Below are 72,089 nucleotides of genomic sequence, written 5' to 3'. Positions count from 1 at the left end.
AGTGGCTGAGTTGGGGTTGAGCCCATCGAAGAGCAACAGCTACAGGGCTATGATGTGAAAGAATCTTGGGGGAGGTTTGTGTCATACAAGAAGAAATCATTTTTGGCATATGTGCTGTGTGATGCAGTGAAGTAGTGAAAGTAGTTGCTTGTGAGAGGGTGTTCTTTGTAACGTGCATATACTAGGCCTAGGTCGGCCAGCCATGCTCGACCCTCAGGAGATAACATGGGGTCCCACCATGACACTGCTGTAATTTATTTGTATTTCACTAAGGACCATATTAAAGTCTCCCCCAATTATCAAGGGGCCCACTGCAAGGGTGGTAATGTTCCATAATGTATCCCTTAAGAATGTTTTTTGGCTGTAGCTAGGGACATAGACAGAAACTATGTACAACGATTGAATGTCGCAAAAGCCATTGGCCATCACTCACCTGCCTTTTTTATCCATTTTCTGACTGTGTTCATTGAAAAACGTGGGTGTAGAAATAAGAATCACCACTCCCATTTTTTGGAGCACAAATATGTATGGTAAGTGGAGTTGACGTGTATCCACCCTCAGAAGATGTGTCTAATGAAGTATGCAGATGGCAGCACCCAGCAAGTGAAGTTCCCCCAGAGACACCCAGCCAATTGGAGGGGTTACGGAGACTTCAAATGTTATATGTCACAACCTTTATCGTTGGAAAATTAGTGATCATTGAAGAATGATTGTGTGGGCTAAAAGTGCTATTCTCTCCACAGACCAGACATTTAGCTGCTGTGGAGGATGGTGGCAGGTGCATACTCTTTCACTTCCCTCCCAAATTCCAAACGTGTATGACAAGAATATGTAAGAAACATTAACAAGAAGAATTTTAAGTCAACATCATCCTCTACACTTAATAGGTCAGAGAGGGGTTAACAGCTACATAGACTTTGGTCCAATGCCAGGTCCCCGATCTGGTCCTGAAGAGAAAGAGAAAAGGTGATAAAGGACTAGTCCTGCAGCGGGGCAGGGTAACATGGATTGAAAAAAGGAGAGCTTTGCAGAAAAGATCCATCAGTTAGTCACTGTGCTGGGAATTATTGTCAAAGGACTCACTTAAATGTTCCAACAACTGAACCTTGCTGGTATTAAGTTCTGTGGGGCTGGATTAGTTCTGTCTTGATTGCTCTGGAACTGTGCACCACTTTGACTCTGTGTCTCTCAAACCTCGGGAGGCCTGAGCTCCGCATTCACCATGGGCAGACCCAGGATCTGCTTTACTTCCTAGAGTGAAGCCACAACATACATTTGTGCCTCCCATGAAAAGAAGATTGGGTGTGCTGTGTGGTATTCTGTATCATTTGTGACAAGAAAGTCAGTAACTGGTTTGAGGCTGTGGCATTTGGCAAGCGTGGCCGCCAAGAGGTCTCAGAAGAGAAGAATCTGTACCCTTTGAAGGTGCTTGGACAAAATATTGGATTAAAAATATTGGGTTACAGAAATATTGAGTTTTTAATACTGTGACATACATATTGTGATGCAGAATTATTGTTGACATATGTATTAATTTTTAGATAAGTGATATATTTTTCAATAATATCAGTGTTGTTAATATTATTTTCAATTATGTAGCTGTAAAAAAAAACATTTTTTAGTTACCCACAGGTGATTTAGTCATATTTTATTTATATATGTTTATATTGTTTGTATACTTGTTGTTAATATTTTTAACTATAGTTTATTATTTTAAATTATTTATAATTTTTATTTTAACTGTTAATAATAATTTATAGTGTCATAGCGGGTTGTGAGGTTTGCAGGGGTACAGGGTGGAAAGTTAAGTACAATGAACTTATATTTCTTTACTACTATTAATTATTTAAGTGATAATGATGTGAAATGTGCAATTATTATATTTTTGAAATTATATTTTAGGTACTGTTTGTTGAGTTGCTAGTGTATAGGGTGGAAATTAACTAAGTAATAAATGATTATCAATTTATAGTGTCATAGCGGTTTGCGAGGTTTGCAGGGGTACAGGGTGGTAAGTTAAGTATAAATAACTAATATTTATTTACTACAATAATTATTTAAGTGATAATAATTCTGTAAATTGTGCAATTATTGTATTTTTGAAATTATATTTTAGGTGCTGGTTGTTGGGTTTCTAGTGTATAGGGTGGAAATTAACCAAGAAATAAATAATTATCAATCGATTATTCATTTTTTGTTTGAATTTGAATTTTGTAAATTGTTTATTAATTATATGTTTTACGTTATATATTGGTTGCATGTTGTTGGGTTTCTAGAGGCATGGGTGAGAAAGTTCATTGCAAAATAATTGATTAATAAATAATTATTTAATTGATAATTAAACATGTACATTGCGTAATTATTATACTTTTTAACTTCTATTTTAGATGCAGGTTGTGGGGTTTCTAGGAGTATAGGGTGTGAAGTTAAGTAATACTTATTACAATTAATTATTATTTTTTATTAAAATATTTAATTGCATTATCATTATGTAAATTGTTTAATTATATTTTTAATGTTATATATTAGTTGTATGTTGTTGTGTTTGTAGAGTGATAGGAAGTTATTTAAGTAACAATTAATTAGCAATTAATTAATCATTTATAAAAAAAATATTACTTAGGGCCTTATTACATGTTTGTCGGTCGGACCGACCTAACGCCATAGTGGTAGCTGCCAAAAGACCACCACAGTGGCAGCCGCCATAAGACCACCATATTATGAGTCACACAGGAAGGACTGACAATAGTCAGCCACAAATCGAACACCGCCAGTACTTTGGAGGGCGGGAAATAGGGTGTCCGACCAGCAGCACCGACAGCCCCTCAACCAACCACCGAACCGATTACAAGTACAAAGTTGCAGTGGCGGTCAGCCATGGCAGTCCACCAACAGCGGTCCGAACAATGGCGGTCAACAAAGTCAAATACAATACCACATTGGATGGATTTGAAAACAACACAGCTGACAAAATTTGCCACAGCCAACACACCTGCAAAGCACACCATAAAACACACCCTTCAAACTCCACAATCCTTTGCATCCACAACACTAAATACTATGGCCAGAGTGCATGATCAAAAAAGATAAATACATAGAATAGGCACCCCACAAACTTACACTAAGCGCATATCCCACACCCTCAACTCACTCTTATCACATCCATTTGCACCTCACAACTCCATTTACTTCCCATTATGTCTTTAATTCACACCACCTATCAAGTTTTTATTATCACTACCAGGAAACCCAAGAAAAATACCTGTTTCACTGAAGATGAGTTAAGAGTCATGCTGGATGAAATCATTAGAGTAGAGCCACATCTATTTGAAGCCCAGGTCAAGCACACTACTATCTCCAGGGAAAATCAGAAATGTGACAGAGAATAATCAACAGAGTGAATTCTGTAGGCCCCTGCGCACAATGGATAACATCAGGAAGAGGTGGAATGACTTCAGGGGCAAGGTCTTTTCCATGACATCCAGGAACCAGCTGTATGTACAGAATACTGGCAATGGGCCCCCACCACCTCCCTTACAACTCACATCTCGGAGGAGAAGTTCTTGGCCATCCTGCATCAGCATCATGAGGGCATGACAGGAAAACTTGAGGGCGTGGAGTCGGGTAGGTCACAACAGCAAAATATCAGCACATTGTATTGTAATGCATGTTCATTGATAACCTTTTGACAACTTTACTGCCAAACCACTCAATAGCCCAGTGTACCACTTGTCCATAGGCCCCTGTCTGGCATCCAACATGTGAACTAGACTCACCTGGGGCAATACCAACTCTGTATAGTGTGTAATACAAGGATTGACAGCACAACACTATTCCACCATTACAAAAACCTGAGCAGTGTATCCTACTCGAAATTACCTCCACATTGTAATGTACACAACTGAGATGAAGTCATTGGTATACTGTGTGGGTAGGACAGGCACTGATGGGAATGCTATGGCTAGGAGCCACTACTACTCTCACTCTACTTAGCCACCACAGTGTCCACTGCTCTAATTACCCTTCTCTCTCTTCTGAGCCTTTGAACTGCACTCACCTGAGAGGATGCCATCTGTATACTGTGTGGGTAGGACAGGCACTGACAGGAATGCTAAGGTCTGGAGGCACTGCTACTCTCATTCTACTCAGCTACAACAGTGTCCTCTGTTCCAATGACCCTTCTCCATCTTCTTAGCCTTTGAATTGTTCTCACCTTAGAGGATGCCATCCGTATACTGTGTGGGTAGGACAGGCATGGACAGGAAAGCCAAGGCCAAAAGGCACTGCTACTCTCTCACTGCTTAGCCACCACAGTGTCCCATGCTCCAATGTCCCTTCCCCCTCTATTCAGCTTTTGAACTGTACTCACCTGAGGGGATGAAACCTGTGCACTGTGTGTAGTACTTGGAGTAATATGACTGTAGACCCCAGGATGACCAGTCCCTATAACTTCAGAACCAGGTCAGTGTCCCTATGACATTGTGCATCTATTTGCAAACTCACAAATTAAGTTTAACCACCTGGAAGGGACCAAGATATAGATCAGGGTACACTCTGCAATGTGGCTAAACACATAGATTTATCTTGAGCAGCTATGCCCAGATACAAATATTGTGGACAGGAAGGACAGAGCAAAGGCTCCAAGATGTATCATATGAATGCTACTGGCAGCAGACACATTCACAATGGACTGACCACGTGATGACAACAAGCTTCTGGATCTGTCTGTGTAACAGTCAAATAGGTCTTAAAATGACCGAAACCACATCCTGTCCAGCCACTGTTTCACCTGCACTTCTGGCAACAAATGAGACTATGACCATCCTTCCAAAGGCTATTAAACTCAGAAATTCTGAAGCTAGTTGACTAAAATGCAATTGGTATGTTACCCAAATGTCAAGTCAACACAACTGATAGCATGTGTACCTGTCACATAAGGGAAATCTTCAAATACACTGTGTACATGACTTAGCCAAATGTCAATGTTCGCTATTGGGGATAGATGTCACAATACAACCTTTAACACTCTATCTCTGACATCAACAGGTCTAGCTGCCACTGCAAATACCAAGACCAGTGAAGAGGCTGCCAATAGCCCAAGGATGAGGCTCTCAGTGAGGACACCACTTCTGGACATTGAGGACGGTTCCGGCACTTGTGGGCAACCTGGTCAGATGACACCAGTAAGCCTCACCGTGACCACTTCAACTCCTCCCAGCCCAGTTACTTCAACATCTCAGGCAGCCAGTCACCCACAAACCTATATCCCTAGGGCTGTGACTACCATCTTGTGACCTCCAGACCAGGATCCGGAGTCACAATAAAACACCTCTGACAATGATGATCTGTAACCAGTGGTCGGGCAAGCTTTGCCAAGTGTGGAGGCATGTGGGTAGTAGGGTGCATGGGAGGGATGGTGTGGGCCAGCAGCATGAGGCAGCTGAGGATGGTCATGGCCAGGAAACCTTCAGCCAAGCCTTGGGAGCCTACAAACAATCCCAAGGCATGATGGGCCAGGTACTCACCAAACTCATGGGAAATGAAGCAGCTGCAGAGGGAAAAGAGGGATGCAACCAACACCATTCTGGCCTCCCTAACAGGGGTGTTCAGGGAGATCAGTAGCCCCCTAATCAGGAACTGTGAGCAACACCACACCCATTCCTTTGGTCAAGCAACACCATCACCTTCAACATCTGTGTCAGACACGGGAAGGGAGACCCTGTCAGGGAAAGCCTCTGCCTCAGACCCCCTTTGCCTCTGTAGCAGCAGATCCCCCCGCAAACAGGGACGTCCAACCAAGACTCCAGCAGGTGCGGATAGCAAGACATCAACTGCTGCCAGCAAGTGACCTCTTCCTGAAGGAACTCCTTTGTGTGCCACAGATTGACTATGTTAACTGTCCTTGACCAACCATTTTCCATGGTTGTAGGACACTGGATTTTGGACTACAAATGTTGTGTCATCTACTAATTTGATTTCATCCACCATGACTGATCCCTTCACTTATGTACTGTACATATGTAAATAAACACAAGCATCACAAAACACTGCCTACTACTATTTTTCTACAATTTGAAAGGTTGAATTGTAAACCCACGTGATGCATATGATGAAGACATAAGAGGGTAACGGAAGGAGGGATATGTGTCAGGAATTGTCATGCTGATGTGAATTAACAGCTGAATGACACAAGTGTCTGATCACAACAAACTATTAATTGCACAGTACAGCACATAGGCTGTTAAAATGTCTGGAATGGCTGAACCATCTTGAGTCAAGCTAGATATCACAAAGGTACTGTCCCCCAGACCACAGAAGAAAGGTCTTTGTCAGACCTTGCCCCATAGAATAGGCTTACAAAGTAGTGTCTGTTGCCACTAGCTAGAGCCTCATCACCCACCAAAACCATGTCTGCCTCCTTAACATACTCCATGGCACAGACAGAGGGGAGTACAACTGTCCCTGATCATTGTTCCATCCTATTACAATGAGCAAGCATCTGGTATCATTGCACAAACCTATGTCAGAGTTGTGGCACAGGCACTGCCACCTGCAATGATGAAACACATTGACAGCTACACAAAGTTAATACATGATCATTGTCAACACAATGTGAAGGTAGAACTCATGGATTGCACTGGATGACATGCTTGAAGTGCACGTGATCACACACATGAGACAATTTGACCGACTCATGACATCAAGCAAATTTATTGTATGCTTCACAATTCCATCAAGCCACTGTGTAAGCTGCTTTTGCACATGACTCATACACCCCACAAATGTGAACAACCTTACCTGTGTCAATCCATGTCCACTTCTTATGTCAGAACAGCAACCGCCAACTGCAAATGTCACAACTCTGGAATACGCACATGAGGACGGCATGTTGAAGAGACCTGGATAAAACACAATACAAGGACTTTAGGCATGGAAAAGTATACATATGACCCAACACTCATACCAAATGTCAGTAGATCCACTCACATTGCAATGAGACTGAAACAAAGGGGATCATTAAGGTAGCAACATTTCCAAGTCTGACTTAGCAGGAAAACCTTTGCTGTATACAGCATAGCTTGATATCTCCTGTCTATTGGAAACAAATACTCTGCTCAACACATCCTGACCCCTACAGTTCATCATGTAGTCACAGTAATCACATAACATTACATACTTACACTCAAGTGAAGCAGTGATCGATGAGATATTCCCACAAATGTTCACCTTCCTCTTCATCAATGTCATCCTCACTTGCATTTCTGGATTCTCACCTGATGGTACTGCTAGCTCCCCCACATCTGGAATATATGGCATATCTTTCCACAGGGCTATGTTGTGGAGCATGCAGCAGGCCACAATGATCTTACTTACTTTTGCAGGTGAGCAGAGGAGGGCTCCACCTGTCTTGTCCAGACACCTAAATCTGGCGTTCAGATTTAGGTGAAGCCCATTCCATGTTCTTCCATGGGCATCGTTAAAGCAGAGTTCCCCTGGCGTATTTGGGTTCCTCACTGGTGTCAACAACAACGGACGTTTTAGGTACACAGAGTCCTCAGTAATGGAATGGGACATGTGTAACTATGATTCCCACTCATCCAAATTTTTTCTGCAGAAATTGCATTCAAACAAACAGGACATATATGAAGAACAAACCAGCCAGGCCCTCTCTGGCTACAGACATGACATCAGTTGTGGAATTGTGCTCTTCCGCATCATGAAGGCATCATGAACTGAACCTGGATAGCCGGCACAGACTTGTGATATGTAGAGGTCCGCCAGACAAACAACATGGACATTGATGGAATCGAAGTTCTTCCTATAATGATAGACTTGTTTATTGCCATGTGGTGGAACCAAGGCAACATGTGTAGCATCAATGGCTCCCACAACATGTAGGATATGTGTCAAACCATAGATTTCAACCTTCACATGGGTGAAATCCTCTCATTGAGGAGCCCGGATGTAGCTGTCCAGGTGTTTGAACATCGCTGAGACTGCGTCCTTCAATAAAAGACTGCACATAGGCAGGGACATCCCAACAGATAGGGCCACTATATTTTTGAAGGACCCTGTGGCAAGGAAGTGCGACACTGCCATGTCTTGTGTAATGGGTGGTACGCTATTTGGACGATGAATGGCAGGCATCAGATCTGGCTCCAGCTGATGACAGAGATCCACGATGTCTGCCGATTCAGACAGTAGCTCTGGATAATGTGTCTTTCTTCCATGGCTTGAAAGTCTGGCAATGGAAAGTAGACAGGAGGATGTCAGATCCTTCCACTCCCTGGGTACCTATGTAGGACAAATAAGGAGTTTAGCTATCACTCAATTTGTCCCTTGCAACATACATTAGACCTGTCAATGACAAACTGTGGCAAGGGTTGGCATGTGTTAAGGACATGACACACAGTACGCATCACCACTGTCAATGACATAGACTGAACATGTTTCCCCCTTGCTTTGCCACAAATGTCTCCACATCATCTATCTGAAAAGCAATAATTTGGGCATAGTACTTGCCACTCAGACTGTGACATGATGTCCCAAGACTTAAATTACTGGGGAGGGAGGGCTATGCTACAAAGCAAGTTGCCATATGTGTTAAGCAATGCACTAAAATGGTGTTCAAATCGAGGACCCACATTAAAGAGAAAACAAGCACTATTATTACCTTTGAGGCCCGCCAATCAAATTCACTCTCGCAGAAACTAAGGCTGCAATCATTTCACTGAAATGGGGAAAGGCCCCAGGTCTCGATAAAATTCCAGGTGACCTGTATAAGTCAAATCCGCATATATGGGCCTTATACCTGAACTTGGTTTCTAATGCAGTTGCTGCAGGAGCACCTGTTCCGAGCTCCTGGAAGGGAGCAGAGATAGTTCCTATTTTTAAAAAAGGCAGTCCCTCTGACCCCTCCAATTATCGTCCAATGTCCTTACTTGACAATTTCCCAAAAATGTTTGCTAAGCAAATCTTGTTTCATCTTGAAGAATGGATCCTAGAAACTAATGCCATCTCCAATCTACAAGCAGGGTTTAGGCCAGCAGTCAGTACCATAGATCAGGTTCTAAGATTTCTAACAATCAAATGGAAGACTGTGGAAGTAGGCGGGGGCAAACTGTTTGTGGTCTTTATTGACCTCAGAGCTGCTTTCGATCTGGTCCCCAGGAACCAGCTATGGCTGACATTAGCCAATATGGGCATCCCCATTGGTCTTCTGAAACTTATGGTCCAACTACACGAGAACACCTATGCACAAATCAGGAGTGGCAAGGATGGTGATTTAACATACCCAGTCGCCATTGAAAGAGGAGTCAGACAGGGTTGTGTCCTAGCCCAAACCCTCTTCCTCCTATACATAAATAATTGTATTAATTACCTAGCAAACTGTACTAACGATTCTCCCAAGTTGGCCGGGAATAAAATGCCATGCCTGCTTTATGCGGATGACACTATCCTGCTGGCCAAAACATGTATGGGAATGCAAAACTTGGTTAATCAGTTTTGTGTATTTTGTAGAGATTATGGGCTGGATATCAATGCCAAGAAAACAAAACTTATGGTATATGGCACCTCGAAAAAGAAGATAAAAGCAAATATAGTAATGGATTCAGTTCTTTTGGAGAGGGTAATGGAGTACGACTACCTGGGCACTAGATTATCGGACAAGGGTACTTGGGAAGCAGCCATAAGAAAAGGGGCACTTGTTATCAGCCAAAGAGGTGGAGTGCTAGAACAAAAAGCTAGTTCTGTAGCTAGCCCCCCTTTGATCCCTATATCTGAAATTAATAAAGTCCAAATCCGTGCTGCTGCCCTGTACGGAGTGGAACTTTGGGGTTTACATAGACAATCGAATATTCTCCAATCCAAAGAAAACAATTTTTTCAGACACATATCTAGACTAGGGAAGGGCATACCTATGATCCCTCTAAGGTTCGACCTGGGTATAAATAGCATCCAAGATACTGCAAGTTTAAGGCCACTTCTATATTGGGTTCGTTTATGGAAAACTGAAGAACTTGAGCCCTTCAGGATAGCAATCAAAGATCTAATACCACCTTCTCAGGGATGGGAAAAAGTCCATTGGTTGAGGGAGATGAAATCGGCCTGGGTTAAGCTGGGCTTTCCCCACTATTGGGAGAATCCTGAGATGATCCCTGCTAATGCTAGATTGTTGATCAAAGAGCGATATTCGGGAACAATTTATGATGAGTTTTTTCACTGCAATGGGCTAGGTCGGCTGACAGCAGTGCTTCTGCTGGTTAAACACGAACCACGGCCCAAAATTGTTTTGGATCTCCCTATACCAGCACATGCCCGAGCCTTATTTCTTCAGTTCAGATATGGAACATTAGCAACCAACAGCTATACGGCCCGTTGGTTGACCAATAGTACCATGTCTGATAAATGCATAAATTGCCATTTATGTAAGGAAACTATTGAGCATGTTTTATTTTTCTGCCCCTTGTATAAATGCCCTAGAGGAAAGTGGATTATCCCTTTGTGGAAGGCACTGCTACTACATGATCGAACCGCTGTTTATAGACTACGCAAATATGATACTTCCACATTGATAGTAGGGTCTGTCTCCAAATATTTGTCAGCAGCATGGACAATTCATAGTAAGACTATCTCAGATCTTAGTCTAATGACTGAGGAGGGGTCCAGTAGCCAGTGGATGAGGATTTTAAACGATTAGAGAATATAAATCTTATTATTTGTGTCGGTTCACCTATGATACTAGATTTTTATCTGTGTTTATGTTTTTTATTGGTAATCGGTATGATACTTTTCTTATGAATATTTTGCTTTAAAAATTGAGGTTAATTTTGTGGCACCCATTTAAATGTCTTGTTTTTAAATCTTTTTTATAAGTAAGAAATATTTTATGGGGTACAATGAACTGCTGGTTATGTACAATTTGCATTAGATCATACCTGAAAAGATTCAGTATATCATCTGTTTCTCTTTTAAACTTCCCTGGTAGATGGTACCCAATAAGCCAGGAGCAATCAAGTATCATTTAACAATTGGGTTGTTGGATAAGGAGTGTATTAACTGTATTTCTGTCTTTCTTTGGATGTATGACATGTTTTTATGCTTTTTAATGGTCTAAATTTTAGACCGAATAATAATAAATAAAAGCACTTATCAGCTGCTGATGTGGATGCATGAGGAGCTGTTGATGTGCCTTGGGTAGGTAGGGGAAGGGGGGATTTGGATTGAGAAGAGGAAGGTGGATGGCGGACAGAAGCAGGGGGCTGACTAGCTCCTATCAGTGTGGAGACCAGCGCCTGAAAAGATCTCTATAGGCCAGACGTTGCAGTATGAATGCCATCTAGGAATGCATTCGTCTGTTGTAGCTGACTTGCCAAATCCCTGGATGGCATTCACAATGGCAGTCTTACCCACAGAGATTGTTCTCAGGAGGTCAATAGCCTCCTCACTGAGGGTGGCAGGGATAACAGGGGCTGGGGAGGGGTTTCTACAATAAAAGAGACACCCACCCTCTTGAGTGAGCGGTCACGGCCAACTGGGTGTGGAGAAACAGGGAGGACGGTGATTGTACGAGGGTGGTGGACAAGGATGTTTCTGAAGGGGGTCCCGATGGGTCTACCACCACCAGGGAGTGGCCACTGGAGAAGGAATCTGATGATGAGGATGTCAAACCCATCTGCCCTGTGGCACTCCCCTTGCACTACATGCCACTGGGTCCCCCTATGTTGGTGGAATCTTAACCCAAAGTCCCATGGCCAGTTGCCACCCCACTCAACTGTCCCCCATCTCCTTCGCCTGCCTGTGCTGATGCTGCAAAAAGATTTCGCTATAGGACCATAACAAATATATGATAACACCTCAATCACAAACACAAATGGCAAACAATATAATCTTGTCAAGTTGGCTCAATAAAATCATTTTATCCGGGTAGCACTTTTAGGTGCCATACCAAATGCATGCATGCCATCTAGACTTACCAAAGTTACCCACAGGCCAATCAGGATCCCATACAACTACAAGTGCATGGCTGAAGTCGGCAACCACAATGACCATACAACAACTAGGTGAACTCTCCGTCCTCACAGTTGTGCCTCATGCAGCAGACCTCAATTGACTTGTAGCATACAATACAATCCGTTGGTAAAGTAACTTCCCATATTTCACAAACAAGTTCATTCACACATCTATTTGGCATATACATGAGGAACCAACATTTTAAGCTGATCCCAATGAAATCCAGCTAACGCAGATACAAAAGTGAAACATCCTGGAACTACACATGTAACAATAGAGACATTGGTGGTCATTACAACCCTGGCGGTCGGTGTTAAAGCGGCGGTAAAACTGCAAACAGGCCGGCGGAAAAAAAATGGAATCCCGACCGTGGCGGAAACGGCCAACAAAGACAGCCACTTTAACACTCAGACCGCCACGGCGGTACAAACAAACAGCGTGGCGGTCACCGCCAACAGACAGGCAGAGGACAATGTACCGCCCACAGGATCACAACCTACCAATCCACCACCTTTTCCGGGGCGGATTCACCGCGAACAAAAACATGGTGGAAACATGACTTCAAAGGGAAAACGCTCACCTCTAAACACCCCACAAGGAATCAGGACGCCATGGATACTGCTAGCCCTTACCTTCTTGCTCCTCTACCAGGAGCACGAACGCCGGCGGCGAACACCACAGTGAGTACTGTACCTACGACACAGGGGAGGGAAAAAACAGGGACACACACATGCAATACGCAACACCCCCACCCTCACCCACGACAACACACATACTAATACAGCATGATATATTACAGTTACACCCCGCAACCTCCCCGGAAGAATGCAAAGACCAAAGAAAATGAGTGTAACCATTGTAATATATTAAAATCCAGTACGCAAAAATATTTATATACACTATAAACAAAATATACACCAAGAATAGTAGTCCAGGTAGTGCTCCATTGAAGTCCGTGGAACACTGGGCCCACACGGTATGGGCGAGGCCCACACTCAATCCCCGAACATGATGGAGAGAACACTGCAGGGGCATCAGATAGCAATAAAACAGGCACCTCAGGGGGTAGGGAAAGGGGGGCACCTCAGCCGGTTGAGTGCACCACGCCAAATCCACGAAGGGGCCACATGTCCACTGTTCCATCCTGGGGAGTGCAAAGCCACAGTCTCTCAAGTCTCTACAGTGGGTGGTTTGCCCACTGTTCAATCCTGGGGAGTGCAAAGCCACAGTCTCTCAATTCTCTACAGTGGGTGGTTTGCCCACTGTTCAATCCTGGGGAGTGCAAAGCCACAGTCTCTCAAGTCTCCACAATGGGTGGGTTGCCCACTGCACCATCCTGGGGAGTGCAAAGCCACAGTCTCTCAAGTGGATGCCTTTCTCCACTGGTTCTGGAGGGGGCTTTGTGCCCATAGTGCTTCATCCTGCCAAGGACAGAGGTAGTGGATGCCTTTCTCCACTGGCTCTGAAGGGGGCTTTATGCCCAGAGTGCCTCATCCTGCCAAAGACAGAGGTAGTGGATGTGATACTCCACTGGTTCTGGAGGGGGCTTTGTGCCCAGAGTGCCTCATCCTGACACGGACAGAGGTAGTGGAGGCCTTTCTCCACTGGTTCTGGAGGGGGCTTTGTGAACAGAGTGCTTTATCCTGCAAAGGGCAGAGGTAGTGGATGTGATACTCCACTGGTTCTGGAGGGGGCTTTGTGCCCAGAGTGCTTCACTCTGCTCGTGACGGACTCAGTAGCGTCAGTGCCCTTGGCGCTCATGGGCCAGGGGTGCTTGTTGCGGCGGTGCCCTGTTCAGCGGTGCTTGTTGCGGCGGTGCCCTGTTCAGCGGTGCTTTGTGGTGGTGGTGCCCTGTTCAGCGGTGCTTGTGGCGGCGGTACCCTGTTCAGCGGTGCTTGTGGCGGCGGTGCCCTGTTCAGCGGTGCTTGTGGCGGCGGGGTCCTTTGCAGTGTCTCAGCTGCTGGCGGTCCTGTCTGGCCCAGCGGGGCTTGTGCTGGCGGTCCTTCATGGCCCAGCGGGGCTGATGCTTGCGGTCCTATCTGGCTCAGCTAGGATGATGGCGGTGGCCTCCGGGGCAGCTGGGCTGGTGCTGGCGGTGGCCTCTGGGCAGCAGGGCTGGTGGCAGTCACCTCCTGGGCAGTGGGGATGATGGCGGTCGCCTCCTGGGCAGCTGGGCTGGTGGCGGTCGCCTCCTGGGTAGGGGGGATGATGGCGGTCGCCTCCTGGGCAGCTAGGCTGGTGCTGGCGGTGGCCTCCTGGGCAGCAGGGCTGGTGGCGGTCGCCTCCTGGGCAGCGGGGATGATGACGGTCGCCTCCTGGGCAGCTGGGCCGGTGCTGGCGGTGGCCTCCTGGGCAGCAGGGCTGGTGACAGTGGTCTCCTGTGCAGCGGGGATGATGGCGGTGGCCTCCTGGGCAGCGAGGATGATGGCGTTGGCCTCCGGGGCAGCTGGGCTGGTGCTGGCGGTGGCCTCTGGGCAGCAGGGCTGGTGGCGTTCGCCTCCTGGGCAGCGGGGATGATGGCGGTCGCCTCCTGGGCAGCTGGGCTGGTGCTGGTGGTGGTCGCCTCCTGGGTAGGGGGGATGATGGCGGTCGCCTCCTGGGCAGCTAGGCTGGTAATGGCTGTGGCCTCCTGGGCAGCAGGGCTGGTGGCAGTCGCCTCCTGGGCAGCAGGGCTGGTGGCAGTGGCCTCCTGGGCAGCTGGGATGATGGCGTTGGCCTCCTGGGCAGCAGGGCTGGTGGCGGTTGCCTCCTGGGCAGCAGGGATTATGGTGGTCTTCTCCGCTTTGTTGCTCTTCCCAGGCTTGCTGACTTTCTTGTGGCCCCTCCACACTCCCACCTGTACCCCTGGGAGCGGCTTTGGTGGCTGGAGTCTTCCCCCTCTCCCGCCGGGCACTGGCCAACTTTTGATGCTTGACAGGTGGGGGACTGTCCGTGCTGTGGCTCCGTGCCACACTGGCTGCCCTGGTGGCCGGTGCACTCCAGATTCCAGTGACTACAGGCACCACTGGTCCCGGAGATGTTGTGGCTGAGGTGCTAGATTGGGACCTGGAGAGTCGGGCCCTAGAAGACGGACGGGGTGGGGGGAGTGAGGGAAAGAGATCAAGGTTGGACAGGAAAAGTTTTGGGGGAACACTGGGATGGGTAGCTGGAGGAGGTTTGGGAGTGGAGGTCGTGGTTGTAGTAGGTGTTAGTTTGGTGACTTTGGGTGAAGGTGCATGCGCTGGAGGCTTTTGTGAGGTGGATGGCTGTTGGGTGGGTGTGTGCCTGCGTTTGTGTATCTTGGGAGGGGGTGTCACAGACACACTGGGAGAGGACACAGGGGACGTGTGAATGGCAGTGGGGGTGGTGACTGCACGTGAGCGGGTGTGGTGGTGGGTGTGCTGGGGATGGAAGTAGTGGCTGTAGATGTAGTGCCTGCAGGTGTGAGTGTAGACGAAACTGGGAGGGAGACGAGGAGGAGGGGGCACAGTGGAGGCAGTGGATGTTGGTGTGTCTGCATGTGTGTGATTCTTGCGTGAGTGCCTGTGGGATGTGTGGTGCTTATGTTTGCCAGAGCTTCCCTTGTGTGTTGACGTGTGTGCATTCAGGTTGAAGGTGTGCTTGAGATAGGCTGAGGTAGAAGGGATTGGGTCTGGGTGGAGGAAGTTGGAGGGGGTAGGCTAGAGACAGGGACAATAGCTGCCATCAGTGCTGAGGCCAAAGTCTGAAAAGCACGCTGAAGGGCCGCCTGACCAGAATGAATGCCCTCCAGGAATGCATTTGTTTGTTGCAACTGCCTTTCTACACCCTGGATGGCATTCAAAATGGTAGACTGCCCAACAGTGAGGGACCTGAGGAGGTCAATGGCCTCCTTACTGAGGGCAGCAGGGGTGACTGGGGCAGGGGCTGAGGTGCCTGGGGCGAAGGTGATGCCCACCCTCCTGGGTGAGCGGGCACAGGGCAAAGGCTGAGGGGCTGCTGGGAGGGCGGTGCTGGTAGGGGGGGTGGCGGCTGTACCTGTAGATGCGGGGGGCACAGATATTGCCACCACCACAAGGGAGCTCCCATCAGAGGACGAGTCCGTGTCACCGTGTGGAGCTCCCCTCGCCCTCCGTCCCACTGGTGAACTCCGAGTCCGTTGTCTCGCCCTCCAGGGCCATGTGGGATGCAGCTCCCTCCTGCTCCAGTGCCACTGCTCCTCTGCCTGATGATGCTAATGCACACAAGAACAGGGAGATCACAAAAAGGGGGGGGAACGACAGAAGAAAGACATGTTGAGTGCATTTATTACCGCTACCGTTGGCGGACACGACAGACACAGAAGCCCCCTGCACTACGCCGCGCACTTGGGCTCCACTGTTCAAATCCCTGGGACATGAGCTACAAGGCTATGGGTGACATCTGCACACATGGATGACACAGGAGCCTGACTAGGTGTACTTGGCACTGTACACAGATGGGGTGCCACAGGGTCTGCCAGATCAAGGGGACCTAACTAGCACACACGGTCTGGCCTAGGGAAACCCACAGCCCACCTCCCCCACCCAGACACCTCCACTGCACGCAAAATCAGCAGAATGAGAGTGTACTCACCCCCTTGTGGCTGCTGTGATGCCCTCAGTCTCCCATCCAACTCCGGATACGCCACCGCCAGGATCCGGAACATCAGGGGGGTCATGGTGCGATGGGCACCCCTCCCACGTTGTAAAATCGTAACGGAAAGTGACAACTTAGTGACCATACACTGGGTGAAAACTACAGACAGTGGAGATGTAGTAGTGTTAAAGTACATGTAGTAGGCAGGTTTGTATTCTTACCTGTGTCTCACTGGAAATATTGCAGGATCACCGATTTGTCGATGTCCTCTTCTTCTGCTTCCTCGTCTTTACTGTCCACAGGCTCCACAGCTGCAACAACACCGCCTTCTGGACCATCCTCCTGCAGAAAAGGCACCTGTCATTGCAGAGCTAAGTTGTGAAGCATACAGCAGGCCACGATGATCTGGCACACCTTCTTTGGTGAGTAGAATAGGGATCCACCTGTCATATGGAGGCACCTGAATCTGGCCTTCAGGAGGCCGAAGGTCCGCTCTATTATCCGCTGAGTTCACCCATGGGCCTCATTGTAGCATTCCTCTGCCCTTGTCCTGGGATTCCTCACTGGGGTCAGTAGCCATGACAGGTTGGGGTAACCAGAGTCACCTGCAAATGGCGAGGGACAACTGTTAGACACACACTAACCTGTAGGGATATCCCCAGACCAGACAACCATTCCCACTGACTTGCTTCCAGGTGCTCACCTAATAGCCACACACGGTGCCTCTGGAGTTGGCCCATCACATAAGGGATGCTGCTGGATGTAAGCGTCATGCACTGAGCCAGGGAATTTGGCATTCACATGGGAGATATACTGGTCTGCCAAACACACCATCTGCACATTCGGGGTGGTGGGTTAGCCTGGGTTCCCTGTAGTGGTGGACACACTGCTGATTGATGTGTCCTGAGGACAAAGGTATGGGCCCGCTGGGTGGGTGCTGTGCTGGTGTTTTCAGAGGGGGGAAGCTCTGTAGTGGCCTGTGACTGTGTCAGGGGAACCAACTGTCCCGAGGTCGCCAATGGGCCGAGCTGGTCATCTAGATCCAGTTGGACAGTGCTGCATTCATCACTGTGGGCCTCTTCTGTTGGTAGTGTGGACATGCCTGGACCCTCCTGTCCAGTGACGTTGGGTATGGGTCCTGCAGGGGTATAAAAGGATGTTTATTACATCTGTGTGTGCCATGGTGTGCAATGGGTGGGTGACCGTGTACCCCAGTGCTTGCATTCTTGTGTGGGACCTTCGGTGACGGTGGTTTAGGGGGGTGTATGGGTATGTGCAGTGGTCATGCTTTGGTGATGGGTGTCCATGCTTTGTTGTTGCATGCAGGGCTTGGTGTTAGGATGGGTTGTTTGTGATGTTGGGACATTTGTGAGGAGTTGGAGTGATGGGGGTGAGGGTGATGGTGGGGGTATGTGATGGTATGCAGGTAGGGTGAGGGATGTAATAGTTAAGATTTGACTTACCAGAGTCCATTCCTCCATCTACTACTGTGAGGCCCTCAGAATGCAGAATCGCCAAGACCTGCTCCTCCCATGTTATTAGTTGTGGGGGAGGAGGTGGGGGTCTGCCGCCAGTCCGCTGAACTGCAAGGTGGTGTCTTGAGACCACGGAACGCACCTTCACCCGTAGGTCGTTCCACCTCTTCCTGATGTCATCCCAATTTCTTGGGTGCTTTCCCACTGCGTTAACCCTGTCCACTATTCTGTGCCATAGCTCCATATTCCTAGATTTGGAGGTGTGCTGCACCTGTGATCCGAATAGCTACCCGGACCATTTCCTCCACCATGACCCTGAGCTCCTCCTCAGAGAACCTTGGGTGTCTTTGCCGTGCCATGGGGTGGTGTGGGTGATGTGTGGGGTGGTGTGTGTAGTGATAAGTGGGGTGATATTTAGTGGTGTGTTGTGTGAGGTGCATGAAAGTTATGTGGGTGATGGTATTGTGTGCCTGTGGATGCTTGGTAATTGTTTGCAGTGTCTCGCTCTGGCCTTCTCTCGGTAATTGTGGGGGTTTGTGGGTGATGTGGGTGTGCGTTTTATATTGTAATGGGTATGTGGGAGTGGTGTGTGTATGTTTATCAGGTGTGTGTATTTTGAATTGTCCAATGTGACTGTGTTTTGTAAAAGTGTGTGTATTTTGAGCGCAGCAGTGTGTACCGCCAATGGAATACCGCGGTTGAAAGACTGCCGCGTGGATTCGTGTATCGTGATAGTGTGGGTGTATTTCTGTTGGTGTGACGGTGGAGGTTTTGTTTTCACCAGTTTATCACTGACCTTTGGTGTGGCGGACTAGTGTGGGTGTCTGAATTTTGGCGGATTCTGCCCTGTGGGTCATAATAGCTTTGGCGGATTTCCGCCACGGTGTGTTGGCGGTCTTCTGCACGCGGTAAGCGGCTTTTACCGCCAATGTTGTAATGACCCCCATTGTAACAATGTACAGCGTAAAATGTATCACCTGTCCCAATAGAGTCAAGGAGGTAGTATCAATGTCACTCGGATAGGCCCCACATGGGTCATTCAAAGGAACAATATTGACGTCATCTTTGGGAGACATTTACCCAGAATACACACAACAATGAATCAGTCAGCCCCTGGATAGTTACCAGCAATGTCTGAGATAAATTACAATGACACCATCTGAATGGGTTTGTGGTACACATCTGTACCTTGCATGTTGGAGAGACACAGAACTGTCATGGAACAATAGCTGTCATGGAACAATAGCAGGACCCAAATATGTTGTCCAAAGAGAAGCATATCCATATCTTAGACGTGCCAACCCTGCTATCTGTCTCTGGATGAATGCCTGAACCCATACACATGTATTGCCAACATCACTACAAGTCACTCCATGATGCATGACAATAGTCAAGGAACAATCCTCAATCATTTGAAATGTGAAGTGCACTTTTTAATAAGATTCCACATCAAGGGTATAGTCAAACATAGAGTGGTTTCACAATCTGGGCCTAAATGTCATGTCCCTTATTACAAGTGCGGTCCTACATGACAAATGACATACTACGATGCTTGAAGGTATCTGTCAGACAATAAACAATGCTGACACACTTTTGTCTGTGGCACGACATGAAATGGATCAGTATTGTAAATGTGATATTTCACTAACAGTTTTTCATGCACATATATGTGAGGGGAATACAGGCATCATCCCATCAACATGAGTAGAACATGCATGAAATTGTAGGTTAAGGATGCTTCCTGGAGAGAAAACAACACATGCTGACATGTAAGCACAGGGAATATTGGCTACAGTCATAGGACATAATTCTACTCAATGGACATTTCCCAATAACCAAGGGAAAGTACAATGCTACAGCTGCAATTGATTACCATGTAAGTCAGGTTACATCTATGCTCGGCACAAAGGCATCACAGACATGCAGTAAGGCACCAGCACACATCGTACACTGAAGATACTTGCTTCTGGGTGGAAGATGTCTACGTACACATATGCCCAGACACATGGCAGAGGACAGTGATCCATAACCCACTTACTTTTGTCTGTGACTTTGAGGGTAAGTGATCTGTGGGTCTCAAATTACACCCACTGCAACAATAATCAGTATATGAAAGACCACTGTACACAGCCAGTTCTGGCCCCTGCAGTTAAAGGTATTTGAAGATTCCGACAGATTTTTACATGATTCCTGGTTCAGAACGCAAGGTAGACCTGTTTGATACACATGACATTTCAACACAGTCTCCCATCTACTGACTGACACGTGGCTCACCCCTAGTTGTCAAGGGGAACACTCAGTAGCCCACTAAATCACTTGGTAAAGGGACAAGCAGGGATTTGCATTCTACTCACCCCCTTGTGGCTGCTGTGCTGCCCTCAAATGTCCATCCATCTTCGGGTAGCCCACTGACAAAATGCCTGCATTGGGAGAACAGGCCCAGCTGGTCCTCCAAGATCTTTGGGGCCCAGCGTCTCAGGTCCTCCTACCTCTTTCTACAGTGGGTTCTCTGTTGGCTGTGGACCCCCAGGGTCTGCACCTTTTTGGTGCTGGCTCTCCAAATCCCTTTCTTCTGATGTGCGTTGACCTGCATGGATGCAAAAGAGAAGACAAGAAATTATGTCCACATGTCCCATCCAAAATGGCTGAGACACACACATGTCAGTACACAAATCTAAGAACATCCTTTTTTAGGCCAGACTTCAAAAGTGTGGAACATACCAGACAATGAGTACAGGCACATGACTAAACACACTTCTCAATCTTCAGACCTATCCACCACCCTGCTCAGATCCTCCACTGACTAGGTAGGCCAACTGACAACTCATGGTACATGCTGTAACAATCTGACTGAGAGCTGAGGAACCATGGGACACATCACACCTCTGTGACTTCTGAATGGTTCACCCCATAGGTATGAGGGCATTACAACACTCACACTCTGTGGGAAAGATTCCCTGCATACAGTTCCTACAGACTACTGCCAGACTACAAACTCACACATTACACATGGGTGACAATGAAGGGACCGGCATGGTGGGTATAGAAGGTGTCCACCCTGTCCATGTATGGACATGTGGACTGACAAATGCACACTCATGCCAGCTAGGGGTGTAGGGTTCTTTATCATGTACATGCGCCACAGAACATGCTTCTAGTCATATGTGTCCATCCTTCAGAAATGGCAACCAACTAACAAAGGCACGCGTTGTCCATCATCTGCTATGTGAGCAAACCAATGAGTCACATATCATGGGTTCCCAGGATTCATCACACTGTCTGCACTATAGGACTATCATATGTGCAATAAGCCTGCACATGACAAATATGACCAGTGTGATGGTGTCAACAGGGCTGTGGGTGTAAGGGTCCTGTCAGGGTTCAGAGACACACAGACAGTGATGGCAAGAGGACATAATATACAGATTATTGTCTGCCTATTAAAATAATTTGCATCATCATCAGGAAAAGAACCTCAATAACCAGAATTTCTTAACAGAGCCTAGATTGGTTCTCATGACAGGACATACTTAGATACAGGTTTTGCGAACAGTGTCATACTTGCATAGTACAAAAGACTCTACACCAGCCTAGACTTGGACCCATACTAGGAGATATACTTTTATAGGGTCTAGTCTCTGCAGGCTGAGCAGACATAACCTACATGGTGCTCTATTCCCTTCACTTCCATGCAAGACAGTACATCATGTAGCCAACAACATATTGGCATGTAGGTTGTATGTGGTGACCTGCAGGGCGGAGTGAGTCCTAAAAGGCCAGAATGTGTTTCACTTTCTTCCATCGCCTCATTCTTATTGGTGGTGTTAAATATTTGCAACAGAACGCTAGTGGGAGTTGGAATAGCAACTAGGCAGGTGAAAATGACAGTAACGGTGCTTTTCATATTTGTCATGCAGAAGTCTGACCTGTTCAGAATGCTTTGAGCCAAACATATCCAAACGTTCTCGGACTGGTGCAGCATGGGTGTCAATCAAAGCTGTTGGTTGATTACTTCGGAGCTGGGGGCTTTCGGTCCCTCGCGATCCCACTTGGATACTTCCAAAAATGCTCCACACAGTGCAGTCAGCATAAAGACACCTCATAGGATGATCTGTAAAAGAGACAAGTATGATAATTCTCATAATTAACATTTATCAGCTGGTACATTTTCTGATTTTTCTTGTCCTGGTTTCATAGCTATTATTTCTGCTGGTTCAGGGTTGACAATTTGAGAATTCTACCCACACCTTAGCACCAGGATTTTTATCAGTGGATCAGAGCCCCCCTTCACTCGCACTGTATGAAGGGCTGGGGCAGTCCCCTTTTTAAATATTCCTCCATACACTTGAATGATTACGATTTGAGCAATTCTGTCTCCAGGTTGTATTATCAAATCAGTGCCTCCACTGTTCAAGAAAATGACTTTGATTTTGCCTTGGTAGTCTGCATCAATTACCCCCCCAAGACTTGAATACCTTTCAGTGCCAGCCCAGATTGAGGGGCATTCAATTCTAAATGTTCTGGGGGAGTTTGTATTCTGACTCCTTTCTCAATGAGTAGCATGTCCCTTGGTTTCAGTCTGTACATGTCCAAAGCATGCAAGTCAAGACCTGCAGCTTCTGGTGTTGCTCGATACAGAGCTAAAGCTCCTGTCTTTGTCTCCTACTACATAATAGTATTAGTTGCTATAAGAGGTTGTATCTCTAAGCTGGAAGTCAGCATTCACATTAAAGGTGTTTCAGCATTTATCAAATGTCTATTATTGAATATTTGGAGTGCTTCATTTAAATGATCTCTCTATTTTTTCAGTGATCTATCCGAAAGCTTACGTAATTGACATTTCAATAAACCATTCATTCTCTCAATCAATCCCGAAGCATGTGAGTAAAATAGAACATGTAAATCTACTCTTTATTGTGTTGCAAACAGTAGTCTTGCACCAACTTACCTTTAAAATGTGACCCATTATCACTTTGTATCTGGTGTGGAACTCCATAGTACAACATCAACAAGTCTAGTGTGTTAATCGTATTGGACTGAGTAGCACGTTTACATGAAAACTCTATCAAATAGCCAAAGTAAGTATCTACCACTGTGTAGGCATATGGGCAGCCGTGATTAATGAGCATTGGTCTTGGTCCGCCAGGGTTGTAATGAGGGCCTATATGTCTGGTTGATTAACAGGGTCATTATCACATGTTTGTAGGCTGGGGCAGCCAAACAAATTATTTTGTTTTGCTCTGACACTGTCAGCAGTCCATCCAACAAATGGTGAGCATCACCCAGAAAAATGGCAGTTTTTATACCCTCTTCCTTAATTCTCTGCATTGCATCTCTTAAGGTAAACCAGGGCTGGTCGATATGTGGCCAGTCTGACTCTGCAGGATATTAATGATTACACCCTGTGACTGCTACCTGTAATAGAATAAATTGATTGTTGACCTGATAACTCCTAAACTGCTACTGTACAGTGGGGTCAGTGCTAAGTATACAAAACTTTGGTGCGTCTCCTATATCTAACATCACTCCAGAAGCTCCTGTATCAAATAATTTCACCATCCATATAAACAGTGATTCCCTAGGTCTCTGCTGAAATCTGTGTATGATGTCATTAATCTCCTGCTGAGTTTAAACCTCCAGGCAGACCATTGCAGCCCCCTGAGTGAACTGTGGGCCAGTCTGTATCTTTCGTCCGGGTATGGGCTGCACACGTACCACTTTCTGCTTTTCTGGCTCACCCAGACCACCACTCTTTTGACAAGACACTTCCCCACAGCCAGAAAACTCAGAGGAGTCCCGTCCTACTCCTCCGGATTCCTGTCTAACCCTGCTTTGGCAATAGCTAAATTAACCTATGTCTTATTAACTCTTACTTGCCACTTTTTTAATTAATACTGAACCACTCGCACTGCTGGTCTCTCAGCTACAATTTTTTCGTTTTCCAGTTTATTCTGTAACAATTTACTCTGACATGATAACATTGTGAAAGTATTTTTGGCTTACACTAACTCTTTTTCCATCTGTTCACATTCCTCTTTTAACTGAACACATTTCTCATTTATTTCCCAATAAGCATATAAGAGGATCCAACTTCTGGGTCCTAAAGCAGTAAGCTCCCTGCCTTTTTCTATTGGCACTTTCTCCAAACAAGTTAATACATTTACCGGCTCTGCATCTGCTATGCATGTGTTCCAATCTTCACTCAAACCAGGACAATGAGCCAACTCATGAGGAAGTGTATGGCACAGGGCTGTTTCCCACCCCGGAATTTCATTTAGTTTCTAGGGAACTGCCTTTCTCTTTTTGCCAAACATTTGTTCACTTTAATATTTTACTTTGTATCCTGCAAAGTGACGCCAAAATGTTTTGATCTCAATTAGACCAAGAGGACGCAATGCCAAAACAATGCAACACTCTTAGTCTAATTAATGAATCTATTAAGGAACTTCCCAAATATCAAATAAAACAACACAAATATCTGAGAATATGCATATTACTCAAATGCAGAAGAATGTGTGTATATACAAGATGAACTAATATTTTACGTGGTCAAGATTTAAAAAGAAATATGCAAGATATCAACAGAGTATATATGAATGAGCTAAATATTCAAGATTTAAAATGAATAACCATGAGGGTAAGCACCATCATCCTCGCCAGGCAGACTGGAGGAGCCCTTTGATCAGCCAAGGCAGGAGACCTCCCTCAAATGGGATTCTGGGCAGTACGTCTGCTCCACAGGGAAGTTCCTGTCTTAGTACCAAGTCTCCTTGTCTTTTTTACCTTAGACAAGCTAGGAGAGCATCCTAGAACACCCTCCCCTCAGTTATGAAATCTAAAGCTGGCTGTGATTCGCCTGCATCGAAAACATGCAAAAAGAGCTGGCCACACTCCCAATGCTTGTTTTGTGGCAGAACTGTACATTCTTCTGAAAATACATTTTGTATCTAGTCCGTATCCCACATGATATGTTCCAGCACAGTGAAGAGAAATACATGTTTTTTACTTGTGCTGCCCTCCACGTGCAGCAGGGCACAAAATGGAATCACTAGCACATAATGGAGTCAATGGTCAAACATGGAGTTGGTGGTTAAATATTTATAGCATTGCAGCATATACATTCATTCTAATGGATGTAGATTCATGTTCTAGGTTACTGTGGGTGTGGCCACCGCTATTGGCTGAAGCTCAAAGTGTTATTAAAGATTTGCAGGTCTTTGTCGGCACATATGAAGTAGCAGCATTCCACTCAGACCAGGGTCCTGCATTTGCATCTAAGGATTACAGGAATACCATTGGAACCCTGGGTGTTGCTGTACATTACTCCTATCCCTATCATACTGAGGGGAATTCAATAGTGGAAAGGAAGAACAGTGAGTGAAAGCAGTCCTTAACATCTAAAGCATAAGGTTTAGGTTGTAGCAGGACACATCACTTGTCCGAAGTCCAGAGAGCTTTAAATAATCTGCCTAGAAGATCTGTGGGAGTTCAAATACAAGGTCCTTCTGACATCCAGATGTATGGTCCACGTCTTGATAATCCTGGCACAGTGGCAACAGACATGGCTTTTGACATCAATTAGTGTTTTGCAGTCTTACGAGATTTACAAGACTACTGTGACAAGCACTCAAATGAAACTACTAAACATTTTGCCACTGATGACTTGAAGGAGCAACCAGCATATTCTGGATGGATTCCAAAGGTTCAGTACATAGTCAGAGAGAAGATTATCAACAAAAAGGAGTTTCGCCCATCATACTGAGCACCTGTGCCAGTCTTAGGCATTCAAGGTACAAGAACTGTGATTTTCCTCCGCTTGCTGGTTGTAAATACAAATTATTTGTTTCAATTGATCTGATAAAGCTTCACCATGTGGCCAGTCCTGCACATTAGGCCACAAGGGCTATTGAGTAGTTACCTGCCTCCTGTCACTACTCTGCCTGAGATCACTCTACAAGAATTAAGTAACACAAGTATTGAGTCTCCCCGGTTGGGGACCACAGATGGTGAATTTCTATTAGTTCCTGTTGCTACTGCTAATATAAGACACACTCCTGGTGTGAACTTACAATCTTCAACTGCTCTTTCTAATAATGAAATTGTATACTACCAACCACCTTTGGAAGAGACTACCAGTTCACTCTTACCATGTGAGGTCCCTGTTTCTGCACAGACTGTCTCTTCTTACTTCATAAACATTGATACTTTTTCTTCAAATTCTTCACATACTTCTCTGCATGGAATATGTGGTTTGATTATTTGGCAGAAAAAGACTTACCTGATTACATTATTCTCATCACTATTTACATAGAGCTAGTTCTCCACATGCAGTTTTAATTCCACACAGTGGGAACTTTGCAAGACACCACCAGTATATATTTCAAAAACACACATTGGAAAATGTGCATATTTTTCAGGACACAGCCTCATAGACCCGAGTTCGTATTATCATAAACTTTCACCTTCCCTAGTGAAGTAAAAGATGCTCATTCAAACTAAGCAGATTTATTCTAAATCATTTATATCACAGCAGGCTGAACAGAGTTATGAATATTGGGAAAATAACATTGATTTGGGATCATTCTTGGGAACATGCCATTGGCAAGAACAGGGATGCTTTGTTTAGAGCCTGTCTCATAGTTAGACAAATTATTATTCTGAACAAAAAAGTGCAATAAACAACTCGAATTAGAGAAATGAATATTAGCATTCCCTCCAGTGTCTGAAACACCTTGTGTTGTGTGGTTAATTTATGGCGTTATTTCTTTGCCAACCTATACATTTCAATTGATATCATGGTTTTGGTTGGGAGTCCTGCATTTTGGCTTTCGACCTCAAGTGTATGCATGGGGAAACTGAAGCCTTCCATGGTGGAAATGAATGTGAATCTTTGACCATTCATTTTCTTTGTAAAGAGCTCACACTACATTGAACATGTAATGAGCCAATAACAAAATTAGTGTGTTAGTGTGTTATCTGGAAGGTGCCCCAGTCTCCTTGAATCACCCAGTGTTCTGATTACTCTAGAATGGGAAATATTTGTTTATGAATGACCAAGGTTGTTGTGGGATGAAACCAGTTGTCCCATGTGTGGGGACGGTCTCTAGGGTCGTGACCTGCTGTGTTATTTCAACCAAAAAACATGGTTAGGGAAATTATCATATGACCTTTCATTCCTATTTTTCGTGGTAACTTTGATAAGGTGAGTCAACTGAAAGCCTCATTGTTTCAGAAGGGTGTTTCTGTAACATCTGCCGAAGAGAGTTTTGATCTCCAAGTTGCACAGTCTCCTGTTGAAGCCCAATCGTATTGTGCACTAATTTGCCACAGCATTTCGGTTAACTTGCTTGCTTTGGAGCACATTTCAGAGTGTACATGGAGTAATACCGTCTTTCTGTACTCTTTACTTTCCAATGTTTTTACAAGCATACTGATTGTATTATTTCTAGTCCTCACTATTTTAGTTCTAGTTTTTTTCTGCTCCACAATAGATGTTCCTCCATAAGGCCAAATAGTACAGACTCTACCATATGTCCTATTGTGTCATGAATGTATGACACAGTATTTCAGAGTGTCTTTGCTCCAGGAATTGAACATTAACAGAAATTGAACATTAACTTTCCCTTGTCATTTAGACCTGCGTGGTATCTTCTGGGTTGGCTGGATTTGACCATTTCTGTTCATTGGAACGTGCTTCTCAGATAACAGTGGATCTGTCATTTGTGGCTGCAGGTTCCTTCCTGGGACCAACTGAGTTTGGACATGGAATTAAGTCAGCAGTCCCCTGGACTTTGATTTTGCCCTCAATGGCTTTTATCAGTTTATTATCTTTTAATTGCCATATTTTTATATATGGCTTTTGTTTGCTTTTATTAATGAAGTGCATTTCCTATTTTATTTTATTAATATGTTAATTTCCTATGCATATTATAGGCTAGTTATATATTTTTATTTTTAGCTTGAGTTTTATCTCTCACGGCCAAACACAATAGGGCCAACTTTGTGCCTCCATTTTAAAATGCTAATTTTAACTTAGAACTTCTTTTCTGATGGTGACCTTATGTTCACTCATGCAATATTATACTGATAATTCACTGTACATGCAGCTTGTTTCCTGAAAGCGCAGATCCCATCCAGTCTCTACACTTTGTCCAAGACTAAGCACACAAAACGCGATGCCCTACATTTTCTGAATGTCTGTGGCGATAGCTTCACACTTGCAGACATATCACAGCATCAAATCTGCACCCCTGAAAAAAGTGTGACACAAACAGTGCTTGTATTGTAAAAACTGCATCTGAGTCTCATTCTGCAGAGGAGCACTTCAGAGGAGATTATCCTGAAATGCAGCACACCATGCCCGAGATGCAGCCTTACTGACTCTGATGCTGAGTCTGACTTCTACCCTGCACAGGACAATAGCCTGCATTACACCAGACTAACTTCTTGGCTTTCCAGTACACCTTTAGCAACACAAAAGGATGATGGACGGAGTGCTGACAATGCAAACACTCACCCCCAGTCACAGATCTGGGTTTAATCCATCGTTCTTTTGCTCACCATGCCACCCCAATTTGGACCCAGCCATATGCAAATCAGTCTTGACCCTGTTCCTCTTAGGATCAGTCCAACCCGAACTGCCAGGCCAGGTCCTCCCTGGACCGGAAACAAGCATCCTAGGACCGGTTTCGGGGTTTCACCCCTCATCAGCCAGGCTAGCTTGATTCCAGTGGCACAGTGAGCAAGGGACCCACGTCTGGGCATACCCTTCCCACTTAAGGCAACTATAGCAACACAAAAGGATGATGGACGGAGTGCTGACAATGCAAACACTCACCCCCAGTCACAGATCTGGGTTTAATCCATCGTTCTTTTGCTCACCATGCCACCCCAATTTGGACCCAGCCATATGCAAATCAGTCTTGACCCTGTTCCTCTTAGGATCAGTCCAACCCGAACTGCCAGGCCAGGTCCTCCCTGGACCGGAAACAAGCATCCTAGGACCGGTTTCGTGGTTTCACCCCTCATCAGCCAGGCTAGCTTGATTCCAGTGGCACAGTGAGCAAGGGACCCACGTCTGGGCATACCCTTCCCACTTAAGGCAACTATAGCAACAGAAAAGGATGATGGACGGAGTGCTGACAATGCAAACACTCACCCCCAGTCACAGATCTGGGTTTAATCCATCGTTCTTTTGCTCACCATGCCACCCCAATTTGGACCCAGCCATATGCAAATCAGTCTTGACCCTGTTCCTCTTAGGATCAGTCCAACCCGAACTGCCAGGCCAGGTCCTCCCTGGACCGGAAACAAGCATCCTAGGACCGGTTTCGGGGTTTCACCCCTCATCAGCCAGGCTAGCTTGATTCCAGTGGCACAGTGAGCAAGGGACCCACGTCTGGGCATACCCTTCCCACTTAAGGCAACTATAGCAACACAAAAGGATGATGGACGGAGTGCTGACAATGCAAACACTCACCCCCAGTCACAGATCTGGGTTTAATCCATCGTTCTTTTGGTCACCATGCCACCCCAATTTGGACCCAGCCATATGCAAATCAGTCTTCACCCTGTTCCTCTTAGGATCAGTCCAACCCGAACTGCCAGGCCAGGTCCTCCCTGGACTGGAAACAAGCATCCTAGGACCGGTTTCGGGGTTTCACCCCTCATCAGCCAGGCTAGCTTGATTCCAGTGGCATAGTGAGCAAGGGACCCACGTCTGGGCATACCCTTCCCACTTAAGGCAACTATAGCAACACAAAAGGATGATGGACGGAGTGCTGACAATGCAAACACTCACCCCCAGTCACAGATCTGGGTTTAATCCATCGTTCTTTTGCTCACCATGCCACCCCAATTTGGACCCAGCCATATGCAAATCAGTCTTGACCCTGTTCCTCTTAGGATCAGTCCAACCCGAACTGCCAGGCCAGGTCCTCCCTAGACCGGAAACAAGCATCCTAGGACTTGTTTCGGGGGTTCACCCCTCATCAGCCAGGCTAGCTTGATTCCAGTGGCACAGTGAGCAAGGGACCCACGTCTGGGCATACCCTTCCCACTTAAGGCAACTATAGCAACACAAAAGGATGATGGACGGAGTGCTGACAATGCAAACACTCACCCCCAGTCACAGATCTGGGTTTAATCCATCGTTCTTTTGCTCACCATGCCACCCCAATTTGGACCCAGCCATATGCAAATCAGTCTTGACCCTGTTCCTCTTAGGATCAGTCCAACCCGAACTGCCAGGCCAGGTCCTCCCTGGACCGGAAACAAGCATCCTAGGACCGGTTTCGGGGTTTCACCCCTCATCAGCCAGTCTAGCTTGATTCCAGTGGCACAGTGAGCAAGGGACCCACGTCTGGGCATACCCTTCCCACTTAAGGCAACTATAGCAACACAAAAGGATGATGGACGGAGTGCTGACAATGCAAACACTCACCCCCAGTCACAGATCTGGGTTTAATCCATCGTTCTTTTGCTCACCATGCCACCCCAATTTGGACCCAGCCATATGCAAATCAGTCTTGACCCTGTTCCTCTTAGGATCAGCACAACCCGAACTGCCAGGCCAAGTCCTCCCTGGACCGGAAACAAGCATCCTAGGACCGGTTTCGGGGTTTCACCCCTCATCAGCCAGGCTAGCTTGATTCCAGTGGCACAGTGAGCAAGGGACCCACGTCTGGGCATACCCTTCCCACTTAAGGCAACTATAGCAACAGAAAAGGATGATGGACGGAGTGCTGACAATGCAAACACTCACCCCCAGTCACAGATCTGGGTTTAATCCATCGTTCTTTTGCTCACCATGCCACCCCAATTTGGACCCAGCCATATGCAAATAAGTCTTGACCCTGTTCCTCTTAGGATCAGTCCAACCCGAACTGCCAGGTATGGGAGTCAGGCTATCCTAATTGATATAGCAGAGGGTACTCCCACTATGCTTTCAACAGTGTAGATAGTAAGATAGGAGTGTACCAACACAGGAACATTACTATGGTTGAAGAGTTTATCTTTTTTTATCATTTTCGTAATGCTGGTTACCATTCTTTTTCTACTTTGCATAATAATCACAGCTCTTGATCTTTATGCAAAAATAAGATAATTGCAATAAATGTTCTAAAAGATATTTCCACATCTTTTTGTGCCTCATCTTGGATACGTAGAAAGACAACAAAAGACTAGATCTTTTTCAACAACTTACTTTGGAGTCAGGGTGCTCATGTGCAAAGTTGCAAATGCCATCTGGTGTCCTGGTATGTTTAGGGCTTCAGCTGGAGCACTGTGAGCTAGCTAGGAATCCGAGTCAACATTTCCTGATGGTATATGTGAACTGAGTCCCTATATCCTGATGTTTATGCTGACCAGATACAGTCTTACTTGATTTGTAGGAACCACATAACACTCTTCCCATTTGCAAATGGGTTACAACCAACATATTGTTGATGGTAAGGTGCACATGGTTTGAGACCGCATTTCAGTCACAACACATTCATACTTTCCATTTCGAGTCTGTATCTATTTGCAATTCGGTAAAATGTTATTGCTTCACAGTTTGGAATTAATAGGTACCAAAATGCACTGCACATCTAGTCCTAAATATATTGATACCTTGTACTCACTGAGTTGCATTGTTTTATTCTTACTGCTCATTCACTGCTCTGTATGTCATAGAAGTACTCGATGCATTTATAACAATCATTCACTTTCTTTCTCACCCTCTCACACCTTTCCTCGCTCCCTCCCGTGCACAATGTAACTTACCCCAATTTCCCTATCTTCCACTATGTCCTTTTATCTCTGACAATAATTTAAACCACTTTAATGCAACATATGTATTCAAGTAATGCAATGTAATCTTATTCATTGTTTGATATAAGTACTTATTTCTTTCCCATATAAATAGTTAACCCTTTTTCAGTCAGTGTGCATTTTTTTCATTGTTTAAATATCCCTGTTTCAATCCATCTGTATTGTCTCCTGTGAAAACATGTCTTTTATTGTTTTTTTCTGTAAGTATCCCACCCCCAAGACTTAATTGTGCTTAATTTTTGCATCACATGTATTGTGGTATCGATCTCATGTAAATCGCTCGGATGCATGGCTGACATCTTTCACGCTGTATGAACCAGTTCAAATAAATAAATGCAGTGGGTTTTTGCCGACCTACTCAAAGGTAATCCATGGACACATAAAGAAAACTATTTTACCGATGTTGCTTCTTCAGTTTATGGCGTGTGGGAGATCAATCGCACCTCGCATCAAGATTGTTACCCATCACTTGTCAGTCAGGCTGAAAATCAAAATGGTGAAAACATGAAATTTGGTGTAAATGGTTATATTCAAATTTCTCATTACTGCGGCGCAGTTTTCAAAATGCAGTTGATCACGGTATCATAATCCCAGCACTACTTCTTTATTTAGAGATATACTTGCCAGGCCAGTAAAGAAGCTTTACTTCCGATTTGTTAATCAGTCAATCAACACTTGATGAAACGATTCTCCCCAAGAGTTCATGAGCAGGGCAGGACAAGTTGTTGCCACATTCCTAAAATAAACAAATAGAAATGCAAATGAGGCACTGCAGCTGGTGTCTGCAAAGACAAAGCCCTTTTGCATTAGTGATGAATGCATCAGAGGCACCTTTAGTTAGAGGATTTGGGTCTCCTTCGAAATGCAGATATGGGAAGCACGAGAAGACATGAGGATGGAAGGAAAATAGGAAAGTGAAAGTGCGTGAGATGACAGGTAAAATGCACAGAAATGAGGAAATTCGAGGAACAGAGAAGGAGTATAAGAATGTGAGTCAGTGAGATGAGTTGGGAATTTAGTTTACAGCTGAGAGGAATGTGAGGCAGAAAGCGAGAGTGCAGAAAAGAACAGATGCCAATCCGCAAAAAAGAAAATGCCCTGAAATACACAGCAAAAGGCACTCCTCCATTTACTCGTTCTAGTCTTATTTCTTTAGTGAGGTTTGTAGGGTCATCTTCAGTTTATTATTAGTGTTACTAACAAAACTAAGGCTAATGACGTAATATGATATAACAAAACGGTTATATTTTATTAGGTTATGCTCCCTTCAATATACTTCTACGTATTATTCTACTAAGTTTTTATTAGCTGTCCAGGATGTTTGGCTTCGGCTCTAACATCTGTTCTTCGCTATTTTCTTTCAATGCACGATGTTCCTGCTTCATCCATCCTCAGTCGGAGATAATGGTTCAAAATGTTACTACTCTGTTCATCTGAAACTGTTACATTTCTGTTGCAGTTTTTGTTGTCTAGCAATGTAAGTTCTCTATACAATCAAACCCATATCAAACACCGCTCCCTGCCTGATATCTTTTAATTTTATTTCATATGCAGTAAATGTTGCTAAAAGTTAGGAGTTGAACACATCTAAATTATTGCAAACGTTTTAATGTTTAATTATTCTAAGTATCATCAAGTGGGAGGAAGACCTCTCATGCCAAATTATTCTAGAAAGAAGAACAAAACAATGTGATATCTCAGATTTTCTGAAGCGTATTCCAACCGATTACAGTTCCCTTCAACCTCACTCATGCAGAAGCGTGCCAGTGACAAAAGTCTATATATGAGGTTGTTCTTTGGGTATTCTCCTAGTCTCCTGAGTGCAAAGATTAATAACATTCCAAGGTTTTCACTGGGCTTTGAGTGCCCACACATTTTAACCCAGATGAATAGAAGAGCTCAACTTGAAATGCTTTTAAGAGCAGAATGGCTGACTATTGGGAAACATCCAAAAACTGTAAATTTACAACATCTCCCCAGTCCATGAGATGTACATGAAATTTACAGACATACCTACACTGATCAGATGGCCAGATGACTATGGAAAAAGGTTGTCTTTTTTAGATTTCCTGGAACTCTTTACACAATATGCAAATTCCCTCTCACATTTGAAGCAATAATTAACCAACAAAACCCTTTCCTTGGGAGTACCAACACTAGTAAACTTACAGCAGATGGCGCATTTCAGACGGAACCTATGTCAAAATGCTTGTTTAGGCCGCCTGTCCTTTGTCACAGAAATATCCATATAGACCATAGTGAACATGTGATTATTTAGCCAAGGCAAAACTGCTCAGTGGTTTGTGGTAAGCATTGTTACTCCTAATTCCTTGGCCAGACATCTTTTGAAAACATTTGGGCATAATTAAGAGCCCCTAGATCCATTCTAATGCCACCTTAGCATCATCTTTTTATGCTAATGTTACGTTAGAAGAACAAAAATGCAGCCCCATACTTCCAAAGAAGCCAATGTATGCATTGTGCCACTTTGTAACTATGCGCACTACATTATGCCTGCACCAGGCATAATGTGTGCAAAGGAGGCGTTCCCCATTGGGGAGGGGGGCTAAAAATGGTGCAAAGAAATCTAAGAGGTTTCTTTGTGTAATTATTTTCAGCACTTTTAATGCCTACTCAGAGCAGACATTAAGAGGTGGCTTCCATTGGTTGCAATAGGCCTCTGGGTGCTTTGCAGTGTCACCATTTTTACACTAATCCTGTAAAGCATCAGACTAGCGTAAAACATTCTGACCCTAGTCCCCTAACTACCACCATGGTGTATTTTAAATACAATGCACACATGGTGGCGTTAGGGTGGCCCTAAGGGGCACAAGAAAAGTGGCACTGCACTGTGTGCAGTGCCACTTTTCTTAAATATGCCCCATTGTGTTTTAAGAATTTGTATATTCTACAATGACTCATTGCCAGCCAGCCATAGAAAAGGTGCCCTAATGACCACCAATATATTCTGAGGAATAATGCAATGTGCTGAAGATTAATGGTTTGCAAAGTTTCTCTGTTTTTACAGGGCTAATCCCCAGAGAAGTTGGGCTAGGATTACCTAAACTCTTCTCAGTTTCAAGGGCTGTGATGCCAAAGGGGAAATGAGGAGTAATGGGATTGCTGAGAAGTAATCTACCGTTTTCTCGGTACAAGGTAGCAAGACTGCATAGGAAATGAGACTATTTTGTGAGTGTTTGATGCTGGGTTCCTCAATATAAACTAATTGTTAACAGGATGTTGATATTACTTTGTATGAATAGTTGCCTCCTGCAATCACCTCCATTGGAGGTGTGCCTGACCTTACTACTTATGTAAAAGTCCATCATATATTTGTATCTTTCATTTTGGATTTTATTTAGTAGGATGAACAAAGCACTGGTATGTTTGTTTGGTTTCAATGCATCACAAATTACATGCATAAGTATCATGCACATTTTCTAAAAAACATTTGCTGTTCATGTCTATAGATGATACTGGAGATTCATTAAATATCAATACCTGTGAGAGAAAATGACAATGCATGTAGCCTAGTCCACAACCAGATGTTGTGGCTGCTGATCAACGATTTTCTAGTTAATTGTAGCAGGTAAAACCTAGCCTTCTGTTTTATCTCAATTGCTTCTTTTTAAACAATCTTTAATATTATCTCTACGATGTCCCCTCTCAAATAACGATTGCTGTATGTTCTGCTCTGTAATATTACCGTAATGGCCTTCTTGTAATATATGTTTTTCCTCACAACACTGTGATGTAATTTTACTGCTAGATTGCACATTTTCTGTCACCTATATGTCTCCTTTGATCATTAACTGAATTGCCCAAATTTAGGTAATGCTGTAGACATTCTTGTTCTGCTCCAAAATACATGCGCATAATAGGATCCTTCATATAATTTTGCAGATAAGCCTATTTGAGAAAACAAACACATGGAAATAGTTATTGAACTGTCTGATTGACCCCCCCACCTGCTTCATGCCATGTCCTTTCAATTTGTTACCGTGATGTTAATTGTATAGTAAAGCCATTTTAAATGTAAGCATATGCTCCGAATTCAGCACATTAATAGCCCTAGATATAAATTAGGGCAAATGTACAAGGGTTGGGTAGTACAGCAGTAGGTGCTCTGCACACATTAATGTGTGAGGAGCAAGCACCCTGTCCCAGGCATCTTGATATACCTGGCATCTCCCTGTCCATGGCGGGGACTAGGGGGATGAAGGCCTGCAAAGGACCGCATTCCTTCACAGGTGTATTTACATTCATTTTATGACAACATGCTTTAAAAAGAAAGTTGGCCTTCATTGAATGACATTAATAGAGGCATGCAATAGCTTATCTCCCTTTACCACTGTCTTCTCCCACAGTGCCAACACACACGTTCATAAGGTGGTAGCTGTCACCTAGAGGCAGCAACCATTTTCGAAAGTGATACCATGTCCTTTAGACAAAATGTATCAGAACAAAGCTTGATGACCTTAATTGTGTTTGCAAACCAGTGACACTCTGCCCTCCGTTGTGGTTCTGTAAGTTGAAGGGAGTGCCCCTTCCAACCAAATTGCAATCAGTTGCAAAGGGCATTTTGCGAGTCGGAAAATAATTTTCAAAATGTATGTCTTTTGTAAATGGTGGTTTGACTTTTTGCAACACTACAAAGTGTGAGTTAGCAAACTGCATATTTGCGACTGTAAAATTGCTTTATACACCAGCCTCTAATTAGGTATGTTTGTGTAAGTGTGTTGAGGGTGAGATACATTTTAATGAGTCAACAAAGATTATACATAACTGAATAGCATGATTTTAGCTTTCAGAATCTCACACAAACTTCCCAAATAAATATTTCAAGTCTGGAATTTTGAGGCTTGTGCCTGATCACGCCAATACATGATTTTACAACATGACATTCATGACCTATGTTTTCCATAAAACCAAAGCATCATAAGACATCACATTTCTGCAAAATATACTGTTCTCTTGATTTCAAAGGCTCGCATAAAGGGATCATACTCACTTTTATTAGAGCACCATAAAGTATTCATACAAAAAACAATGAGCTCTGTAGTCTACAGTCACAATATGATGTTGACTGACTCTAATCAAGGGAGAAACTAATCCCATTCACAGTAATACAAAGGCAAAGCTGTAGCTACCATGAAAGAGAGACTCTACGTTCAATTAATCATGGAATCGCCTGTCTTCGTATTTCCTGGCCCTGAGGAATGGACACATTGTTTGCCCGAGGAACACGCCAGCATTCTAGAAAAAACGCCAACAAATTTAAAAATGGACATTTTAGAAATCTCTAATATAAAATGTTATTAATTCGATACCATTTCTAAACGATGCTTCTCTTTCTTTGCTTCTGTTTGTATTCATAATGAGACAACAGGTCGGTTTCAAAACGTATCTGCTTTTGCTCATTTTAAACAATGTCTCTGCAGTTAGACCCCAGAAAACATCCTCTGCAGCATACATGAAATTCCCTGCACTAACCAATCAAGAGTCGGACTCAGTAAACCTCAACAAGCTGTACTCATTTAAAATAACAAAAAATTATTTATTTTCAAATTGAACCAATCTACCCTTTGCAAAATCACAGAGTAAATGATTCAATATAGCATTAGCTTTCTGAAACGTGTGTCAGCTCATAGCATTTAAATGCCCTATGCCTTTTACAAAAACGCCTGCATGACCGAGTATTTCAATGACGTCAGGTATAACGACTCTTGATAACATAGCATTTTTAAAACTATTTTCACTGTTCAAAAAGACTCAGAAATTAGATACAATTCTTTTTCTACAGTCAATAACCTTCCCGATTCAACACCAAGTGATTTAAATGCGAATGGAATAAGCGACTTGTGGCTCTAGTAAAGGTAAAAACATAATACAAAAATAGTATGGTTGACAATACCAATTTATCCCCGATGTAGAAACAGGCCTTTTATTTTCTCTTCTTTTGAGCAAGCCTACTGCATTATACTTCAACGCATTGCTAAGCATTACTCTCCCTCCCCCTTTAATGGTGGCAAACTCAGGGGTATGACATGAAATAGGCTATTTCTTCTGAGATGGCTTAAGCTGGCCTGAGGAGTGACAAGAGAATATAGGAAGCAGTCAGTGCTAATGACAGCATACCTTTTTTATAGACTAAAGGTCGAGCAATGAATTTCAATTATAGTGTGTCAGGAGGCCCAAGTGTAGGTCCCTGATAACAAGCCTGAAGCTTCTTGCTTCTGCAGATTTCTTCTTTTGAATTTCAATAAAGCTGTTGGCCCAGAGAGCAGTTTTCTTTTCTTTTTTCTATCAGAAACCAATAGATGTAATCTTTTATGAAAAACTCTTTGCTGCCCTTAAGCTGTGCTGGTACTTCTAGTTAGTCTTGGCTCTCAAATTGCATAGACGCACATGCAGATATACATTCTATTTGTCTTTGTGGTTATATAGAATGAGGTATAGCCTTGCATTTAATTCGTCATTTTTAAAGTTTTTAAATAAGTGTTATTAAGGATGATAGCTGAGTATTTGAAGAAGTGTTTTTTTTGTAACGTATTAATAGAAGGAAGGGAGAGTGACAGTCTCCTTCAAAGCAAACAGCCACATCCAGGGTCACATTGCCCCTCGGGCGTTTTCTATATATTGTGAACTTCGACCACATACGTTAGAACGCTTTATATGAGCAGCAGATTACATTGTACCTACAAAGTCAGACTATTTCTTCCTATTTTAGGCAAGGGGAGGTTATGTGATTTGCACTGGACAGACGAGCAGGACGCTGAGGTTCGAACCTGCTATGCTAATCCCGAATTCAACAGTTCTGGCCGTTGGGCCACTTCTCTTACCAATAGTTCAATTCTTTTACAAGAGCCTAAACACTTAAAAAAAAAAAAGTTGATTGTTCAGGGTAGAGAAAAGTGTAAACGAGGCAGTTAAAGAAATTAAATAGCTGGAAAGCAATCAGTGAAATAACACAAATAAAAAGGAATGCATCAAAACTGGTATCTGAATGAAACAAATTTCCTGGTTCACAAAATGTATTTCTATGGGTAGTGTCTAGCTCTTTAGTTATATATTATTCTTAGTTTTTCGAGGTTTGATTAAAAGGGTTTGTCATCATCTGGAAGTTGGTTCTGCATGTGTCATCTGGGAGCACAACAACAATTACTGTCTTACTCTGAAAACATTGAGGGGCATATTTATACTCCGTTTGCGCCGGAATTGCGTCGTTTTTTTTGACGCAATTTCGACGCAAAACTAACTCCATATTTATACTTTGGCGTTAGACGTGTCTACCGCCAAAGTCCATGGAGTTAGCGTCATTTTTTAGCGTGGACACCTACTTTGCGTTAATTATATGCAAGGTAGGCGTTCCCGTCTAAAAAATCGACTCCGAGGCATGTGCGTCGGATTTATACTCCCGGGCAAAAATCACGCCCGGAAGTGGGCGGGTAAAAAAAAATGACATACGGCTGCTTTTGCGCCGTTTTTTTGCGCCTGCAAAAGGCAGGCGTTAAGGGACCTGTGGGCTCTGAAGGAGCCCAGAGGTGCCCTCCCATGCCCCCAGGGACGCCCCCTGTCACCCTTGCCCACCCCAGGAGGACACCCAAGGCTGGAGGGACCCATCCCAGGGACATTAAGGTAAGTTCAGGTAAGTATTTTTTTTAATTTTTTTTGTGGCATAGGGGGGCCTGATTTGTGCCCCCCTACATGCCACTATGCCCAATGACCATGCCCAGGGGACATAAGTCCCCTGGGCATGGCCATTGGGCAAGGGGGCATGACTCCTGTCTTTGCTAAGACAGGAGTCATTTCTATGGGGGTTGGGAGTCGTAAAAAATGGCGCAAATCGGGTTGAGGCGAAAAAATTGCCTCAACCTGACTTGCCCCATTTCTTGACGCCCAAGCTCCATTTTCCCCTACGCCGGCGCTGCCTGGTGTACGTCGTTTAATTTAACGCACACCAGACGGCACCAGCGGCTAACGCTGGCTAACCTCATTCAATAAATACGGCGCCCGCATGGTGCTTCAGAATGGCGTTAGCCGGCGCTAATTTTTTTGACGCAAAACTGCGTTAGCGCAGTTTTGCGTCAAAAAGTATAAATATGGGCCTGAAAGTGCTATAAGCCTAATGTGGTAATGGATTTAGCATACACAAGACATGCTTTTGCAAACTCTCAGCGGTTGTGACCAGAAAATCCAAGGATGCACTGTATGAAAGATGCATCAGACTGCAAAATGGGAGTTACAGAGTACATTATTTGACCCATTATGAATCATTAGAGATAGGGCGTTGTGAAATGTGTGTTCCAAATCCCAGCTATTGCTCATTGAATGAATGTGACTGTAAATGTAGTCACACACCATAGATTGGATATCGACACATGAAAGCTGAGTCAATGATTCACTACAACTGTAGAGAAAATATGCCACTTGGCAATTTCATTTATTTTGGGAATTGCGACAGTTGTGTCTGCCTGGTATTTTTTCAAACAAAGATGGCAACTTGACATGCAAGTGTTTCATGGGTGAAAGACATTGATGACACTCTGGGCCCCTTTCTTGTTCCTCTTCTTTTGGTGGATCTTTTAAGTTTTCTGAGGGGTAATGGGAATTTAGACCTTGCAGAGGTCATCAACATCAGTAGTTTTCCATCTTCTGTGCACACATGGATTTGGCAACTCCGTTCAAGTTTTCGTCCCACGAGTCAAACATCAGGACAACCTTGAGAACCTCTAGGAGCACAGCACAAAAATAGGAGTCTTCCTTCTCAGTTTGTTAGTGCTCCCTTTGTCCTTGCCAAAATATCCTCCCTTATCACTCTATCTCAAATACACAATGGCCCTCTTTTTAACATCAGTGGTAAAAACCACCTACCGCAGCGGCAACGGCTGCCAAGAGACCGTTGCCGCATCTACCCTCCGCCCGCCATAATATGACCACAGCTGGATTTCTGCCACAAGAAGGGCGGAAATCCGGCCGTGGCCATACTGGCGGATGGCGGTAAGGTGACACTGCTACCACCAGCAACGACACGCCAGTAGAGCACCGCCAGCCGTATTCTGAAAAATAATATGGCCTGCAGGTGTTTTGCTGGCAGGCGCTGCTGGTGGTAGCAGTGCCCCATCCCGTCTCCTGCTGGAAGACCCCCTGAATCCAGGTAAGTCGGGTCCCTGACAGGGGAGGGCCTGGGGGGTGATGTGTGTGTGTGTGGGGGGGTGCATGTATCTGTGAGTGTGTGCGTGAATGCGGGTGTGTGTTTAGTGTTGATTGGATGAATGAATGTATGGAAGTGTGAGTGTGTGTATGTATGGAAATAGGAATGCATGTCTGCGTGCATGTTTTGAAGTGTGTGCGGATGTGTGTGTGAATGGAAGAATGCATGCATGTATGTATGTGTGAATAAGTGTGTGTCTGTATGTATGTGTGTGTTTGATTGAGGGTGGATGTCGAGGGGTGGGGGGTGTCTGGAGAGGTGGGGGGTTGGTTGTGTCTGGAGAGGAGGGGTTGTGGGGCCTCCTATCAGTGACAGGGAAAGAATTCCCTGTCACTGATAGGGCCTACCACCATGGTTTTCGTGGCATGACGAATGCCTCGAAAACCATGGTGGTAAGCAGGGTCATAATCTGGCCGGCGGCTCAATGCCGGCCGCCGGGCTGGAGATGGTTATCTCCAGCCTGGCGCCTGCTTCTGCCATGGCAGTCAGAGTGGTACATTGATGGGTTGGCTTCTGCCAACCCGCCATATTGTGGCAGTAAGTACCTCCAGCCTGTTGGCGGTATTACCATCACATTAACGCTGACCGTGGGGGTCTTAATGACCCCCAATATGCCTTTCATTAACTATAGACTCAGACAGGTGCACCTGCAAGAAAATAATGTTTCAATGTGTGTAAACTCTATGTTGAAGGTTAGACACTCCATTTCAGGCCTTTGGTCAAGATAATTTAGTATGATACTTCAATGCACATTCAAAATACATAATTATAGGTACATCTTCAATTAATATTTCACCAAATGATGAATAGACATAACTATACTTAAGTTCACCTCAATATCTTATTCAAAATACATGAATATAATGGCGCACATGGACTGAAAGTCAACATGTTTAAATCACCATTTGAACACTTGTATATAGGAATTAATAACCTTCTACTGTGAGTGCCCCGTCAATGATACATTGAATGCTTCCCCTATACTAATAGTGTCACGTAGGCTCTCATTATTCTAATGAGGCTACTGGATTTTGAGTGGCAGAATCACCCACGGTGTGGAAGACTGAGTCCAACCTACTGCAGGTGACACTTGTCGCTCCATTCTGGGTTTTGCTCGAGCTACCTAGCAGTGCCTCCCCCCTGCCAAAGGATAGTGATGATTGGGCAGCTGAGCGCATGACATACTTACCTTCTCAGGGAAGTCGTGGTCACTCAGGTCTCATCCGGTCTCTCATTTACAATCAAGTCTCATATATAAATGACAAACAGAAGCAGTATATGTTTTAATAATGAATTTAATGAAACAACTGCATCTTAGATAGCACAGTATTAAGATTGTGACGAGAAGAGTGAAGCATAAAAACAACACTATCATATTGTCACTATAATCAATGGACTATTACATATCTAGGTTATGAATGAGCACAGTATGTTAAGCTCTAATTCTGCCTTTCAGGTTCCCTTGGGAAGACATTAACCCCCATATCTGAGCAAAGGTCTGGGATCTATTTTAACATCTGTAGTGAAGCATTTGGCAGTCAGCATACAGTCGTGGTTTCCTGGCTGGAATCTCCCTCTAACGTGTAAGGGAGAAGGAAGTCTTTATATAATAACACCGCTGATATTCTGAGAAAATGTCCCTACGTAAGGATGTGTATTTTCTACGAATGTTGGAGACTAAACTTCTACCACGTTCACTGGCAATGTACTGAGCTATAGCCTTGAAGGAAGCACAGAGTGATCAAGAATGTCTTGTTTGAGAACAGAGTGCTGGCCTAGGCAAAAACAGTTAGATGAGAATAAAACAAGACTGTAAAACTGGTTATTGTAATAATAATAAAATGAAGCCGAACAAAATATATCTAGGTTAGAGTGCACAGCAGCCTAGTTTGTTAAAATAACGAGCATGGAGCTATAACCAAAGTGGCTACACAACATTATTAATAAAAACAATTTATACCCTGTTGGTTACAATTTTTTGACACTCCTGCTAATGGCACAGCCAAAGTAGTGCATTCTCAATTCCCCCTCTGATGACAAATTAAGTCATCACGATCATGCTAAATCCTTCAAATGTAAGCAACTAAAACATTGTTATTTTCATCAGTTTCCTTCTAGATTCTTCCAGGTGCTCTCATGTCATCATGATATTTAAACTGATTATCTTCCAACTCTACAACTGCCCTCTTCATCTTCTTTACCTGGCAAACTTCAGATAGATTTTTGAACCCCACAATCAGAACTATTGCACATACAGCAATAACCAAACCCAGCTTTAAAGCAAACTCTACAACTACACCAGGTTTCCAAAACCATCTGCCTACAGCAGCAAATTCATCTCCAATAGCCTCCCAGCCACCTGTAGCTTCCAACTTCTTCAAATCCTTAGTCAACCCAGAAATGTTCTGAATATATTTGGCCAAATCCTTAATTTTGTTTGGGATCTAAGTACACCATTGCTGAACTTTTAGCATCCAACAGAGTCTGCCTGCTTTTGCGAGAAGAATGTCTAACACAAGTTTGTAATTCAAAACTAGATCTTATTGCTATCATCTCTGCATTCACAAGCAATAAGGAATTTGCTGTACTAGATGCCAATTGAACCACTACGATGGACAGCTTTCTAATTTTCAATTAATTCATAATCACTGCTACAGGCAGACCCAAGGGTAGGTCGCTCCCCCTGCCGCTGCAGCTCCTCCAGCTCCTCCAGGTTCCTGAGTTCCTGAGACCCACCTCACAGTAAGTACCCCCCACCTCCCAGCCCCTCGCTCTGCTCCGCGCTACTCACCCTCTCTCCTGCTTCTTTTCTTCTTTTCTTCTTCTCTATTCTTCCTCCTCGCTCCTCGTCTGTAATCTTCTTCTGTACTCTTCTTTTCCCCGTCTTCTCTCTTCTTCTGTATGCTTCTCAGCCTCTCCTGTCGCCTCTCTTCTTCCTCATCTTCTTCTGTGGTCTTCTGCCCTCTGTTCTTCATTTTCTGTATCTTCTTCTGTGTTCTTCTGTGTTCTTCTGTGTTCTTCTGTTCTTCTGTTCTTCTGTTCTTCTGTTCTTCTGTTCTTCCGGTCTTCTGGTCTTCTGTCTTCTATCTTCTGCCTTCGGCTCTTCTGCCTCCTCCATCTTCTTCTCCCCGCGCCTGCCCTCCTGCTCCTGCCTCATCCCCCTCCCTCACTCGCATTCCCTTCTCTATCTCCCCTATCTAACCCGTTCACTATCTACCTCCCTCACTCCTCCTATCTACCTATCTCTCTATCTCTCTATCCCACTATCTAACTCCCTCACTCTCCACCTCCTCCTATCTTCCTATCTCTCTATCTATTTCTCTATCTATCGATTTCTCTATCTATTTTCTCTATCTATTTATCTATCTCTCCCCCCTCCCGCCACCCCCTCTATTACCTATCTTCCTATCCTCTCACTCTACCTCTCACCCTCACCCACCTCTACAACCCCCCCTCCCCTATCTTCACAACCCTACACCTATCTTTCTCTTTAATCTCCTAAACCTCCTAACACTCACCCCCCTACACCCTTAAACCCCCCTCCCCCAGCTCTTCTCACTCTACCTGTCCCCCCCTCCCTCGCGCTTTCCCACCGCGACCTCCTGCACGCCCCCACCCCCCAGCTCCCATTCGCCCCCAGCTGACCCCTCCCCCCCACCTCATATGGCGGCCGCTGCGTGACTGCGCCGCTGGCGCGCCAGAGGCAAGCCCGTCTGCGCCCGTCCGCGCCTGGCCCGCGCCTGGCCCGCGCCCAGCGACACGACCCCTGGTCCCCAGCTCTCCCAAGCCCGCTGATCCGCTACGACCCCACCACCCTCCACGCCCTCAACCCAGGACGCTCCAACACCTGCTTCCAAGCTCACCCCAAACGCACCCATGGACCCTTCGCCTGCAACTCCTGCAAACGTATCTTCCACCACGCAACTACCACGACCACAAGCACACGCACCATCAACCACCTCAAGTGTATCCTAGTCAACGCTCGCTCCGTCCACAAACACGCCGTTGAACTCTGGGACCTCCTGGACTCCACAGCACCGGACGTCGCCTTCATCACGGAGACCTGGATGAACACCTCCTCTGCTCCAGACATCGCCACCGCCATCCCCGAAGGCTACAAGATCTCCAGGAAAGACCGCACCAACCAAGCAGGAGGAGGTATCGCCATCGTCTTCAAAGACTCCATCAGCGTCACCACCTCCACCGAAGACACCCCTCTCGCCGCTGAACACCTGCATTTTCAGATTCGCACCGACCCGAGGACCACCCTCAGAGGATCCCTCGTCTACCGTCCTCCCGGACCACGCGCCCCTTTCAGCGACGCCATCGCCGACTTCATCTCCCCGCACGCCCTCGCCTCACCGGACTACATCCTCCTAGGTGACCTCAACTTCCATCTGGAACAAAACAACGACCCCAACACCACTACCCTGCTCGACAACCTCGCCAACCTCGGCCTCAAACAACTGGTGAACACTGCCACCCACATCGCCGGACACACGCTCGACCCTATCTTCTCCGCCAGCAAACACGTCTTCTTCAGCCACACCTCCGCCCTACACTGGACCGACCACAGCTGCGTCCACTTCACATTCCGACGCGAGACCGGCCACCTCCGCACTCAACCCATCCCTCGTCAACAGTGGAACAAGATCCCTGAAGAGCAACTCCTCTCCGCACTCGCCGTCAACCAACCCACCCTCACCACCGACCCCAACGACGCAGCCCTCAACCTCACAAACTGGATCTTCAACTGCGCAGACAACCTTGCTCCCCTCAAACGCACGCATCGTCAGACCAACACCAAAAAACCTCTCTGGTTCTCTGACACCCTCAAAGAATCAAAGAAAACTTGTCGCTCCCTTGAGAAAGCCTGGCGCAAGGACCACACCGCTGACAACATGACCGCCCTCAAGAACGCTACCCGCGAACACCACCACCTGATCCGCGCTGCCAAAAGGAACTTTTTCACCGACAGACTGGACAAAAACAGCCACAACATCAGAGAACTCTTCAGCATCGTCAAGGAGTTCTCCAACCCCAGCGCCAACGCCAACGCCGTCACGCCCTCACAGGATTTGTGCGAATCCCTCACCACTTTCTTCCATCGCAAGATCAGTGACCTCCACGACAGCTTCGGACACCAGACCCAACCTAACACCACCGAACCCGCATCCCCGGCCATCACCCTCAACAACTGGACCCACATCAACACGGAAGAAACCAAATCCATCATGAACTCTATCCACTCCGGCGCCCCTTCGGACCACTGCCCGCACTTCATCTTTAACAAAGCCGACGTCATCATCGCCCCGTCACCTCCAGACCGTCATCAACTCTTCTTTTTCTTCTGCTACCTTCCCCGAATGCTGGAAACACGCCGAAGTCAACGCCCTACTAAAGAAACCTACGGCTGACCCGAGCGACCTGAAAAACTTCCGCCCCATCTCTCTTCTGCCTTTCCCAGCCAAAGTAATAGAGAAGACTGTCAACAAACAGCTGACCACCTTCCTGGAAGACAACAACCTGCTCGACCCCTCACAAACCGGATTCCGAACCAACCACAGCACTGAAACCGCCCTCATCTCAGTCACAGATGACATCAGAACCCTGATGGACAACGGTGAAACAGTCGGCCTCATTCTTCTCGACCTCTCGGCTGCCTTTGACACCGTCTGTCACCACACCCTAATCACCCGCCTCCGCTCCACTGGGATCCAAGGCCAGGCCCTGGACTGGATCGCCTCCTTCCTCGCAAACCGTTCCCAAAGAGTTTACCTCCCTCCGTTTCGCTCAGAACCCACCGAGATCATCTGCGGCGTACCTCAAGGCTCATCGCTCAGCCCGACACTCAATGTCTACATGAGCCCCCTCGCCAACATCGTACGCAAGCACGACATCATCATCACCTCCTACGCCGACAACACCCAACTTATACTCTCCCTCACCAAGGACCCCGCCAGCGCCAAGACCAACCTACAAGAGGGTATGAAGGACGTCGCAGATTGGATGAGGCTCAGCCGCCTAAATCTGAACTCTGAAAAAACGGAAGTACTCATCCTCGGCAACACCCCGTCCGCCTGGGACGACTCCTGGTGGCCCACGGCCCTCGGCACCGCACCGACCCCCACAGACCACGCCCGCAACCTCGGCTTCATCTTGGACCCTCTTCTCACCATGACCAAGCTAGTCAACGCCGTGTCCTCCGCCTGCTTCCTCACCCTCCGCATGCTCCGCAAGATCTTCCGCTGGATCCCCGCCGACACCAGAAAAACCGTGACCCACGCCCTCGTCACGAGCCGCCTGGACTACGGCAACACCCTCTACGCCGGGACCACAGCCAAACTCCAAAATCGCCTGCAACGCATTCAAAACACCTCGGCCCGCCTCATCCTCGACGTACCCCGCAGCAGCCACATCTCCGCACACCTGAGACACCTGCATTGGCTCCCAGTCAGCAAAAGGATCACCTTCCGACTTCTCACCCACGCACACAAAGCCCTCCACGACAAGGGACCGGAATACCTCAACAGACGCCTCAGCTTCTACGTCCCCACCCGCCTCCTCCGCTCCTCTGGCATCGCACTCGCTGCTGTCCCTCGCATCCGCCGCTCCACGGCGGGTGGGAGATCTTTCTCCTTCCTGGCGGCCAAGACCTGGAACTCCCTCCCCACCAGCCTCAGGACCACCCAGGACCACTCCGCTTTCCGGAGACTCCTAAAGACCTGGCTGTTCGAGCAGCGATAACCCCCCCTTTTCCCCTAGCGCCTTGAGACCCGCACGGGTGAGTAGCGCGCTTTATAAATGTTAATGATTTGATTTGATTTGATTTGAGAACCAATGCACCAAAAATATATCCTACAACATCTCCAGTACTAACACCTCTTCTAGTTCTTGGATTTGTATCCAACACAGGATCATCAAAATGCTCCACATGGTAAATTTTCAGCATAACTATGCCAAAATAACGTGTACCATGCCATGCTTTGAGTAATTTGTACAGGCATGCTGTTTACAAATTGAATGTACTCCAGGAATCACAGAATCCTTACCATCTAAAAATTATTCATTCTTTCCACAGACATTGAAAGTATGTTCACATTCACTCTTCCCTATAAATATTAGGTCCAAATAACTCTGATCAATATTAACGCAGAGTTTTCCCTTATGTTGCCAATCTAAAGCTAATGCTGATAGTTTTCCTTTTACTGGTGATACATTTCCTCTCTATTCCACCTCTGGTGTTTCTTAAGATGTGTATCAGTTTCAGACTTGGACTCTAATTCTTTCCTTCTATCCCCCACTAAATTCTGTTTTTTTTCTCCACATTAGTAATTAAGCAAGTCAAATTATATCTGTGTGCATATACAGTTCCTTGTGGCCTGAGAGACACAACATATTTTCTGCTATTTTTGCACCTTTAAAATTAGGATTTTTATTCAGATGTTTGAACATAGGAACTTCTGGAAGGACCAAATCATAATTTGAAAAATAATACGGAAAAATACCCTGTCTATGAAATATACTCAATAAAAGACTACAAGAAACTTCATATGTAAAAGAAATATGGTGGTAAAGGATGCCCTTTGAAACAGAAACAGGTAATTGCCTACAAACATAGCAATCCCTCGCATTCATAGTAACAATGTATATGTATAGCAATATGTTTGCAGAAGAAGCCTTATCATCTAATCTAAATAAGCCACTATCTCTAGGACTCAACATTTGCAGTGGAACGCTAGACAGTAACTCATTTAATGCAGATGTAGGGGAAAATGCTCCTGTCAATAAAATGATTAGTACTACAAACAATTTTACACCTAATACATAACTACATCTACAGGTTTTGTTAGCCTCAATGATTTCTCTAAAATCAGATCTTTAAAGTGGAACAAAGCAGCAACAGAGTTTTCTCCATCAATTCGTTATCTGCAGGGTGGTAAAACAATGCCCAAGTGATGAACAGCAACAAATATTTTACAAGGTATTTGTGAGTCTTCTTTAGCCCTATTCTGTGTTCTTGTATAGGACAACCTTACACTCCTTCACCTATGCCTTGGGTCTCGGTACTCTTATTAATTCATTAACAAAGTCAGTGCAATATCTCTAAAATGTACATTGTTCATATTCTCTAATATTCACATCCAAAATGAAATGTCTTAATCTATTCAGAAGTACAGGAATCTGAAAATCAAATTCAACCATAATGTTCAAATCAAGGAGGTTCAGTTGAATCTGAAACATTATCCCAAAACTCCCAAAATGTTCTCTCTCTGTCATCAGCAGAAAATGATTTCCATTCAGGTGAAGAATACCTCTGACAGAGCACACTTAGGGCCATATGTATGAACACATTTTCCCATAGACACAGAATGGGTAAAACCCTTTGCTACATCTGGCCCTTATTCTCTTTACCCTCCTCAGTGCCAATCCTTCCTTCTCATTTTCAATAAGATTAGAGTCCTAAGTATCGTCAGGACTTTGTCTGAGGCTCACACTCTTTAGGCAGATTCAGATTTCCTCTTTCTTTTCCTCTGGGCCAACGGTCTCCAGCTTCCACTTGTTTCTCACAGCATTAGGTCCTTCATCAGGGTCTGAATCTGAAGTCAACTCATTCACCACTACAGGGTGAGGCTCTCCTGTTTCGTTTTCAATTGTAGATCTCTCCAGACCTCCTTCATACTGAACATGTGCTGTTTCAGGCTCTGTTTGATCCTTGACAGCTTGACTAACCTGTTCCCATTGTCTCTCTGTCACCACCAGAACTTCTGGAACAGGTGCAGTCACTTCTAGGGCACACTGAACTCAGCGAGTATGAGAAGCATGGATCTAGTTGGGGAGACCTCCACATTTAACTGCTGTTATGGTTACTAAGATGACTTGATATGACCCACGTTAACAAGGCTCCAAACACGTCTTCCTTACGTGTTTCTTCACCAAAATGCAGTTGCTGGGACTGAGGTCATGGGACTGTTTCTGCTGTGGAAGTGCTGTAACTGCTCCTACCTGATGAGACACAGAACATACTATGTCAGCTAGCCCTTTTAAGTAGCCAAGGACCATATAATCTGTAATGTTCACAAACACATTTGCAGGAATAGCTGGCAATCTGATAGCTCTGCTTTGATGATCTCCTGGGGAGACAGTCCTATCTTCCGATTAGGTACACTGTGAAGACTCATCAACACAAGAGACAAAGAATCAGGCTATTTCAAAGATGTCAATCACACACGCTACCCATTCATCTGTTCAACAAGTCCCAAAATCAAAGGTCTATAGCAGCAATGTAGTCTCTGTTCCACTTGCAATGCTGCACACAACATCCTCCAGACCTCATTATTAAAATGAGTCTGACAATCTGATTCCAGAGAAATCGGAAAGCCAAACCTGGGTATGAGCTCTCTCAACAACAGTATTGCTCCAGGGAGCCAGTCATTTCTTCTAGTCAGGTAAGTTTCAACCCAACACAAGAAGATACGTACAGTCACTAGAACATATCTCAGCCCATTGCAAACAGGCTTTTTGATAAAGTCTAACTGCATACTGTTAAAGGGTCTTCCTGATCTTCTTATGTGACTTACTGTTACTGCAGTTTTCTTCAGAACGTTGTTCTGCTGGCACACAACACATCTGTGACACAACTCTTCAGGCATCATCCTGAACTTGGGATTAAACTACACTTGCCTTAACAACCTCACCATGGCATCTCTGCCAATATGGGCTGAACCATGGAAATTCCTAGCCATTAGAGGTAACAAGCTACTCGGCAACACTGGCCTTCCATCCATTGAGACCCAAAGGTCATCATTTTGCTTGGCACAGCCTGCTCTGATCCAACTCTATTATTCTTCCTCTGACACTTCTTCCTGAAGCCTCTTTACCTCCTGTCATGTGTCTGCAGTTGTTAACAAAAGGTTGTAATTTGTCTCATCCATTCACTCATTTGTATACTCTCCATTAAAGGTACACACATTGTGAGCACAGTACTTTACAACCTCATCAGCATAATTATTACCCAATGTTACATGATCATTTCCACCATGACGTGTAAGCCACTTGACCACTGCAACCTGTTCATACAACTGTAGCGCTTGAAGGAGATTCCTTACTTGCTCGCAATTCTGGATTGGAGGTCCGGAATACACCATGAATCCCCTCGGAAGCCACAACTATCCGAAGTCATGAACAACACCAAAGTCATATTGACCATTGGTAAAACAGTCACCTTCAGCTAGTCTGAAACACAGCATGCCCTAGTAAAAGCAATCAATTCAACCAAGTGTGCAGAAAATATTCCTTGAAGCCAGGAAGTTTCAACAACTCCTGAAATGGTGCAGACCCCATAAACAGCTCTCAGACTTCCTACATTGTCTCGTAAACTTCAGCCATCAACATGGAACACAAAATCAGATTCAAGTAGTGGCTAATCATGTATATCCAGTCTCTGCTTGGTGCTTAGTTTAGTGACAGTGAGACAGTCATGCTCCATTTCACATTCATGATTTTCATGGGCAGGTACAGGTAAGAGGTTAGCAGGATTTAGAACACCACAGCACTTGATAGTCACATTATCTGCTGCAAGAATATCGTTTTCATATTTAGTGAGGTGGCTACATGTAGAATGCTGGGATCTAGTCCTTGTCAACAATAACTCCACCAAATGGGTTACATAAACAGTTAATGCGTGACTGATGACTATGTTTTCACACCTCTCGATATTGACACCACCACTTTAAGGCAACCTTTTAGCACAGAATCTACGGGATCCAGAGAGCAGAAAACTAGGCCATAGGCCGTCTGGTGTTTCCATGTAATTTTGTAAGTACTGAGAAAATGCAGTCCTCCGTCTCACTGAATAAAAGTGCAAATGGCTTATTGTAATCTGGCACTCCAAGTGCTGGGGCACAACAGAAGCTTTCTCTCAGCTCCAGGAAGGCAATCAAGCAAATGTAATCCCAAGAAACGGGTCAGACCCATCTTTGTGTGTCAGCATCAGCAAGAAGCTTGGCAACTAGGGGAAAGTTGGACACACACTGGCGACATTAACACACCATTCATAAAAACCTCCAGACTTTTCTCTGGGTAGTTAGCGGATTCATTTTCACAGTTGCCAAAATCCTTTCTTGTGACACTTTCCATTCTCCTTTCTCAATGTGATGTCCGGGATATTGAGCCACTTTCTAACAATACTGTAACTTTCCTCTGAACATTTTTTGTCCATTCTGAGCCAGTTGATTCAACAATAGAATAACATCTTATTTACAGGCTTCCATTTAACTTCTGTAAGCCCATAATGTGTGAGTTGAAAGGACTTCCCATAATTTCCTTCAAGATTCCTTGGTAAATCATAGACTATATTACTGGAGTTATCTAAGCAACTGTTTCAGGTGTCAAATTGTATTGAGGCACTCTTGGGTATTCGGCATTTGGTTTTACTGTCATTTGAACAGGTTCAACACCCTTGATCAACCCAATATTCTTTCCTGAAATATCGCACACCTCAGACCTAACACTGGGCCCGATTCATAAAGGTAAACTTAGACCAAAAGTCTAAAGTTAGACCAAATGTCTAAGTTTAGACCTAAAGTTCAAATGTACTCTTACTTTAGACTTTTGGCCTAAGTTTAGACCAAAAGTCTAACTTTACTATGAGTTAGACTTTTGATCTAAAGGTATACCAAAAGTCAAAACATAGACCAAAAGACTAACTTTACTGGAAGAAAAGTTAGACTTTTGGTCTAACCTTAGACGAAAAGTCCACCTTTACTACGAGTAAAGTTAGACTTTTGATCTCATTTTATCTAGGTGAAATGGGCCCTGTCTCTTTAAAGTCTGATGGCACGTCATTAATGCTTAGCATGTTAAACCATTCAGTGTAAGATCTACCGTTTGCTAATTTAAAAGCGACATCCACATCATGGGTTTGCATCTCTATGCCTTTTGATATACAATAGATGATGCAATTTAATTTGCAAAGCAGATCCCTCACTAGATGACTCACCAGTCTAGAGTCACTCACCACAAATCAGTGATTCTCTTTGAATGACCCTATTTTCATAGGCACGTTTGTTGTTTCTTGGGTGTAATTTGTTTATTTGTTACTCCTATCACTTGGATCATTTATCCTGAGATGGGTAGGTTGAGAACTTCTAGTGTTCTCAAAGTAAAACAGGACGCACCTGTGTCAACCCAAAATGACACTGGTTGTCCATTCACTTCACCATCTACGAATGGGCTACTCTGGTCTACCTCCAAGACTGTGTCAAGTATGCAGTCTTTCTCCCAACTCAGGCACCATCAGGTTGACTGACTGGAGCCATAGTTCTTGAATATCTCAAACATAGGGAACTGTTAGAAGAGATTATTATCTTGAAACACTATGCAGTTTGAATGCCTATAACATTCTCTCATAGAAAGCATGTATTGACTCTTTTGGCTCCTGAGTTGTCCTGTCAATTTTGATCCAATCAATATCTTGGGGTGACACCTTTGGCTTCGAGAATGTCATCACCTGCTGATACTTTTTCATCACCAAGGGTGAAGGACCTTTCATCACGTTTTACTGGTTCTGACTCACGCCATTGAACAACTATTTTGCATTCTGTTCACAAGTCACTCGGAACCACAATTTCAAGCAAAGTATTCAAATCGACCTGCAATACCTCTTAAACCTTCACCAACCTCTCAACTTGCTTGTACGACTCCACCAGGCTTTCCCTCAATCATTAGTGAATGATGCAAGATCACTCCTACTCCATGCAACAGGCTCATAACCTCCACCAGGTCCTTCTCTCACAAGGAAATTTGATGCACCCACCTCTCCCACTACAAGAGGTGATGGTTCTCCTGTTTGTTTCTTTAGTTCTTTCTTTCTCCCCCATTGAGCTTCCCATTTATCCAGCTCATTCCATTTCTGAATGTTTTGAATTAACTCTTTAATTTGTATTTTCATCCCTGAGGTTTCATGCAGGTTATATCTTCCTCATTAAAGCATACATGATAGATTTTCTGCAAAGCTTTGAAATTATTGAAGTCTAACTTGTATCTTTGAACCAACTTTGATAATTTGGCACAAACTTGTCCTGCATGTCTAGTAATATCCTTCCACACAAACTTGAGTTCATTTTCATGATTAGTATCTAAACGAGTAATTGTAAGGTCCCTTCTAATCATCTCATCCAATTCTAACTTTAATTTTGCCACATCCACCAGGTTCTCTCTGTCCGTTGCCTGAATTGTTTCCTGACTCACTTCAGTACTCACACTTTGTCTTGAAGAATTATCAGCATTAATAGCTTTCACCCACTCATCAATTTCCTTAGCGCAAAGACTCCATGTCACTAGGTCTTACTATTTTGTGGTTAGGGGAATCCAAATGGCCTATCCTTAATGTCCACCAGTTGTGACTCTCCCCTCTGTTTACGTCATACACCGCTGCAGTGCTGGGGACTGCTGTTTGCTTGCAGCTCCTCACATCTCTGCTGTTCCCAACGTTAATGGATGCCATAGATCCAGCTGCATAGGTCAGGCTGGAAATGCCATAGTCTCTTTTGAAATCACAACACATAGGCCTTTAATGTATCCCAGTTGTATACAGCAGCACCATCCGAAGCCAGCAGGTCATGCACCAACTACCCTCATAGCACTAAAGCAGAGAAAAAAAGAGATCATGTCAGGATCTGGTGAGAAAGAAATATCAGGGGTAGAAGGATTACACCACTGCACCAGATTAACAAAACACAAGATAGTGACTTAACACAGTCCCAGTTTCCGATAGAGGAAGAAGCAGGAGACACATCAGAGGTATTTGGTTCTTTGGTAGCTTCTGATCAGACTTTGGGCAGTACATTTCAGCCTTGTGCCTTATATCAAGCAGACTCAATGTTGAAATCATTGATGCAGACCAGGAGACCAAAAGACACCCTTTAAAGTGTTTCATGGGCATAATATGGAAACCAGAGAAGGCAAAGGGGACACAGGGGAAATTGGGCCATTGTTAACTGGAGAAAATCAGGAGACCAAGACCACTGACCCATTATCAGTGCCTCTAAGTGAAGTGATACACGGGCTAGCAGACCTACAGTCACAGAAAAGCCATGATTGATCTGGGGAGCTTCAAGCAGGTGCCTCTAAACTCATGTGCTATTAGTGAAGTCAGTGTGGAATACCAGTTAACTGAGAAGCTACCCGGGTTCTTAAAGACAGTGCTAGAGCTCATATTCGTAGTGATCTGCTGTCTAAAAATGCAGCAAACTTTATACATTAAAATGCTACATCAGAGACTGATGAAAATAGAGGAGCATCCCTTTCAGTTAATGAACTGACTCATGGAAGAGGAACAGAGAATATCAGAATTGGAGGATAAAATTCTGTCTTATCATAAAGACATCTTCCTAAGGAAAAGAAGATGTGTCAACTAAATAATAAGGTGGATGAAATGGAAAACCATTTGAGACATTAAAATCTCAGATTTACTGGTATTCCAGAGGGAAGTGAGACACAGGGAGATATTTAGAGTGTTCTGCAATTGATGATTCACTGATTAAAAGGTTTATACTGCCTTCCACAACTTCTGATTTGACAATTATCAATCAATCAATCAATCAAGGATTTAAAGAGTGCACTAATCACCCGTTAGGGTCTCAAGGCGCTAAGGGGGGAGCTACTGGTTGTAGAGCCATGTGTTGAGGCATTTCCTGAATGTCAAGAGGTCTTGGGTCTGGCGAAGATGGAGCGGTAGGGAGTTCCAGGTCTTGGCGGCTAGGTGAGAGAAGGATCTTCCTCCAGTGGTGGTGCGGCGGATGCAGGGGATGGAGGCGAGGGCAATGCTGGCAGAGCGATGATTGCGGGTGGGGGTGTGGAAGGTGAGTCTGTCTTTGAGGTAGGCTGGGCCTGTGTTGTGGAGGGCCTTGTGTGCGTGGATGAGGAGTTTGAAGGTGATCCTCTTTGATACTGGTAGCCAGTGAAGGTCTCTGAGGTGGGGGTAAATGTGGTCATGGCTTGGGATGTCCGGAATGAGGCGGGCTGATGCGTTCAGGATTCTTTGCAGTTTTGTTAGGAGTTTGGTTGTTACTCCGGCATATAGGGTGTTTCCGTAGTCCAATTGGCTACTGACCAGGACGTGGGTGACGGTTTCCCTGGTTTCAACAGGAATCCACTTGAAGATTTTGCGGAGCATGAGGAGAGTGTTGTAGCAGGAGAGGAGATGGCATTGACCTGCTGAGTCATGCGGAGTGTGGAGTCCAAGATGAAGCCTAGGTTACGTGCGTGGGTGGTGGGTGAGGTTGCATTTCCTAGGGAGGTGGGCCACCAGGAGTCATTCCAAGTTGAGGGGTTGGTGCCAAAGATGAGGATTTCTGTCCTTATTATAATGAGGGCACGTTGGATTTCAGCTCATAAATCAGCATGAGCTAAACACCCAAAAAATTCAAGTACATTTTTCAGATTTCCTTATTAAAGAACAGATTCTGGTTGTGGCAATCTGGCACAAATCTTTTGCTATTTCTGATAATGCTCATATGAAGGTGTTCACTGATTTATGTGTTACTACCACACATTGTTGGAAGGCCTATCAAGGTTTGATACAGGAATTTAGATGTCTGGGTGAAGGGTATGGATCTATAGTCCAACAGGCTAAATTCAAAGTTCTTATGAATGGCCAAATCCATTTGCTCACAATGATAGTAGAGGCCAATGTTTTTCTGTCACAGATGGCTTAAATGTGAGGTTTTCCAAGGTGGTAGCGGGAAGAGGGGTCTTGAGGGATATAGGTGTCTTTTTTCTTTTTCATTCTTTCCTGAGCCAAGTTTTGATTTGATGGTGCCTGCCCACCAACGCAGGTTATGGAGGACAGGTGCACCACTGAGGGGTGAGCAGTTTTGAGCCAGCTAAGTGGGGTAACAGGGTGGGGGGGAATGGTTAGTTGGGAATTGTTGATATACTGTTTTTGGTTGTATATTGTTTCTATGCCACTGTACAGCTATGGGCTACCGAACACTGGTGCCGGAGACAGAGCAGCCAGGGAGGGAACACAAGATCTGGTGAGCAGCGCGACGACCAGGGTTGGGAGGAGGGAGCATACATGGCAGGCATGACGACACGCTCCCATAGGGTCATGACATAGAATGTGAATGGTCTGGGCAGTCGTATTAATTGCACAATAGTCCTTCAGTTCCTACGTAGGCACAGCCCCGACCTAATCCTCTTGCAAGAAACACACCTGAAGGGGAATTATTATGAGGCTCCAGACAGGCTTGGGTACCTCCTGGTAGCACACATGGGTTACACATCAGATTCTAGAGGGGTGGGTATCTGCCTATAAAAATCAATACCCTTCATCCTGTCAGGCACCTGGTGGGACCCACTGGGGCGATATGTGGCTGTTTCGGGTGTCTGGGAAGGCCGGCTCCTCAATCTGTGCTCAGTGTATGTTCCCCTGAGACTTCAGGGTGCCACGCTGACGGACCTTGGTGCCCTGCTGCTTGATTTCTTGACTTCTGATCCTGGGAGGCAACATGAATCTGGTTTCTGACCTGGGGTTTGACAGGCTCTCTCATGTGAAGGGGCCCCCTGCCTCAACGGTGCTTCAGTCCTTTATGGACGCCTTTGGTTTGACAGATCTGTTTAGGGCACTAAATCCCTGGAAGTGGCATTACACCTATACCTCTGTCTACCACGGCAGTTCGTCTAGGCTGGACTATTTACTCACGTCGGGGGCTCATGTGGGTGAGTTCCAAGAGGCAACCCATTACCCAAGTGGGATTTCGGTTCACTCCCCCGTAGGTGTTGTCTTGCTGGGTCCTCCAGGGTCCTGCACTCTACTGGTGCAAATTGACTCTTGGTACCTGAGGGACAAGGTTTTTGTGGACAAAATGAGGGAGAGGGCCACCCACTAATTTGAGGAGAACTTAAGGTCTGTGGACTTGGCGAATATCCTGTGGGAGGCCCTCAAAATTATAAACAGGGACCAAGTGCAAGACTTGATCGGTGGGAAAAAAAAGGAGCGCAATATACAAGCAACGGACCTCGAGCGGGTGATTGCGGCTCTCAAGGCCCGATGTGAGGCAGCCAGGGGGGCGGACGGCGACCTTCGGCACCAGCTATGACTCAAACGCTACGAGCTGCGCGCCTTGGCCGGACAACATGCGCAGGCATATGCGTTGACCACCCAACGTCGCCTTTATGATGTGGATGGCAAATTCAATAAACTGCTGGCTTGGTTGGACAAGAGGAACAAGGAATGATCATTGGTCGGGGCAGTGGAGTCTAGGGGCGGCAGCCTCCGTGAGATGAATGAGTCCGTAGCAGAGGCGTTCGCAACATACTACGAGGAGGTGTATACCTTGGTGACTCGGATGACAGAGGAGGATTGCGTAGACCTCCTACAGGACATACCACTTCTGGGGCTCTCAGCTGAGGAAAAGGAAGTGTTGGATGCTGAGGAGGAGGTTACATCTGCGCCTGCGGAGGCTGCAGTCAGGTAAAGCGGCAGGTCCAAACGGACTTCCGGTGGAGTTGTTCAAATGCCTGGGAAGCAAGATAACACGCTAAATGTTGCCCATGTTTCAGGAGGCGAGGGAGGTAGGGGTGCTACCGCTGGATCAGTGGACAGCGACTATCATAGTGATCCCAAACAAGGGTAAACCCCCCGAGAAATGTGCCTCCTACAGGCCCATCTCCAATTTAAATGCAGAGGTTAAGGTCCTGGCAAAGGTCCTGGCTACTAGATTGCGCACAATTATTACTAAGCTCATTCATCTGGACCAATCAGGCTTCATGCCGTCCAGATCAACATGCTTTAATTTGTGGAGACTCTACAGGGTATTACACATGATGGACCATTGGACGAAGGGGCAGGCATCGCTTCTGTGCCTCAATGCGAAAATGGCTTTCGACAGTGTTGAATGGCCTTATATTTCTGTGGTCCTTAAAAGGTTTGGAGTGGGCCCACAATTCCTGACCTGAATCAGGCTGCTATACAGTGAACTAGTGGCCCGAGTTCGGGTCAATGCGACATTGTCACAAACCTTTGCCTTACACAGGGGCACAAGACAGGGTTGTTCGCTCTCTCCAATCCTATTTGCGTTAGTGCTTGAGCTCTTGGAAGAATGGATTAGGCAGGACCCCCTGATTAGGGGTATTGACTCGGGAGCACCATGGGAGGAGCTTATCTCCCTATACCCAGATGATATTCTGCTGTATGTCACCTGTCCCCGATGGTCGGTCGATAGGGGCCTGTAGATCATTCGCATATTCAGGGATCACTCTGGCTATCAGATCAATTGGGCCAAGTCATTGGTGTTCCCTCTGGCTGGAGACCCACCCGCCCTACCCCCGTGGTGTGATGTGCTGATCTCCACGGGAGGCTACAAATATCTGGGGATATATGTGACAAGGGATCAGGAGCGCTTCCTCAACGAGAATCTGCACTCCCTTCTCGACGAATTTCGAGGGGACATAGCTCGATGCAGAGCACTTACCCTCTCTCACATGGGTAGAGCGGCCCTTTACAAGATGATGATTCTGCTGCGTCTGTTATACATCTTTCAGAATACCCCCTACAAGATTCCAGCAGAAGTGTTTCATCGCCTCGCTCCGGACATCAGATAGCTGCTCTGGGATGGTGGCTGCTCTCAGGTGGCACTGCATAAATTGGAACTTGGGTGTATGAGGGTGGTCTGGTGAATCCAGATCACCTCGTTACTACTGGGCAACACAGTTGGTAACAGTTAATGACTGGGCCTTTGCTGACCAGGGGGACCCGGCGTTCCGGGTGGACAGGCACACGACGAGCAGAGGGGGATATGAGCAGGTGTTATTCGCTCCCGTGAGTGCGCAGGTGCTGCCGGCACACACTGTGTCCGTGGTGAGGGTGTGGTGTGATGCCTCCCGCTTCCTTGGGTGGAAACTACTTTGTCGGCCAGGATTCCTCTGTGGTGTAGTGATCTGTTGGGGTAATTAAAGACCCTGGGACGGTTCCGTTGGTGGTCTCTTCTGGGGATTGAACATCTGGGGCCAGATGTATCAGAGCTTTTTGCCTTCGCAAACAGTGTGAATGCCCATTTGAGAATGCAAAAAGCCAATTCAGAATGTATCAAAGGCATTCTGAATGCAATTTTAAGGAATCGCTAAAATAGTGCTTCCTTAAAATTGCGACCCTGTTTAGAGAGTCGCAAATTGCGACTCTCTAAACAAGAAATCGCAAATAAGGAATCCTTATTTGCGATTTCTAAAGCACATGTATGAAGCAATTCCTTAATGCAAATTGGGCATTAAGGAATCGCTATTACCACCAAGTTGAACTTGGTGGTAACCATATGCAAATTTTTAAAATGCATTTTTAAAATTTACATGTAAAGCACACATGCCCTTTTGGCATGTGTGCACCTTACATGTTTTAAAAAAATGTTTTGGGGTACAGCAGAGAGGGCCTTAGGCCCCCAGCACGCTGGACTTTGCATTTCCCAAAATTGCAAATTCCAGTTAGGAACTCGCAATTTGGGACATGCTAAATATTCGCAAATATGGGCCGACAGGCCCATGGATGCGAATGGGGGCTGTATCGCAATTTGCGATTCTGTAATAGCATTTGCGATTTTTAAGAAATCGCTATTACCAAATCGCAAATATGATGCATTTCATTTTGCGAATCAGAAATAGCGATTTCTTAAAAATCGCTATTTCCGAATCACAAAAGGCCTTTTTCATACATCTGGCCCCTGGTGACGTTCAATGTCCTGCAGTGGGAAGACACCATGGCTGGAACAAAGCAGTTTAGATCTCTGCAACTGCGGCATGCGATTGGTCACTTAGTCCTGGTGGTGGAACAGCTGCCAGAGGCGGCCCCCCTGGAAAACCGCCTTCTGACGGAGCCTCTGGTGGCGAAGGCCATCTCATTACTGTATAAGAAATTATTGAACAATTCCCCAGACCTGTTTGCAACCCTGCGCACCAAATGGGAGGCAGACATGGGAGCACTCAATGATGAGGGATGGGGGAGGTGAGACAGGGTCCCAGAGTGGTAGCGATCAAGGCCCCACTCAGATTGATGCAGCTAAGGATTTTACATAGGGCATATTACTCTAGGGTGGTATTGCACAAAGTGGGAAGGGTGCAGAAAACACTGTGCCCGCGGCGGTGCTGGTTGGACAGCACCTTCTATCATATTCTACGGACCTGCCCTGTGATAAAGACCTATTGGGAGAGGATCACTGGGGTGGCGGCTTGGGTGTTGGGGAGGGAGGTCCCATTGGACCCTAGGCTGCTTTTGCTGAATGTGACATGGGAGGAACACTGGTCTTAACATCAAGCACTGTGGCTAGCCATTGCAGCGATAATAGCCAAACGCAACATACCTTGAACATGGGGTATTGAGTCTGCTTCCAATATACATGACTGGGAGACAGACCTGGACTGGTGCTGCTGCACTTAAAAAGTAGTATATGTGAGCAGGGGCTGCCCCAAGAAGTGAGGGAAAATCTGGGGCTGTTGGGGGGCCTATAGATCCAAGGGATAACTCTTGGTGGGTTGTGTGCGGGGGAGCGGTATGGACCTCACCAGCACCGGACTGTCAGACTGGGAGATCGCTTAATCGGTGTGTGTACCCTTGCAACTTGATATTTACAGAGGCTGGTCTTTGGGTGGCGGCTAATCGATGGGAAGTTTATTGTGGTTTGCTCTATTGTACAATGGCTGTTTTGTTGTTCAATAAAAAGATTTTCAAAAAAAAGATCTTGGTTTTTTATTTTGCTTTGGAAACTGTGTTTAGTCTTGAGCTAGTAGGTTGGTTTTCTTTGAAGCAGCCCGTAAGTACCTAAGTCGATAATGACACAGAATGTAAAAATAATTCAATGCAATGTGAATGGTCAGTGTTTTTCTGCCCAGATTTCATTTTAAATTTGAACACCCCAAAATAAATATCCCTGCAAAGTTTTCACAGGTGTATTTTGCTTCAGCGGGGGTAGCAATGCAGGGGGTGGTGAAGATCCTTTCAAATGTGGTGGATTGGGAGGTAAAAGAGGTTTTTCAATACAGAAAGGTTAGATAGATCTGGATAAAGGCTAATGTAGCTGAGACTACAATAAATATTTTGAATTACCATGGACCCATAGTAGATGGGACTGAGGTGTTAAAGCAAGTTTATGACCTCACAATACAATCTGAAGGTCTGTTAGTAAAGGGGAGGATCAACTATATGCAAGATTCATCTTTAATCATCTCTAATAAAAATAGAGACAATTAAAACCTAAAACAGCAAAATTGAAACAGGATCTTGCTTTAATAGACCCTTGGCTTCTTGACTACCCTGACTCATCACAGTATACCTGATATTCTTCCAGAGTTAGGACCACCTCATGACTAGATATTTTTCTTGTGACTAATCCTTTTTCTGACCACTCAATAGTTGCTCTTGTATTATCTCTAGAAACACCACAGAAAAAAGGCTAGGATGGCAATTTGACAAATCCCTACCTACGAGTGAAATTTGGATAAGTGAAATGAGTTGTTTTATTAGGGATTCTTTAAAAATAAATATAATAACCACCCCTACATTTATTCTATAGGATGCATTAGAGGTTTAATTTTGGGGTCAGGTAATATTCTACAAAGCCAAAATAACTAAGATCCCAGGCACAATAAATTGAGACTCTACAGACCTCGGTAGAGAGTGAGCTTAACAGTAGTTCTGTGCTTTTCAATAGCTCCCCAGCATGCACAAGAAAGCTGGCTAGAACAAATCAACACAACAGCTGAGGTATTTTATTTTTGCTGGAAGAAGTAGCAGGGAATAAATCCTTTCAACAGACGCTCTACGAAGAAAGTCAGCACATCGTAAATTTCTGGCATGGGCTACTAAAGTCCAGAAGAGTAGGCAATCAGTACCCAAGTAAGAAACCCTGTTACAGGGACCATAGAAGAGAATAATAAAGAGATAGCAGAGGTTTTTCTTAGTCAATATAGACAAATTTATGCAAAAATTCAGGCGATTGAAGTGCAAGAGCTAATACAATATTTTTAGCTACTCCAGCTACCACAGGTTTCTAGCACTCAAAGGAGTGCACTTATTAAACAAATAGAGCCCTCATAAGAAGTTGCTACTCTTAAGAGAAAGGCCAACGGGAAAGCCTTTGGGATTGATGTCATGCCCATTGAAGTTTACAATATCTTTCAAGCTGATCTTCTCCTTTTTTTTAATATACTCTTTTTAACCAAATTAATGATGATTTACCCATTTCAAAGAGTTTTAAGGAGTCAGTGGTAGTGAGTTTCATTAAAAAGATAAAGACCCTACAGATCCTAACTCATATTGCCCTATAAGCTTGTTAAATATGGAATACAAACTGTTTATGAAACTTTGGATGACAAGGATGGCAGCGTGCGCCCAACAGATTATTCATCAGGCTCAGAATGGGTTTCTGCCAAAAACAAATGGCTGTTGATACTTACTTCCTCAAGCTTTTGACTACTTTTCAATTAACAGGGACAAGGCTGCAATACTAATGATGGGTGCGGAAAAGGCCTTTGACCTTGTTGACTGACAAGTGTTGTTCCTTTTTTTGGAAAAATATGGGGTTCAATCCTTGTTCTTGGATAGACTTAAAGAACTTTATATTAGCGCTGAGGCCAAGATTATCATAAACAATATAAAGGCTCTTGCAGTTAAGATCCACACTAACCCATTGGGCATAACACCTTTAGACAGGATGACAAACATCAAATTATTCACAGATTATATCATTTCATATTTAAAGGCAGAAGGTGCTAATGTATAGAATGCTGTTTAAGAAATTTTGGATTTTACATTTGTAGGACAATATAGAGTTAATCAGCTCCCAGTTTATTTGCAGTCTGATTCACAGCATTCCATTAGATATTTAAGAATCTATGTTACAAAGGATTTCTCTCAATTGTTTCAGCTAGATTATGGGGCCATGATCATTGAGGTGAAAACGTTACTCAAGATGTGGACTCTTCTGCCTCTATCTTTAGTGGATAGGTGTGATCGGGCGAACCCGATCCCGGCGCGGCAGCAGCAGGAGACGCTGTATCGGGCGGACCCGATACGTCATTTCCGCCTCCCCATGTTGCCATGGGGACGCTCAAGCCGACTCAGCTGCGTTTCCCCGTTCCCGGGGAAATGCTCGCTCACAACGAGCCCGCGGGATGCCATAAAGGGCCGGAACACAGCAAGGAAGAGGAAGTTGGCGGCGAGAGGAGGACGGACAACGAAGACTTCGGGAAGCAGCAGGAGACACCAAAGCACGAACCGAGCAGTCCCAGAGAGGGGGAGAGCAAGACCACGGACTCTGAAACATCGGAGATTCGGACGAAGGAGCCCAGCCACGACCCTGGAGGGTCGTGGCTCTCAAAGGTACGGTCCCTCCTAGGGACAAGGGACAGAAATCTCAAAACTACACTGGGAAAGGGAACTGGGGAGGGGTGAGAGGGGAAAAGGATAAAGAAAGGGCACAGCCTATTAAAGGACTGATTAACCTAACCTCTCGGGGCACACCCTAAGACTTACCTGACTCACAGACATTGTATGAGGTTAAAAACAGTTCACGGGTGAATGCACACTTTTCCTATCTCCCTACTTACCTATTCCCTATTCCCTATTCCTTCGTATTAGAGAAAACCCCAGAAAACACTTATATACTTACCAAGGCATTTTTTTGTGTTTTTGCCAGTACCTCCCCGGAGCCTTCCCAAGTTCCCAGAAAACCCTGACGGAGGAAGGAAAAAAGAAAGAAGAAAAACCAAGTTAAAGAAGAGACATTTAACCGGGTTACTCCATATATAATCTGAACTTTATTAAAACACTTGAACAAAGAAAGACACACCTATAAATAAACTCTTACTTACCATATTATCGGATCTCCGTCTGGTTTATACCGTTCAGCCTGCCACAGTGGTGTCAGAAGTGGGATCAGACCACCCCCCCAGCGGCTGAGGAACGGTATAACCATGAGTGAACATCCTAGCCTAGAGGACATGATTAAACAGCTGGCGGAAGGCCAGCGGCATTTACAGTTTTTTTGGGAAGCACACCAGCGCGAGGCCAAAGAAGATAGGGAAGCCTTACAGTCCGCCCTAAAGGGCCAAGCCACTATATTGGCAAACAATCAGCTGGTTCATGAGACGGCCATGAAAAAGTTAACTGAGACCATAGCTGCTAGTAAAGTGCACCCTAATGTCCCCAGTTCAGTTCTCCAACGGTATCAGGAAGGGGAAGACCCAGATTCGTTCTTTACTAACTTTGAGCGGGTCGCCTCTTCCGCTCAGTGGCCCGAAGAGAGATGGGGACAATACATCGCACCTTTACTCACCGGTCTTATACAGGCAGCTTATCAGGCGGCCAATCCTGACGGAACTACACCCTATAAAGACATTAAAAAGAGAATTTTAGAACGGGTAGGTCATGACACCGAGTACTACCGAGTAAGGTTCCGGAAGGTTAAATGGGGACAAAATGAGGACCCCCGAACCTTTTATTTCAGGGTTAAGGACTTGGCGCTCAAATGGCTAGGTCCTATAGGAACTAGTCGAGAGGATGTTATCAAAACAATCATCCTCGAACAATATTTGGACTCCTTACCCACAGGTAAAAAAACTGGATCAGGCAACATCCCAATGTGGATACGGACATGGATATAGACCTGGCTTGTGCATATCACAGATCCACGGACGTAAGATCAATATCACCCCGGCCCAATCCCAAACCCATTACCCCTCCAGCACGACCCACACAGAGATATCCCGTAGAAGACACATTTCCACGTAAACCAGGGGAGACTCATCCAATACCCGGACCCCAATGTTTTAACTGCAGAGAATGGGGACATATTGCTCGCATGTGTCCCAGGAAAACAGAGAGGGCGGAACCTATGGAAATAGGAGTAACTCGAAGCAGGGTCTTATGTACAGGAAAGGGGGACACCAAATTTAAACAGACTTTACGAATCAATGGTCATCTCCTCTCGGCCCTCATAGACTCGGGTTGTAGTCAGTCGGTCATACGACAAGATCTGATAGACCCGGTGGATGAAAACAACTGCCAAAGAGTAACTATTTGCTGTATACACGGCGATAAGGCGCAATATCCTCTTTCCACAGTGGAGCTAGAGTGGGGAAATTACAGAGACTTTCTTCCCATGGGTGTTATGGAACAACTAATAGAAGAATGTATTGTGGGAACTGACTACGTACACTTCCAGCAACTATTAAATGGTACCCAAAAGGAGAACTTCGAATGGTGGAACGAGGCTACTTTTTCTTATAGCGAAATTGACTGTCCCCCATATCGTAGAAAACTTTCCCGTCGGGAAAAAAGAGAAGGCAAGGCGCAGTTTCGAGAGGTTAAAGAACAACCTCAACCCTTAAGAGTTATAGCCGAGAATCATAGAGCACCCATCAGTTTCCGCCAGCATCAGAGGGAGGACCCTACTCTCACTCATGCTTGGAGAACAGCAAAAACGGAAGAAACTGACGAGGTGGGTCCCTATTTCCTTGTACAGCGCAACCTTTTGTATAGGGTGACCAACACGAGGGCAGGGGATCACAAATTCCAATTAGTAGTCCCTGAGACATATAGAGATCAAGTACTTTTCCTAGCCCACAATCAACCGGGTGGGGGCCATTTTGGCAGGGACAAAACCGAGGAATATCTCCTCCGAAGATTCTACTGGCCAGGAGTTTTTGCACACATTAGAAAATATTGCTCGCAATGCCCTAGGTGCCAACTCACCGAACCAGGCCGGCCCCGGAAAGCACCTCTCTTACCTCTTCCCATCATCGATATCCCGTTTAGTAGGGTGGGGATGGATCTAATTGGACCCTTGCTTCCCTCAACTAAGGGACATACTTATATATTAGTGATAGTAGACTATGCAACCAGGTATCCTGAAGCCATTCCTCTTTCCAGCATGATGACTAAAACAGTAGCACAGGCAATGATAACGGTATTCACTCGGACAGGGTTTCCCCGAGAAATTCTGACTGACCAGGGTACACCCTTCATGTCCAACCTCATGAAGCAGATCTGCAAAACACTCGGCATCACCCAGATTAAAACCTCAGTTTATCATCCACAGACAGATGGACTTGTGGAATGATACAATCGGACTATCAAAACACTATTGAAGAAAATAGTAGACGAGACAGGGAGGGATTGGGTCCAGAAACTGCCCTTAGTATTATATGCCATTCGAACACACGAACAGTCCTCTACAGGACATAGTCCGTTCGAACTGGTCTTCGGGAGACAACCCCGTTCCCTTTTAGATATGGCGGTCGAAACATGGGAGGAAGAAGAAGAAGAGGAGGGGCGACTAGTGTTAGAATACGTTCAGAAGCTTAAATCACATTTACAAGATTTATGGGAGAATGTACGACAACATATGGAAAAAGCCCAAGAGTCGCAGAAACAATATTATGATACGGGAAGTAAACTCCGTACCTTCCTTCCTAATGACCAAGTGTTGATCATGAGACCCACATCGGATCAAAAGTTATTAGCCAGATGGCAAGGGCCATATAGGATTATTCGAGCAATCTCCCCTGTCACCTATCTCATCGAGTTAAGTGTCAACCCCCAAAAAACACAAATTTATCATGTGAATCTCCTCAAGAAATGGGAAGCAGAAACGGAGGTTAGCGAGAGAGTAGCAGTGAGTTGTCTCTTATCTCCCGTTAAGGAAGTAGAGATAGAGTTATTTCCCTCTGGGAATCAACAAGAGGCAAATATGCCCGTTGTCAACACTTTGTTGACAAAGGCACAGAAGGATCAGTTATACGCCCTATTAACCCAGCACCCAGGAGTGTTTTCAGACGCACCTGGCAGAACGTCCCTGATCCATCACAGAATAAGAACACCAACAGGACAGACTATTCGGTTACGGCCCTATCGTATTCCCGAGGCTAGAAAACATATCATAGAAGAAGAAATAGAAAAGATGATACACTTGGGAGTAATTGAGCCTTCTGTCAGTCACTGGTGTTCACCGGTAGTTCTGGTTCCCAAACCGGACGGAACAGTTTGTTTTTGTATGGACTTCCGCCAACTCAATGCCATCTCTGTATTTGACTCCTATCCTATTCCCCGGGTGGATGATGTTCTCGAGAAGCTAGGAACCGCTAAGTATATGTCTACCTTAGACCTCACTAAAGGATACTGGCAGATACCCCTTTTCCCCGAAGACAAAGAAAAAACAGCCTTCTCTACTCAATATGGTTTATATCAATTCACTGTGTTACCTTTTGGTCTTCATGGGGCCCCGGCAACCTTTCAGAGGTTGATGGATAGATTGCTAAAGCCCTTCCATTCATTCTCTGCCGCTTATCTTGATGATGTCATCATCTTTAGCAATACTTGGCTAGACCATCTGCACCATCTACACCAAATTTTGAATACTCTCGCAAAAGCAGGATTGACTGCTAATCCTAAGAAATGCATCTTGGGGAAGACTGACATATCATATCTCAGCTACAAGATAGGCAGTGGCACGTTAAAACCCCAAATGACTAAAGTAGAAGCAATTCAAAACGCACCAACCCCAAAAACAAAGAAAGATTTGCGTTCCTTTTTTGGACTAGTGGGTTACTATCGTAGATTTATCCCGGGTTATTCCACTGTGGCGGCCCCGCTTACGGACCTCTTATCAAAAAAACACCCCAACAAATTAGCTCCTTTTTCTAACAGACAAAGACATAGTTTTGATCGGTTAAAATCATCCCTTACCTCAGAACCAGTTTTGCAATGTCCTGATTTCTCCAAACCTTTTCATTTGTACACGGATGCTTCTAATGTGGGCATTGGCGCAGTGCTCGCGCAATCTGATGAGGATGGTAGGGATCACCCGATTGTCTTTATCAGCCGGAAACTACTTCCCCGGGAGAGCCATTACCCCACCATAGAGAAAGAGTGTTTGGCCATTAAATGGGCAGTGGAGACCTTGCAATATTATCTCCTGGGTCGACCTTTTGTACGGTATACTGATCATGCTCCCCTTACCTGGCTTGCTTCACATAAGGATTCCAACTCTAGGATTCTTCGATGGTTTATTGAACTACAGCCTTTTTCCTTCCAGGTTTGTCATGTCCCTGGAACTCAACAAGGTCCCGCGGATTACCTATCCAGGTTTCCTTGCCCTACTCCGGTCCTCGAACAGGACCGTTCTTAAGAAGTGGTATGTGATCGGGCGAACCCGATCCCGGTGCCGGCAGCAGCAGGAGACGCTGTATCGGGCGGACCCGATACGTCATTTCCGCGTCCCCATGTTGCCATGGGGACGCTCAAGCCGACTCAGCTGCGTTTCCCCATTCCCGAGGAAACGCTCGCTCACAACGAGCCCGCGGGACGCCATAAAGGGCCGGAACACAGCAAGGAAGAGGAAGTTGGCGGCGAGAGGAGGACGGACAACGAAGACTTCGGGAAGCAGCAGGAGACACCAAAGCACGAACCGAGCAGTCCCAGAGAGGGGGAGAGCAAGACCACGGACCCTGAAACATCGGAGATTCGGACGAAGGAGCCCAGCCACGACCCTGGAGGGTCGTGGCTCACAAAGGTACGGTCCCTCCTAGGGACAAGGGACAGAAATCTCAAAACTACACTGGGAAAGGGAACTGGGGAGGGGTGAGAGGGGAAAAGGATAAAGAAAGGGCACAGCCTATTAAAGGACTGATTAACCTAACCTCTCGGGGTACACCCTAAGACTTACCTGACTCACAGACATTGTATGAGGTTAAAAACAGTTCACGGGTGAATGCACACTTTTCCTATCTCCCTACTTACCTATTCCCTATTCCTTCGTATTAGAGAAAACCCCAGAAAACACTTATATACTTACCGAGGCATTCTTTTGTTTTTTGCCGGTACCTCCCTGGAGCCTTCCCAAGTTCCCAGAAAACCCTGACGGAGGAAGGAAAAAAGAAAGAAGAAAAACCAAGTCAAAGAAGAGACATTTAATCGGGTTACTCCATATATATTCTGAACTTTATTAAAACACTTGAACAAAGAAAGACACACCTATAAATAAACTCTTACTTACCATATTATCGGATCTCCGTCTGGTTTATACCGTTCAGCCTGCCACAATAGGGTTTAGTTAATAAAAATGTATATTCTCGTCCTGTTTCTATTTTTCTTTTTGTACCTTTCCCTCATGGTACCTTCTGCTTTTTTTGAAGATTTAGATACTAACATAAGGAAGTTCATTTGGGCTAATAAACAGCCCTTGTTGGTTAAATCTATGGTGCAATTATCTCAGCATTTCCCATACACAATAATTTTTTATTAAATCGTATTGTTACATAGAGTGCAATAAGATGACCTGTTTTCTTGCGATCCGCTAAACTTCCCAAGAAAACCAGGTGTAAAGTACTGCTTTCTTTACCATCTCTAATCCAGTTATTTTTCAAAACTTGGGATATCCCAGTTTGCTATGCCTGCACTCCAATTCAGGACTGAAAGTTCTGTGGTTACCATTGTCTAGAGTGTCTTTGTAGTCATGGCGTGCCCTTGGTTTTGAGAAGCTGGGTGAATTCTATAATGGTGCAAACATGATTACATGGGAATCAATAAAGTAATAATTTGGTGGTCAAATTCAGTCTCTTTGGTTTTATTTTAAGCAAGTGACTAGCTTCCTTAAAAGTAGCTATGAGTTGATGAGGGAACCCAATCAGTTGATAGGTGGCTGTATCAACAAAAACTAAGCTGGTAGGAGTGGGAGCCTGGTATCATTTGCTACGTCAGGACACTAATGAAAACATATTAATGAGATTGCTTCAAAAGGTTTTTCAAGAAACAAATTGTAGATTTAGATTCTCATTATGACATTGGCAGTAAGTGCCGCTTACCACCATGCTGACTGCCGCCAACATACCGCGACCGCGGCGGTATAACGCTATGCATATTATGACCCACACATAGAAATCAGCCACTATACAGACACACACACAATTCCATCACACCAAAGGTCAGTGATAAAATGGCAGTACCAAAACCCACACCGTTACGCCAACAGAAATACCTCCACAGCATTATGACCCAGGAATCACTGTGGCAGACATTCAACTGCGGTAAACCATTGGCGGTACATACTTCCACGCTCAAAATACACACACACATACAAAACAACACCACATTGGTCAATACAAACTACACACACCTGACACACATATACACACCACACCGACACCCACACATCACTATAAAACGCACACCCACATTACCCACAACCCTTTACCACTACAATTTACAACAGAGAGAGAGACACGCCAGGAGCACCCACAGAAACAGAGCCACAGAACACCATCACCCATACACCATCCACGCACCTCAAAGCACACATCCCAACACATTACCCCACACACCCTCACACACACCACTCATACTACACCCATGGTACCACAGAGACACCCCAGATTCTCTGAGGAGGAGCTAAGGATCATGGTGGAGGAAATCATCTGGGTAGAGCCACAGCTATTCAGATCACAGGTGCAGCAGACATCCATTGCTAAGAAGATGGAGCTATGGCAGAGAGTCGTGGACAGGGTCAATGCTGTGGGACAGCACCCCAGAACAAGGGATGACATCAGGAAGAGGTGGAACGACCTGCGGGGGAAGGTGCATTCCGTGGTAGCAAGACACCAGATAGCTGTACAGAGGACTGGCGGTGGACCCCCACCTCCTTCCCACAACTAACAACATGGGAGGAGCAAGTCTTGACAATCATGCATCCTGAGGGCCTGGCAGGAGTAGCAGGAGGACTGGACTCGGGTAAGACAAATCTTAACTACTTTCACTCCTTTACCTGCATGCCATCACATACCCCCACCCCTACCCTCACCCCCATCACTTCACCACCTCACATACTCCCCACCATCACAACCCACCCCTCCCAGTACCCAGCACTGCATGCAACAACAATGCATAGACACCACTCACAGCCCTGCATGGACACCCATCACTACAGCATGCACAGTAGTGACAATCACTTAGC

The sequence above is a fragment of the Pleurodeles waltl genome, chromosome 12 (genome assembly GCF_031143425.1).
Source record: "Pleurodeles waltl isolate 20211129_DDA chromosome 12, aPleWal1.hap1.20221129, whole genome shotgun sequence".
NCBI classification, from domain to species: domain Eukaryota; kingdom Metazoa; phylum Chordata; class Amphibia; order Caudata; family Salamandridae; genus Pleurodeles; species Pleurodeles waltl.
This window is presented reverse-complemented; position numbering follows the sequence as displayed.